The sequence below is a fragment of the Cervus elaphus genome, chromosome 1 (assembly GCF_910594005.1).
Source record: "Cervus elaphus chromosome 1, mCerEla1.1, whole genome shotgun sequence".
Taxonomy (NCBI): domain Eukaryota; kingdom Metazoa; phylum Chordata; class Mammalia; order Artiodactyla; family Cervidae; genus Cervus; species Cervus elaphus.
In genome coordinates, this window is record NC_057815.1 from 95,464,284 (window position 1) to 95,536,372 (window position 72,089).

Here is a 72,089-nt window from a genome sequence, read left to right on the forward strand (position 1 = left end):
TGTACATCTGTGTCTCTTTTTCTGTTTTGCATATAGGGTTATCATTACCATCTTTCTAAATTCCATATATATGCATTAGTATACTGTATGGGTGTTTATCTTTCTGGCTTACTTCACTCTGTATAATGGGCTCCAGTTTCAACCATCTCATTAAAACTGATTCAAATGAATTCTTTTTAATGGCTGAGTAATATTCCATGGTGTATATGTACCACAGCTTCCTTATCCATTCGTCTGCTGATGGACATCTAGGTTGCTTCCATGTCCTGGCTATTATAAACAGTGCTGTGATGAACATTGGGGTGCACGTGTCTCTTTCAGATCTGGTTTCCTCAGGGTGTATGCCCAGAAGTGGGATTGCTGGGTCATATGGCAGTTCTATTTCCAGTTTTTTAAGGAGTCTCCACACTGTTCTTCATAGTGGCTGTACTAGTTTGCATCCCCACCAACAGTGTAAGAGGGTTCCCTTTCCTCCACACCCTCTCCAGCATTTATTGCTTGTAGACTTTTGGATAGCAGCCATCCTGACTGGCGTGTAATGGTACCTCATTGTGGTTTTGATTTGCATTTCTCTGATAATGAGTGATGTTGAGCATCTTTTCATGTGTTTGTTAGCCATCTGTATGTCTTCTTTGGAGAAATGTCTGTTTAGTTCTTTGGCCCATTTTTGGATTGGGTCATTTATTTTTCTGTAATTGAGCTGCAGGAGTTGCTTGTATATTTTTGAGATTAATCCTTTGTCTATTGCTTAATTTGCTATTATTTTCTCCCATTCTAAGGGCTGTCTTTTCACCTTGCTCATGACTGAGCAACTGAATGGAACTGAAATGTTCAGTCACTCTGTCATGTCTGACTCCTTGCAACCCCATGGACTGCAGTATGCCAAGCCTCCCTGTCCCTTACCTTCTCCCAGAGTTTCCCCAAGTTCATGTCCATTGTACATGTGGTGTGGGTATATATCCATATTTCTATTGATGATTTAAGTTTCCCTTCTATCAGTTCAGTTCAGTTCAGTCGCTCAGTCATGTCCAACTCTTTGTGACCCCATGAACCACAGCACTCCAGGCCTCCCTGTCCATCACCAGCTCCCGGAGTCTACCCATACCATATCCATTGAGTTGGTGATGCCATCCAAAAATCTCATAACCTCTGTCTTCCCCTTCTCCTGCCCTCAATCTGTCCCAGCATCAAGGTCTTTTCAAATAAGTCAGCTCTTCGCATCAAGTGGCCAAAGTATTAGAGTTTCAGCTTCAGCATCAGTCCTTCCAATGAACACCCAGGACTGATCTCCTTTAGGATGAACTGGTTGGATCTCCTTGCAGTGCAAGAGACTCTCAAGAGTCTTCGCCAACACCACAGTTCAAAAGCATCAATTTTTTGGTGCTCAACTTTCTTTACAGTCCAACTCTCACATCCATACATGACCACTGGAAAAACCATAGCCTTGACCAGATGGACCTTTGTTGACAAAGTAATGTCTCTGCTTTTTAATATACTGTCTAGGTTGGTCATAACTTTCCTTCCAAGGAGTAAGTGTCTTTTAATTTCATGGCTGCAGTCACCATCTGCAGTGATTTTGGAGCCCAAAAAAATAAAGTCAGCCACTGTTTCCCCATCTATTTGCCATGAAGTGATGGGACCAGATGCCATGATCTTAGTTTTCTGAATGTTGAGCTTTAAGCCAAATTTTTCACTCTCCTCTTTCACTTTCATCAAAAGACTCTTTAGTTCCTCTTCACTTTCTGCCATAAGGGTGGTGTCATCTGCATATCTGAGCTTATTGATATGTCTCCCGGCAATCTTGAATCCAGCTTGTGCTTCCTCCAGTCCAGCGTTTCTCATGATGTACTCTGTATATAAGTCAAATGAGCAGGGTGACAATATACAGCCTTATAGAAAGATAAAATTAACACTGCAGAGCGACGTTGGACACACTGAGGTGAGGAGCTGGAGGCAGCGCCTGCGCAGTACCTGCCAGCGTCGGTGGGTCAGCGGTTCCGTCCCCAGAAGGCGGGGCGAAGAGAAGCCGCCTGAGGCCACGGTGTGCTGCCAGGGCTCTGGCTCTCTCTCACTGGTCCTGGAGAAGCTGCCGGAGAAGCCCCGGCCTGAGGCGTGCCACGATAAAGAGAAGGAAAAGGTGGCGGAAGAACAGGCCGAGACTGCCAAGGGCAAGTCTGGAAGCAGACCTTGCCAGGTGACTGCAAGACCTTCCACCCGTTGTGCGTGGCCCCGGACGGGTTCCTGCTAGAGAACGGCCTCCCCCAGGTCCCAGCCACCTGGCTGAGAACCTGCCGCTGCCCGTGGCTGAGCTGGAAGGGAAGGAGTCTCTTCCAGGGCGTCCCCGGTGCTCCTCCACACCCTCTTCAGCCCTCAGAAACCTGTCCAGCAGAGGTTGGTGCTGGGTCTTTGGGAAGACCACCTCCCATACGAGGAAGCCCACTGCCTATGGTGGGCTGCTGGTGAGCACACACCCAGTGAGGCCTGGCTCCCAGGGGGTTTGGAGGAGAGGTCCTGGGGGGCCCACAGTGGGGAGAGACCGTCTGCTCCCCAGCCCTCCCCTCCAACCTGGGGACTCCAGCGTATGTCACGGCCACGGCAGCAGCAGGCAGGGCCTTCGTGTCGGTTACTGTGCCGCAGGTGGTCAGGACAGGGCGGCGAGCTGCATTTTCACGGCTGCTCTTTACTCCCACGTGCACTTTGACTCCGGTTATTGGTAAGCTCAGGCAATAATATTAATGCCAGCTGACATTTATTTAGTACTTACTTTATGCCAGGCATAAACACATAATCCTCACCAAATTGATACTCGTATCCCCATTTTATAGGTGAGAAAATAGAGGCACAGAGAAGTTAAGTAACTTGCTCAAGGTCACACGGATAGTAGGCAACAGAGGTAGTACTACAACCAGAATGTCTGCTGGAGAAGGGCCTCCCCACCGGTCCACGAGTACTGATTAGCCAAGGGCTGCTTGGATTATATAATTTAATGTATGATAGAATCCTTAAGCCCACAAACCCCAAAGTCTCTAAGAGGTTCAGTAACTTTCCCACATTCACTAGGTTAATGGGTAACAGAGCCAGGCTTTGGGCACAGGCCAAATGTCTCTGAGAGTTCATGCTTTAAAATTCATGTGACATACAGCCTACCACCTTGCCCACCCAGCTAGGTAAAAAAATGAAAACAGCCATTTAATACTGGAGATTACCAAATGTAAAAAGAGGGGGCAATAAAATATGAATTTATAACAACTTTTTGTTTTTCAGCCAGAGTCCATGCCAGGGCATCTAATGCTTGAAGGAGAAAGGATTTGAATTCTGTGGAATCCCTCAGCAGTTGAGCTCAAGAACATAAAAAAGCTCTCTAAAATGAGTTTGAATTTTATCCCAAAAGAATGAGGAGTTACGGAAGGAATTCATTGTGAGAGGGTGAAGCTGTTGCCTGAATATCTACCAAGTAGGCAGAGAGTGTAGTAGTAGTAGTAACTTCATTGGCCAAATCCTCGCTGTACTTAACAAATAATCTACACTGAACCTGCCAGTGGTGACCAGCATTACTTACCATGCTTCACCCTCTTCATTGAATCTAGAACCTAGATTCTAGAACCTAGAACCCTAGAATCTAGGGTAATGCTTGTGAGCTTTCCTCTAAAGACCACAGCAGAATTAATGTTGCAGCAAAAACAGAAAGGAATAAACGACCTTAAACACAAACCAGCCAAACAGGTCTGCAAGAGTTAAACAATCTGAGTTATTCTTTGGCTATTGCTACTGGCAAACACTTGTAGGTAGACTTGTCTTTCACAAAGCTAATTACTCTCTGACTCAATATGAATTATACTCTGCACCTGGCATTCTTCTCCCGCTATGCTACCTTGTAGCCATCTTGTGTTTCTTTTCTTTTTTTCTTAAATTAATTAATTTATTTATTTTACTTTACAACATTGTATTGGTTTTGCCATACATTGACTTGACTCCACCATGGGTGTACACGTGTTCCCCATCCTGAACCACCTTCTCACCTCCCCCTCCATCCCCTCCCTCTGGGTCATCCCAGTGCACCAGCCCTGAGCACCCTGTCTCATGTATCAAACCTGGACTGGTGATTCATTTCACATATGATAATTTACATGTTTCAGTGCCATTCTCCCATATCATCCCACCCTTGCCCTCTCCCATAGAGTCCAAAAGACTGTTCAATACATCTGTGTCTCTTTTGCTGTCTCGCATACAGTGTTATCATTACCATCTTTATAAATTCCATATATATACATTAGTCTACTGTATTGGTGTTTTTCTTTCTGGCTTACTTCACTCAGTATAATAGGATCCAGTTTCATCCATCTCATTAGAACTGATTCAAATGTATTCTTTTTAATGGCTGAGTAATATTCCATTGTGTATATGCACCACAGCTTTCTTATCTGTTCATCTGCTGATGGACATCTAGGTTGCTTCCATGTCCTGGCTATTGTAAACAGTGCTGTGATGAACATTGGGGTGCATGTGTCTCTTTCAATTCTGGTTTCTTCGGTGTGTATGCCCAGGAGTGGGATTGCTGGGTCATATGGCAGTTCTATTTCCAGTTTTTTAAGGAATCTCCACACTGTTCTCCATAGTGGCTGTACTAGTTTGCATTCCCACCAACAGTGTAAGAGGGTTCCCTTTCCTCCACACCCTCTCCAGCATTTATTGCTTGTAGACTTTTGGATAGCAGCCAATCTGACTGGCATGTAATGGTACCTTATTGTGGTTTTGATTTGCATTTCTCTGATAATGAGTGATGTTGAGCATCTTTTCATGTGTTTGTTAGCCATCTATATGTCTTCTTTGGAGAAATGTCTGTTTAGTTCTTTGGCCCATTTTTTGATCGGGTCATTTATTTTTCTGGAATTAAGCTGCAGGATTTGCTTGTATATTTTTGAGATTAATTCTTTGTCCATTGCTTCATTTCTTGTTATTTTATCCCATTCTTATTTTTTTCCCATTTATTTTTATTAGTTGGAGGCTAATTACTTTACAATATTGTAGTGGTTTTTGCCATACATTGACATGAATCAGCCATGGATTTATGTGTATTCCCCATCCCAATCCCCCCTCCCACCACCCTCTCCACCTGATCCCTCTGGGTCTTCCCAGTGCACCAGGCCTGAGCACTTGTCTCATGCATCCAACCTGGGCTGGTGATCTCTTTCACCCTAGATAATATACATGTTTTGATGCTTTTCTCTAGAAACATCCCACCCTCGCCTTCTCCCACAGAGTCCAAAACTCTGTTCTGTACATCTGTGTCTCTTTTTCTGTTTTGCATATAGGGTTATCATTACCATCTTTCTAAATTCCATATATATGCATTAGTATACTGTATGGGTGTTTATCTTTCTGGCTTACTTCACTCTGTATAATGGGCTCCAGTTTCATCCATCTCATTAAAACTGATTCAAATGAATTCTTTTTAATTATTTTATCCCATTCTGAAGGCTGTCTATTCACCTTGCTTATAGTTTCCTTTGTTGTGAAAAGCTTTTAATTTTAATTAGGTCCTATTTGTTTATTTTTGCTTTTATTTCCAATATTCTGGGAGGTGGGTCATAGAGGATCCTGGTGTGGTTTATTTTGGAGAGTGTTTTGCCTATGTTTTCCTCTAGGAGCTTTATAGTTTCTGGTCTTAATCCATTTTGAGGTTATTTTTGTGTATGGTGTTAGAAATTGTTCTAGTTTCATTCTTTTACAAGTGGTTGACCAGTTTTCCCAGCACCACTTTTTAAAGAGATTGTCTTTTCTCCATTGTATATTCTTGCCTGCTTTGTCAAAGATAAGGTGTCCGTAGGTGCATGGATTTATCTCTGGGCTTTCTATTTTGTTCCATTGATCTATATTTCTGTGTATGTGCCAGCACCACACTGTCTTGATGACTGTGGCTTTGTAGTAGAGCCTGAAGTCAGGCAGGTTGATTCCTCCAGTTCCATTCTTCTTTCTCAACATTGCTTTGGCAATTTGAGGTTTTTTGTATTTCCATACAAATTGTGGAATTATTTGTTCTAGTTCTCTGAAAAATACTGTTAGTAACTTGATAGGGATTGCATTGAACCTATAGATTGCTTTAGGTAGTATACTCATTTTCACTATATTGATTCTTCCAATCCATGAACACGGTATATTTCTCCATCTATTTGTGTCTTCTTTGATTTCTTTCACCAGTGTTTTATAGTTTTTTATATATATAGGTCTTTTGTTTCTTTAGGTAGATATATTCCTAAGTATTTTATTCTTTTTGTTGCCATAGTGAATGGAATTGTTTCCTTAATTTCTCTTTCTGTTCAAAACCCTAAAGACTCCACCAGAAAATTACTATAGCTAATCAATGAATGTATTAAAGTTGCAGGATATAAAATTAACACACAGAAATCCCTTGCATTCCTATACACTAACAATGATAAAAACATCTTGTATTTCAAAACAAAAAGGTCACAGTCAGATAACCTCAGGGGCACTAGACTGTTACTGAGCTGTGATCAGATTGTCTAGTTTTCTGTGATTATGGTTTCAGTGTGTCTGCCCTTTGATGCCCTCTTGCAACACCTACTGTCTTACTTCAGTTTCTCTTACCTTGCACGTGGGGCATCACTTTACGGCTGCTCCAGCAAAGCACAGCCTCTGCTCCTTATCTTGGACGAGGGGTCTCTCTTCCAAGCCGCCCCTCCTGATAAATAGATAAGGGCTATTCAGCATTTATCTTCTACAAAGAAAATCTCTATTATAACCAAGCTTTCTTGTCAAAGGAACTTAATATTGCTTTCCAAGTGGCTCAGTGGTAAAGAATCTGCCTGCCAATGCAAGAGACACAGAAAATGTGGGTTCAATTCCTGGGTCAGGAAGATCCCCTGAAGAAGGCAATGGCAACCCACCCCAGTATTCTAGCCTGGAGAATCCCATGGACAGAGGAGCCTGGTGGGCTACAGTCCATGGGTTACAAAGAATCAGACACGACTTAGCAACTAAACAAAAACAACATGTGTACTCATTATTTAAATTTCCTTACTTGTCCCAACAATATCTTTTGTAGATACTTTATTCTCAGATTAAGGATTCAATCAAGAATTGTTTATGATAGTTATAATATCTTTCTAGTCTTTTTAAAATCTAAAACAGTTCTTAGCTTTGTTTCTTGTCTGTGTTTTATGAAATTGACCTTTTTTAGGTTTCCCAAAAAGAAAAAAAACTTTGGAAAAGTTCCCATCATCTGGATTGTTTTCAGATTGCTTAATCATGATTAGATTCAGGATAAATATTTCTGGCATGAAAGCAATGTAGGTCATGCTTTTGCCCCACTTTGCATAATTGATCCATGGATGTGCAATTCTAGACTGTGATCATTTCCTCTCAGCACTTAGGATTTTGTTCTGCTCCCTTCTGTGTTTTATCATTACTGGCAGGTTACAGTCCATGGCGTCTGACAGTCAGAGCTGAAGAAACCTGGCACAGCACTCAGTGGTTCTGGTAATGAACCACTGATTTTATTTTTTTATTTTTAATTTTTAAAACTTATTTAAATAATTTTAATTTTTTATTTTAATTTTTAAAACTTCTTTAAATAATAAAAAAATTTATTTTTATTTTAATTTTTAAAACTTCTTTAAATAATAAAAAAATCTATTATTTCATATTCTGTACTTGGTAATTCCAATATTCCAAACCCTATGTTATTATAGCATCTGTTGTTTCTGCTTAGTTTTGTTCAGGATAACTTTTTTCTTTATATTTGTATATATATATATATATATATATATATATATTTTTTTTTTTTTACTGATTTTACCAGCAGGAATCTTAAGGTAAGCTGGAATATTGTTATATTACTCCTCATAGTTTTACTTTGTTTCTGCCAGATAGCTAATGAATTCACAACCCAGCTCAAGGTTCTGTTAATTTATTACCTAATAATGCAAACTTCAATTGCAAACTCATGTGAATTCAGGGTGGCGGTTAGAAATGCTCATGGGGAATCTTTTTTTAACCAAACAGAAGGTCTTTTCCCATCAAGGTGGTTTACAGGAAACCCTGTGGCAGAGCCTCATTGAAAGTGCTCAGTATCTTGACTGTAGTGGTGAACAAAGGGAGCTAGAGGGGTGATAAAATGTTAACAGGATTTACTACAAACACTCAGATTGAAGAAATCTGAGTAAATCAGTGGGCTACATCAAGGTCAATATCTTGCTTGTAATATTAATAATACAGTTTTGTAAAATGCTACCATTAGGGGTGTATTAGTTTTCTATTGCTGCTGTAACAAATTGCCACAAATGTATGACTTAAAACAACACAAATATATTATCTTAGAGTTCTGTAAGTTAGCAAGTAAAAATGGGTCTCTAGATAACGGTGTCAGCAGGGCTGTGTTCATTTGGGGGACTCTATAAAAATCTACTTTCTTGATTATTTCAATTTCTAGAAGCCACCTGTATTCAATACAAACATCACATAGCATCTTCAAATCTCTGTCAATGTTCTGCCTCCCTCTTCCAATTTTAAAGACTCTTGGAAAATCCAAAATAATATCTCCAGCTCTAGGTTAGCCTATCTGCTGTCTTACTTCCTGTCTGCCATGTAGCCTAACAGATTTACGGATTCCAGGTATTAGGATATGAAGATCTTTGGGAACTGTTACTCTGCCTGTCACAAGAGGAATCTGGAAAAACTGAACAAAGGATCTCCCTGTATTATTTCCTACAGCTGCAAGTAAATCTATAATCATTCAATGAGTCATTAAAAATACACTTAGTGAAATGTTAATCTATTCTATATATTAACTTCATTTTGAGCTGTGTTGGTACTTATTTTCTCATACACACATATCTTTTACTGTCCTGAGCTTTCCCTTTGCTATGGGGAAAGAAAAAGTCCTCTGCCACAGGCATCTTGCGCCTGACAGCTCTCATCATTCTTTGCAGCTCCCTGTCTCATGTACTTACAGCCTAGATCTATCAACTCTGAAGAATAGGGAAAAGTATCCTGATCTTGTGGCATTATGACCCCATGTTAAACCTCCTTATCTACTGCCTATGACATGAGGAAGCAAAAGAAGCTCTACAATCAATAAGGAATAAGTCCTTCTTGCTTGGGCACAAACTACTGACACTGAGTGCGAGGCATAACCAAGCCGTGAGTATTCTGCTGCATTTGCTGATATGACATTGGCCATAGCAAGTCACATGGCCAAATCAGATTTAAGGAGTCAGAGAAATTGACTCCACCATTTAAGTGAAAGGATCTGATACATCACCTTGAAATATTGAGACTGTATTGAAGGAAAGAATTTGTGGTCACTTTTATAACCTACTCAACTTGTTAGTGCCTGGAGTAATTACTTTTTACACCATATGATATCACTTGTATGTGGAATCTAAAATACAACAGGAATAAACATATCTATGAAATAGACTCACAGACATAGAGAACAGACGTGATTGCCAAGGGGGAGGAATTGTAGAGAGGTGTGGATTGGGAGTTTAGGGTTAAGAGATTCAAATTATTAATATATATAGAATGGATGGACAACAAGTTTCTACTGTATAGCACATGGAATTGTATTCACTATCGAGTGAATAGACCATAATGGAAAAGAATATGAAAAATATATATGAATAACTGAATCACTTCTGCAGTATACTAGAAACTAATACAACATTCAGTTCAGTTCAGTCACTCAGTCATGTCCTACTCTTTGCAAGCCCATGGACTGCAATACGCCAGGCCTCCCTGGCCTTCACCAACTCCTGGACCTTGCTCAAACTCATGTCCATTGAATCAGTGATGCCATCCAACCATCTCACCCTTGTCGTCCCCTTCTCCTCCTGCCTTCAATCTTTCCCAGCATCAGGGTCTTTTCCAGTGAGTTAGTTCTTCACATCAGGTGGCCGAAGTATTGAAGTTTCAGCGTCAGCATCATTCCTTCCAAGGAAGGACTGATTCCAATGAAGTCCTTCCAATTATAAACCAACTATAATAACATTTTTAAATATATGTGTATTTTAACTGATCAATTCTTTCATACTGCCGTCAGTTCAGTTCAGTTCAGTCGCTCAGTCGTGTCAGACCCTCTGCGACCCCATGAATCGCAGCACGCCAGGCCTCCCTGTCCATCACAAACTCCCGGAGTCCACTCAAACTCATGTCCATAGACTCGGTGATGCCATCCAGCCATCTCATCCTCTGTCGTCCCCTTCTCCTTCTGCCTTTGATCTTTCCCAGCATCAGGGTCTTTTCAAATGAGTCAGCTCTTTGCATGAGGTGGCCAAAGCACTGGAGTTTCAACTTCAGCATCAGACTGCCATAGGTATATATATATGAGAAGAACTTAAATTTAATCTCTATAGATCAATGATAATTTGCAGTTTGATCATTATTGTAACACCAGTATCTAATAATTCAGAAATATATTAGGTACCTGTAAAATGTTTACTAAAAGAATGAACAGATAATGCACAAAAAAGCCTAATCATGGTCAGTGCAATGAGAAAGAATGCTAGCTACAGTGAAGAACAGCTAATTGTTCTTGTTACATCCCATATCATAAGGGCTTCAGGGACCCAGCATCTGTTTCTAAGACATTGTGGTCGAGGCTCAATTCTTCAACCAAAATTGGAAGTCAAGAATTAACAAAGATGCCTAACTTTATAGAAAATATTAGTCTAGACCAAGATGGAATAATATACAGTATCACACATAAAATTTCCGAGCAAGAATGACCTGAAGAAAATACCTACAGAACTTAAAGAATCTATGCACTATTCCTTACATGTATTCAGTATCTGGAGCAAAATATACTTGTTCTCCTATTAATTGTCCATTATCCTCTTATTCCTACCTAAAAAGAACCCATATAGACGGTAATGCACCCAATAAATAGATATTCTACTTTCCAGTTTCTGCTGTCGCTAGAATGGTATGTGTTTTAGTTAGCATTCCTGAGATATGGCCTTGGGTAAAGGTAATGTCTGTGGGGGTGTATAGTGAAGAATTAACCTTAGCATTCACCTTACAGGAGGTCAACTCAAAGCCTCTGAAATGCCTTCCCTAGAAGCATTTTTGTTTGCCTGGAGGTTTTGGACACTGGACAGTCTTAACTATGTGATATATGATGAGAGCTTGGGATGTGCCCTATTGGTTCCAACATCCAGAGGAACTGAACCTCCAAAAGTGATTGAGAAATAGAGGTCTGCCACATGAGCAGCGGCACACAGCCTAGAAAGGAGCTGTGCACACCAGAGGCTCAGGTGAGCTGCTGGGTTGGCCACACTCCATGTGTATTGCCAAATGTTGACACCCAGAGGGGTGGTGCATCCCTAAGGATGATGGGCGCTACAAGCTTGCAGCTCTGACAGACTTTGTCCTCCATGTATCTTCCTTTGGCTGGTTATTATTTCTATCCTTTTGCTGTAGTAATACTGTAATTATATGTACAATGCATTTCATATGTGTCAGTTCAGGCTGTATGGCAATTTACATACACTGAGTGGCTCCTAAACAACAGAAATTTACTTGTAGCAGTTCTGGAGATTAGAAGTCTGAGATAGAGTGCCAGCCAGCAAAGTTGGAGTCTGGTGAAAGCCCTCTCCTGGGTTGCAGATAGCCAAACTTGTGTCCTCATAGGGTGGGAAAAGAACTGGAGAACTCTCTGGGGTCTCCTTTAATGGCAATAGACCTGTTCATTTGGTCCTCATCCTCATGAGTTAATTACCTCCAAAAGGCCCAACCTCCTAAACCCATCACTCCGGGGTTAAGGTTTCCAAAGATGAATTTGGAGGCTGAGAATGAAAATTCAGTCCATGACATTGAGTCATTCTAGTGAATCAGCAAAACAGAGGATGATTGTCAAGACCCCTAATTTGCAGCCAGCTACAAACACAGATTTTATTTTCTTGGGCTCCAAAATCACTATGGATGGTAACCGCAGCCATGAAATTAAAAGATACTTGCCGCTCGGAAGAAAAGCTATGACAAACCTAAACAGAACATTAAAAAGCAGAGACATCACTTTGCCAACAAAGGTCTGTCTCATCAAAGGTATGGTTTTTCCAGTAGTCATGTATGGATGTGAGAGTTGGTCTATGAAGAAGATTGAGGACTTAAGAATCGATGCTTCCAAACTGTGCTGTTGGAGAAGACCCTTGAGAGTCCCTTGGACTGCAAGGAGATCAGACCAGTCAGTCCTAAAGGAAATCAACCCTGAATATTCATTGGAAGGACTGATGCTGAAGCTGAAGCTCCAATACTTTGGCAACCTGATGTGAAGAGCCAACTCACTAAAAAAGACCCTGATGCTGGGAAAGATTAAGGGCAGGAGGAGAAGGGGGTGACAGAGAGTGAGATGGTTGGATGGCATCACTGACTCAATGGACATGAGCTTGAGCAAAATCTGGGAAATAGTGAAGGACAGAGAGGTCTGGTGTGCTGCAGTCCATGGGGTCACAAAGGATCAGACATGACTTGGCTAAACAACAACAACAAATATGAGTGGCTCTGAGGACCCTTGACGTTGTGGCCATTGTCTGAACTGACACCCGTCCTACAGGGACAGTTCCCTCATACTATGCAGTGTAGTAAACTTTTGGGAGAGAATTGTCCAAGCAACACAGGGAGAGAGCAAGAAGAATGATATATAGAAGGACCAAAGCAAGAAAAAGGTGACTATATCAGCTGTCTGACACCCAGGAAACTGCAGCTCAGTGACATGAGGGATTTTGCTAAACTATCTAACGTGTCCCACATGCCTGTCCCTCTGGAAAACAAGAGCGTGAGGCAGTTATTCCCTTCTCCTCCCTCACCGCTTGATGGTCACTCAGTATCTTCCACAGGATGCGAGATATTCCTGAGGCAGAGAAGCAGAGCCACACCGCCGGAAACCTGCCAGAGTAACACCGGCGGAGCTGTTGAGCACAGGTGCGCTAAAATCGAGTCACGGAGGACGTGCAGCACGGGCCACAGGGCCAGAGCTCCGAGAGAGGCAGGCAGAAGTCTGCTGGGCCTGGGGACAGCTTCTGTCTTCCTGATCAAGCGTGTGTATGCGGTTGTCACCCTACCCTCTGGGATGCTTTTTCCTGATTTGAAAAGAAGTGTGGTGTCTAGCACTAGAGCAGACAGGTTAGACTGTGAGGCAACCAGCATGTGGAAGGGACTAGGAAAATCACAAAAGTGAACCTTAACTCCCAAATTATTACTATGAAGGAAAAGTGAGTCTTTTTTGCAAAAGTAACAGCCAAAAATAAGTTGTATTTTGATCTGCTCAAAATGGAACACACTCCTGAGACACTGGTCATGTCATAAGGAATATTGAAAGTCACTTCACCAGCCTTGGCCAATCACTTTCCTTCAACAAGAAGTTACAGACTGATTGAATCTAGCTTTCTCCTTTCACTGATTAAAGATTTAACCCTAGCAGCCTCATAGCCAAGGACTACTCAAAATCTCTTATTCCACAGATTGTTAACTGAAGCATTCTGATGGTGCAAACTGTAACTGAAAGAAAGGGGGTCTTTACAATGCAGATGGTGACTGCAGCCATGAAATTAAAAGGTGCTTGCTCCTTGAAAGTAAAGTTATAACAACTCTAAACAGCATATTAAAAAGCAGAGACATTACTTTGCCAACAAAGGTCCATCTAGTCAAAGTTATGGTTTTCCCAGTAGTCATGTATGGATGTGAGATTTGGACCATAAACAAGGCTGAGCACTGAAGAACAGATGCTTTCAAACTGTGGTGTTGGAGAAGACTCTTGAGAGTCCCTTGGACTGCAGGGAGATCCAACCAGTCAATCCTAAAAGAAATCAATCCTGAATATTCATTGGAAGGACTGATGCTAAAGTTGAAACTCCAATATTTTGGCCACCTGATGTGAAGAACTGACTCATTGGAAAAGACCCTGATGCTGGGAAAGATTGAAGGCAGGATGAGAAAGGGACAACAGAGGATGAAATGGTTGGATGGCATCACCAATTCAATGGACATGAATTTGAGTAAGCTCTGGGAGTTGGTGATGGACAGAGAAGCCTGGCATGCTGTAGTCTATGGGGCCACAAGGAGTCAGATACAACTGAGCAATTGAACAACATACATGAATAGTCTTAGAGACATATAAGAACAAAGGCTATAAAGAGAAAATAAATAAGCATAAAATTAGAATGTCATACAGATTAACAAAAAAAAAATCAAATGTCTAAAAAAAAGTACATTTAATTATCCCAAACATCTATTATTTTTCTTTTGCTTACTAGTTTAATTGGCAAGTGACAGTAGGGAATAATTATTAGGTCACAAAAGTCTAGTTTGAATGAAAACCTTTTAACTCACTGTAACAAACAAATAGAAATTTTGGTTTATATGAGACTATTCCTACTTAAGACTATAATAAACTTATTAACAAGCATTCCCCTAAATGCTCCCAAACATGGGAGCACACCAATTGTAACACAGCCCTGCTTAGGAATCTGATTGGATCTATCAAAGTAAATAAAATTAGAACAGTTAGTTTAAAAAAAAAGAAAGAGGGTCTTTATCCAGGGCTTATTTTAAAATATAAACATTATTAGAAAGAAACGGATCAGAGTCAGTTTTTCCTTCAAATTAAAAAAAAGTGGTCAAAGTGGTAATATAAAAAATGTATTCAAATAGTAGTAACTCTGATTATAAATTTATATCAGTTTGGAGTTTCTTTTTTCCAGATAGCTCTATTTTTTTTCTGATTTTGGTGATGAGGCCAGTTTTTTAGAAGTGAACGCATTTTCTTAGGCATAACAAAAATTGTTCAACATGACTCATAACAAAAAAATTTTAAAGGAGTTGTTCTGTAACAAGACAGCACACAAAGAGAAGTTCCCAATGACAGTAACATGATTAAATGCATCTTCTCTAGAGAAAGCTTGAGTGTTCTTCAGCAGAAATAACTACTGAACATTGTTTATTCTGATTCCATTACAGCCCCTGGAAGCTCAGGTTCTCAAGGGAGCAAGTATTGATCCCTTAGGCTTCAGCTTTAAACTCCCCAGTTAGAAGGAGGCATGCAGAGACCATGGTAGGCAATCGGCCGGGACCAGTTGCAGAACGAGAATCTGGATGAAACTCTCGTGTAAGTAGACCAGAGCACAGCCCACTTTTCACACAGTCATGTATCATCCCAGGGTGTGCTGGAAATGGTCAAACAAAAGGGTCAGAGCCAAAGTTCTAGTAAGTTTCACCCTGAGACCAAGAATAAAGGCTTCATCCCTGATGACACAGTGGAAATGGAGTAAGGGAACTTTGAACTGGGCTGAGTGTTGTCTGAGGATATGAATGAACAACTGACTGAAAGACTTAATGAATGAATGAATGATTAGTGGTCAGTAGTACCTGATTTTAGTGTGTTATTTGCATGTGTTATGACCAGTTTTGAGTGTCCATTCAATGGCTGGCCCTGTGCTGGAGAGTTTATATAAATCACATCACTTTAAGTCACATTCATCATGTAAAACAAAGTTATTTTAAAATGAAAAAGTGCTAATATTTAAAGACCTCCTCTATCTACTCCCATGCCCGATGATAGCAATTGAAAGTTTGACATGAATCCTTCCAGAGCTTTTTCATGGATAAACAAAGAAAATTAGCTAAAGGAGGGTGAGTTCAAAACAAAAAAAGTATTATTTTAAGAGAGTCCAGATTTACATACTATTCTGCAACTTGGTTTGTTCATTTGGCAATCTGATATGAGCACCTTTCCATAAGAGTATATATTTATCTCATGCTTCTTGGACTATATATTGATTCATGAAAGAAAAAGTGAAAGTGTTAGTCGTTCGGTTGTGTCCGACTCTTTGTGACCCTGTGGACTGTAGCCTGCCTGGCTCCTTGTTCATGCAATTCTCTAGGCAAGAATACAGGAGTGGGTTGCCCTGCCCTTCTCCAGGAGATCTTCCCAACCCAAGGACTGAACCTGGGTCTCCTGCATTGCAGACAGATCCTTTACTGTCTGAGCCACAAGGGAAACCCATGATTCATAGTATGAATCTATTCTGATTTATTTAACTCTGTTTCCAAACGTTTGCTGCTGTACATGGTGTCAGAATGAGCCTCATACCTTATAAGTAATTCTGTGATCCCAATTTTATATAAGGTAAAACTGAGGTTGGGGGGTAGTTATATCATTTATCTCTGTGAGATTGTAGGACTGGAGTTCAAACTCAGGTCCTTTCTACTTCATAGTCCTGAATACAAATGGAGCTGCAAAAACAGCAGGTTTCAGAATAGGTTAAGTGTGTTCAAAAATTTAGGTTCTTGTGTGTATGCGTGTGTGTGTGTGCCTTTGTCCTGATTTTTACATGACTTGAAAAGTGTCATGGCATACATTTTATTTGAATTCAAAATGATTAACACAGCAAATGTCATCATCTCATCGAGATGCTAGTTAAGTGGACTTATGATCAATGTTAGCTTCCTCTGAAAAGTGCATTCACCTACTAGATGGAAGCCTCCTTGACAGTGCTGCATTTAATTTATTTCACAGTAAATTCACCTGAGGAAGCAACTCACATATTAATTGGCCCTTAGCTCACACTCAGTGTTGAAAGGAGAGAATTGTTTCTTGTTCCTTCACTACAGAGTTATCCCACTCTGTTCATTTCTCAAGATGTTTGAAAGAGCCAGATTGTCGACATCAGTCATGGGGTTTGGTTTGCTACACTCCATCCGCACCACTAAAGGCCCCTTCTTACCCTAAACTGACCATCACATCCGTGGAGCCACAGCTCTGCCTGGAGTTACTGACTTCAGGGAAGGAGCCTTCTACTGACGTATGGGGATGTGGGGTTTTTGTGAGGAACTTCTGTCATTGCACAATATTGAAGGTGCATAAAAATATATTTAAAATAGTATAACAAGCATTCATGTCAGTTCAGTTCAGTTCAGTTGCTCAGTCGTGTCCGACTCTTTGCGACCCCATGGACTGCAGCACGCCAGCCCTCCCTGTCCATCACCAACTCCCAGAGTTTACTCAAACTCCTATCCATTGAGTCAGTGATGCCATCCACCCATCTCATCCTCTGTTGTCCCCTTCTCCTCCTGCCTTCAATCTTTCCCAGCATCAGGGTTTTTTCAAGTGAATCATTCATTTAGTCACCATCTAACTTTGGCAACTTGCTTTTTATTACTCAGTATTCCACTTCAGAAATATATCTACTTAAATGTTACAGCACCAGTTTACTGAATTCTCACTGGTTTATTAATATTATTTTTTATAATATTAATAAGGGTTTTATTTTTCCTGTGTTCAAGAATGCTGCTATGAACATTCTTCTGTGTATGCATTCATATGTACACATATTTACAGGTCTAGTGTGCCTATATATCTTTGTTTATGTGGTCATTAATTTATCTAGAATATGTACTTTGTGTGTGTGTGAGTTAAGTTTTATTTGAGGCAAAATAAGGACTGCAGTCCTGGAGACAGCACCTTAGATAGTTTGAGAGACCGCTCCGAGGAGGTAGTGGGGGAAGCTCAAAATATATGACTTTGGTAAAGGAGGAGTTCAGTGCAATCAAGAGCTTACTTTATGAGAGGTTTTCTGCTTGTCACGAGGAGCTGATGTCATCACAAAGGGATTTAGTGCTTTCCTACATATGACGAGATGCAAGGATTCAGATCATGAAATCAGTTCCTAAAAGTATCTATCTACCTAAAGACCTGTTCTACCAGTTTTCCTGGAGCACAAAGTGCCTGAGTCTCCACCCTGAACTCCCTTCAGGGCATGTCGAAGGTCAACAGTTGCAGCAGCACAGGATTCAATCTGCAGAAATTGCGGAGGCAGATGGCAAATGCCCTTGGTATTGTTGTTCAGTCACTGGCAAATGCCCTTGGCAGTGCCAGTTTGTAGTTGACAGGTTCCGCAAGTGGTCATAAACTCAGCAGTACTTTGGGAGGCGTTTCATGACCATTCCATCCCACATTGCTAGGCTCTTTCCCAGTTCTAGAGAAGGCTTTGCTGATAGACCACTCGGTGTGCTATTATTGTACTCAGTCTTATAATTAAAGTTCTCTCGAAACCCGTCTTCCATGGTCCAGGAAAACATTCCCTCTTATTGCACCTTCCCATAACTAGAGTGACACTATTACAATCATTGATCATATACAGATCTATGTACTCAACTGCTGCAAGCTGCCTAGTCGTCGTTATTTTCATTGGAGGCTCAGTTACATATTTGGTGTAGAGTATGTACTTACAATGGAAATTCTGGACCAAAGGGAAGTATGTGTTTAATTTCATTAATATTTCCAAACTTGTCTCCAATGTGACTATCCTAATTTACCTTCACATCAGAAATATGTGAGTCTACATTCTCACCTAAACTTTGCATTTTAGACTGAGAAGTGTAAAATTCTATTTCAAGGAAGTACTAATATACACATATCTGATTACTGCTGAGTTGTTATATGTGATATTTTCCTATTGGCCATATAAGTTTCCCTTGTACAATTGTCCTGATTATATCATTTGTGAATTTTTCCCATGGGGCAGTTTATAGAAATTACTTACACTGGATACTAATTCTTTGACATTTATATGTGTTTCAAACAAATTTACGTGAGTAAATATTAGAATTAATCATTTCAAAAATGTTTGGTAGAAGTTTCCTACAACATACTTAGGTCTATTATCTATAAACTTTTAATAAAAGTCAAATCACATAATGGTTTTAAAATATTTAGATATTTTGTGCATACACACAGAGTGAGACACACAGTGACTACTATTACTCTATCCTGTCTGCCTGCTTCCTTTTTAAAAAATAAATACTGACAAAACACTAATAGTATTTATCAAATTATATATATGATATAAAATGTGCAGTGCCACAAACGCCATATGCCAGCAACCTAAAATGAAAAAAGTTCTATTATTGCATTTTACTATCCTGGGGAAATGAACCGGGAAATTAAGTTTACTTTTCAAATGAACAAGCATAAGGCAAATAAATGAAGACTTGTTATTTTAAATTTAAGAATTTCTGTTTTCTAAAGGATACCATAAGCAAAATTAATAGACGATAAAATGTGAGAAAAATTTTCAGACAAAAACTGACAAGATATTCAAATATTAGATAAACAAAGAACACATAAAATCAATCAATAGAAGTATTTATCAATAATATAAATAAGCAATTTACAAAAGAATAGAACCCCCAAAGTCTAAGAAGAATAATAGACAAAAATCACATTTTTGTAATTAAAGGGGACAAATGAATAAAAATGAGTCAACACTTTGTACCTATTTTCCTGGCAGAAAAACATTAGGAAAAATAACAAATTTTCACTAGGAAATAAGGACATGGGAATCCCCATGCATGAATAGTATGACTGTACACTGGGACATCCATTACGGAAAGTGATCTGAAAAACCTTGACCAAGTTAAATACGAGTATACCTCCAGATGAAAAATTTCTTCTCTAGGAATACACCCTACAGAAATTTCACTCTGGGTTATTTGGAGTGGAGACACATTGTAGGCAGCGTGCTGTCCATCACCAGGAAAGCACAGAGGGATGGATGGACACCACGGAGCAGCGCTACTCGCTGTGTGGTCCACCGACCAGCACCCGCCCTTGGACTCTCTGTTTCTAGTCTGTGATGGGGCAACTACAGATAGTGAGATCGGGCACTTAAACTATCACAAAATGTTCACAATGCTGAGAACATCCCGTTGTTTTTTACAAAAGTAAAGGATCACAACAGATTGGAAATTTTATAAATAAATAAATCCTTTGCAAGCCATAAATACTGTGATAAACACTTCCATAAGGAACTCTACAATTTCACTGAGACCATCATAGCAGAGAGGAGCTGCAAAGGAAAGGAAAAGGATAACGTGAAAAAATGTGAAGATGACTGTAAACAAGATCTTATAGAATTCTATGGATATGTGAAGATTTCAAATACAAAAATACAGTGTTTAGTAGTGAAACCAATTAGAATTTCTAATTAAAGTATGCATGTGTGCTTGCATGCTCAGTTGCTTCAGTCACATCTGACTCTTTGTGACCCATGGACTGTCCCACCAAGCTCCTCTGTCCATGGCATTCTCTAGACAATACTGGAGTGGGTTGCTATGCCCTCCTCCATGGGAGTTGAACCCATGTCTCCTGTGTCTCCTGCATTGCAGGCGGATTCTTTACCCACTGAGCAAGCTGGGAAGCCCAATTAAAGTATAGGGAGCATAAAAGAAAGAATAATTAGAATATTTCTTTATGTATATCTCATTTGTTCCTGAATTGATATGAAATACCCATCACTCTGCACTCTGAGAATACAGATGCTGTTTGGTCCACAACAACATCCCCAAACTAAAATATCTCAGTCAAATATCAAGGTTCAACCTTTAAACATCTAAGTCAATTATGTCATGGAAATTATTCTCTGACCCTACTGTGAAGTTATATATTGTACTATTTCCAGTTCTAGAATTTAAGAATCACAATAGTCAGCTTTCTCTGCTCTTTCTTTGCAACTTTTCAGCCATTATTTCATCATTACAAGCCATGGGACAAAACAATGGTACTGAAGTAACTGAATTCATTCTCCTGGGATTCGCTGGTCAACATAAGTCTTGGCATGTCTTTTTCACAGTATTTCTAGTGATCTACATGGCCACGCTAGTGGGTAACATAGGCATGATCCTCCTCATCAAGACTGACTCTTCCCTTCACACCCCCATGTACGTTTTCCTCCAAAACTTGGCTTTTGTTGATCTCTGTTATGCCACTGCTATCACTCCCAAGATGTTGCATAATTTGATGAGCACCAAAAATTCCATCTCATTCTTCGGATGTATGGTGCAATTACTAGTCTATGGTACCTTTGTAACAAGTGATTGCTACATCCTGGCAGCTATGGCAGTGGACCGTTATGTGGCCATCTGTAACCCACTTCGCTATGGAACTGTCATGTCCCAGAGAGTCTGCAGTCAACTCTTAACTGGTTCATACTTCATGGGCTTCCTGAATGCTTCTGTCAATGTAAGTTTTACTTTCTCACTGAAGTTTTGCAAATCCAATAAAATTAACCACTTTTTCTGTGATGAACCCCCAATTCTGGCCCTTTCATGCTCTGATATTTACTTCAGCATCATGGTACTGGCAGCCTTTGTGGGTTTTAACTTGACATTCACTATACTGGTCATCATCTTTTCCTACATGTTTATCTTGTCTGCCATCCTGAAGATCTCTTCTGCTGCAGGGAGGAAGAAAGCCTTCTCCACCTGTGCCTCCCACCTGACAGCTGTCACCATTTTCTATGGAACGCTCTCTTATATGTACCTGCACCGTGGTACCATAGAGTCTCAAGAGCAAGAAAAAATGGCTTCCATTTTTTATGGGGTTGTGATTCCCATGTTAAACCCTCTCATCTACAGTCTGAGAAACAAAGATGTAAGAGAAGCCCTAAAAGGGGTTGGAAAGAAGTGTTTCTAGACTGAACATCAATTACTAACTCAATATGATTCAACAAGCAGGGAGCAATTATCTTATTTCTCAACAGCAGAAGGTGTGGCAAATATTTGTGAGTTCCAAGTGAAGTGAAAGTCACTCAGTCATGCTGACTCTTTGTGATCCCATGGACTATACAGTCCACAGAATTCTCCAGGCTAGAATACTCGAGTGGGTAGCCATTCCTTCCTCCAGGGGATCTTCCCAACCCAGGGATCAAACCCAGGTCTCCCACATTGCAGGTGGTTTCTTTACCATCTGAGACCACCAGGGAAGCCCAAGAATATTGGAGTAGGTGGCCTGTCCCTTCTCCAGCGGATCTTCCCAATCCAGGAATCAAAACAAGGTCTTCTGCATTGCAGGTGGATTCTTTACCAGCTGAGCTACCAGGGAAGCCTGTGAGTTCCAAAGGCATTCTTTAATTATATCAATAGATCTGAAATTTAATGAAAACATCTTAAATCATTAAATAATTTTCTAATTCATGTGTTTCTCAAAAAGAAAGTGTCTGAAAAGGTCTTTGATACTCCGTTTGAACCTTTTGATGAGCCCTTTTTTCAAACACCTGTCCTTAAAAAAGAACAAGAAAATGAAGTGTATAAAATTTTTTAAATATCCTCTATATGTATAATATAAAAAGTCTCAGGACAAAAATCTTTTTTGGTGTCTGGTACTATTACTCTTGCTGCGAGTCTATAGCTAAGCTATTTTAATTTTATAAAGAATAATTGAAAGTGCCATTTTTGGAGGAAACATGCAGAAAGGAAATGGGGGAAAAAAAACCAGTTCCATGAATCTGCATGAATATGCAGACATTACGGAGCAGTACCTCTCTTTTCTGTATATGTTCTCTAACCAACTAGGAAACTGACACAGGAGTCAGGCAAATGCAGATCATATCAGTTCATTTTGGTAAGATTGTATTTTAAATATAACATGAATCTCCAGCAATACCATCTTGCACATGTATAACATGCAATGCATAATTTGGTGCTACAGAATAGACTCATTTACCCAAAAGCGAGGCCTTGAGGTTGGAGGAGTAAAGGTTGAACAGAAGTTATACCTGAGCTTGAACTTGAGGGGAAAAAAAAAAGAATTAATTACACACCCATCCTGTTGACAAGCACGTTTAAAAAAAAAAAAAGACTGAGATCACTTATTATACTTCTTTCAATCTCATTAGTCAGTTAAACCATAGGATGTTGTAATTGAGAGGAGTTCATTGCCTTCTTCAACATTTCCAGAAGTTCCAAATCGTGGACTGAATGATGAGCATAGAAGCATAGAGATATGGATCCAACTGTCACACAAACAGTATCAAAAGAAACCAGATGATACCAGCCCATGCAACAGTGTGCATTTTTCTGCACTCTCGGAGAGAAAGCCTAAAATTATGAAACTCTGATATTGCTTAAGGTTGCTGGTGAGCTGCTCATATTTGCTTTGCAGAGAGAAACCTTATCTTCACCTGAACTGTAAACAAACCTCTGCAGAAAAGAAAGGAAACATGTTTATATTTACCACCCTGAATCATCTCTGAAGACAGAGGCAATTCTAGTTTTACTATTTTGATAAGTCTCCTTATACAAACATTCTTTAATGTAATATCTTTAAATACCTTGCATAGAGAACTTTGATTGTGTAGATATATTCATGAAAAAATCTGTATATTAAATAATATCACCTTAATATATACAAAGTGAAAGATCACAAAATGCATGGATGAAAAATGCACAATGGTACCGTAATAGTAAATGTTAAACTCACCTCTCCCAGTTCTTGAAAGATCAAGTTGAGGAAAAAAAAAAATTTAAATAAAGTTACAGAAAAACTATTTGATATCATTAATGAGAGTAAATACATACAGAAACTCTACATTGTGGAAGCCTACCAATCAAACACACCTAAAATCAAAATTTAGGTTTATTTTGCTTTTGTAGCTCACTGTACAGAAGCTGTAGACATCTCAATAAGTGGGAATGGGCTTTTTATAGAATACATGCTTTGCTGAATGAATCCAAGTATGAATTGAGTAAGCAGGTACTCTCTCTAGATTTAGTTACTGGCAAAAAGAAGATCAGCAACTGGGCATCTCAGTAATTATTGTTCAAGAGGTGCAAAGAATAAAGTAGGAAAAGTTATAGTGAGAAAGTAGAAGATACTTAGAGATTTCTTAGTCTTTTTACAGTTTCCTTGTAGACTGGGGGAGTCCAGTTAGAAAAATTGTTTCTTGTTGGTGTTTTGTGGTTATTTAATACCGTGTTAGACACATCACAGTCTGATTTATTGGAAGAACTGATTTTCCCCTTCAAAATAACTTGGAATCTGACAAATATCTTTCTTTGTGCCTTCTTTTTCTTTCTCTCTTCCTTTCCTTCCTCTTTGCCCCCCTTTCTTCTTTCTTTCCTTTTTTTCTTTTTTTTTTTTCTTTATTCTTTCCTATGTCCTATTTATATGTCCCTGGAAGAATTACAGAAATACAATGGACTCCAAAAATCAGAAATAGTGTAGAAATATTCTATGATCTAAAGAAGTATATCTAGAATTTAACTTTAAAGCTTGAAGTTAGAAACACCTAAAACTCGACCACTTAAAACTGAAATTCTCATTTAAACAACCCTTTGGTTGATTAAAAAAAAATTGACAAATACATATAAAATAATATTTTACAAATCATTACATTACAAACTATAAGGGGTGTTCAAATAAAATTTTATAACTTTATAAATACTTGAGTTAATAAATAGGAAATAATGATAAATTAAGTAAGTATATATTTCAAGGCATCAGAAAATAATATTAAAGGAGAAGAGAGTAGCAATTATTTTTAGTTGATGTTGAAAACCCCATAGATGACAGAAATAATAAATGAAAGAACTCATTCTCCAAGGAGAAGGAAAAGGCAACCCACTCCAGTACTCTTGCCTGGAGAATCCCAGTGATGGGGGAACCTGGTGGGCTGCCATCTATGGGGTTGCACAGGGTTGGACATGACTGAAGCAACTTAGCAGCAGCAGCAGAATTCTCCAAAGCTAAAAATAACAATAAAGTGGATAAATAATTTGCCAGCTTATTAATAAAAATGATACTGGGGAACAAAGAAAATTTAAAATAAGAGGACACTGAGATCAACAATATCCAAATGTATTTGAGAACCTAATGAAATTAAATTTTTTTTCTTTTTTTACTAAAAGAATGTTGATTGCCAAAAAGGTAACAGAGAGGAGATTAAAGAACAATTAACATAGAAGAAAGTCGTGATAGTGCAGCCTTCCCCTAAAAAAAGCACCATGTCCATTTGGAAAGAAAAATAAACACCTAGAATGATCCAAAAAAAATTTCTAATGAAGACCAAAGTTGCAGGGCTTTAGCTGCCTATTATCACATCTAATTTAAAGACATGGTAAACAAATCTTGCAATAATATAAGGAATATATATTGACCAGTGTGAAATGTTGTTGCTGAACCACGAGAGATGCCAGGATTCTTGGCCTATAGAGGAGAAGAATTCAATCCGTGGCCAGAGACGAGGCTTGATCGCTCAGAGCTTTTTTTGTAATAAAGTTTTATTAAAGTATAAGAGAGATAGAGAAAGCTTCTGACACAGACATCAGAAGGGGGACGGAGAATGCTCCCTCACTAGTGTTTAGTTAAGTCACTCAGTCACGTCCAACTCTTTGTGACCCCATGGACAGCAGCACTCCAGGCCTCCCTGTCCATCACCAACTCCCGGAGCTTACTCAAACTCATGTCCATCGAGTCCGTGATGCCATCCAACCATCTCATCCTCTGTCGTCCCCTTCTCCTCCTGCCTTCAATCTTTCCCAGCATCAGGGTCTTTTCCAATGAGTCAGCTCTGCACATCAGGTGGCCAGAGTACTAGAGTTTCAGCTTCAGCATCAGTCCTTCCAATGAACACCCAGGACTGATTTCCTTTAGGAGGGACTGGTTGGATCTCCTTGCAGTCCAAGGGACTCTCAAGAGTCTTCTCCAACACCACAGTTCAAAAGCATCAATTCTTCTCTGCTCAGCTTTCTTTATAGTCCAACTCTCACATCTGTACATGACCACTGGAAAAACCGTAGCCTTGACTAGACGGACCTTTGTTGACAAAGAAATGTCTCTGCTTTTCATGGCTGAAAAATTATTGTGGTTGTGTTTCTGACCAGGGAAGAGAGGGCAGGGATAGGATTCATCACTTGATAAAGCAGAACTGAGACACGGGGATGACACCCACCCACTAAGCAGCCCCAAGAAGTATAATTGAGATTTGATAAAAAGGCAGAACATATCAGCTTCCATGTGCACCCAAGTTTTAATCAGAGCCCATGAGCAGTTTCTAGGACTGTGAGGCTCTTGCCCACACAGGCTGTGTCTGCCCTGTGAGATTCTCACTGGACCTCCCAGAGTTGGCACAACAATCCCCCCATCTCCTGGACCACTTGGCAGCTCTTCCTACCCACTGGGCAGTCTGAACTCCTCTCTGTCCAAAAAGCACAACCATCTGATTCCCACCTCCAAGACCACTTAAGTTGTCCCATTTGCCTTCCTGTCCTTTACATGTGCTCCACACACACCTCTTTCTTACAGGAAATTCTCCTGGATTGTCCTCTGCTCTTTCTGTTCACAGTCCTTGCTACTCAATACTGGTCTCTAAAGTTAGTCTCATTTCAATGGCCTCAAGCTGTAAATTGTCTGAAATCAAGAGTTTAAAGACTAGCTAATGAGTGCTAAGAGCTTTGCAAGCTTGATTTTATTTATACCTTCAAACCCTTCTTTTTTGTGAGGGGGGGGGTGTTATTTATTTATTTATTTATTTATTTTATTAGTTGGAAGCTAATTACTTAGCAATATTGTAGTGGTTTTTGTCATACATTGACATGAATCAGCCATGGATTTACATGTGTTCCCCATCCCGATCCCCCCTCCCATCTCCTTCCCCATCCCATCCCTCTGGGTCTTCCCAGTGCACCAGCCCTGAGCACTTGTCTCATGCATTCCACCTGGGCTGGTGATCTGTTTCACCCTTGTTAGTATACTTGTTTCAATGCTATTCTCTCAGAACATCCCACCCTTGCCTTCTCCCACAGAGTCCAAAAGTTTATTCTGTACATCTGTGTTTCTTTTTCTGTTTTGCATATAGGGTTATCATAACCATCTTTCTAAATTCCATATATATGCGTTAGTATACTGTATTGGTGTTTAGCTTTCTGGCTTACTTCACTCTGTATAATGGGCTCCAGTTTCATCCATCTCATTAGAACTGATTCAAATGAATTCTTTTTAATGGCTGAGAAGTATTCCATTGTGTATATGTACCACATTCATCTGCTGATGGACATCTAGGTTGCTTCCATGTCCTGGCTATTATAAACAGTGCTGCGATGAACACTGGGGTGCATGTGCCTCTTTCAGATTTGGTTTCCTCAGTGTGTATGCCCAGGAGTGGGATTGCTGGGTCATATGGCAGTTCTATTTCCAGTTTTTTAAGAAATCTCCACACTGTTTTCCATAGTGGCTGTACTAGTTTGCATTCCCACCAACAGTGTAAGAGGGTTCCCTTTTCTCCACACCCTCTCCAGCATTTATTGCTTGTAGACTTTTGGATAGCAGCCATCCTGACTGGCATGTAATGGTACCTCATTGAGGTCTTGATTTGCATTTCTCTGATAATGAGTGATGTTGAGCATCTTTTCATGTGTTTGTTAGCCATCTGTATGTCTTCTTTGGAGAAATGTCTGTTTAGTTCTTTGGCCCATTTTTGGATTGGGTCATTTATTTTTCTGTAATTGAGCTGCAGGAGTTGCTTGTATATTTTTGAGATTAATCCTTTGTCTGTTGCTTCATTTGCTATTATTTTCTCCCATTCTGAAGCTGTCTTTTCACCTTGCTTATCGTATCATTTGTTGTGCAAAAGCTTTTAAGTTTCATTAGGTCCCATTTGTTTAGTTTTGCTTTTATTTCCAATATTCTGGGAGGTGGGTCATAGAGGATCCTGCTGTGATTTATGTCGGAGAGTGTTTTGCCTATGTTCTCCTCTAGGAGTTTTATAGTTTCTGGTCTTACATTTAGATCTTTAATCCATTTTGAGTTTATTTTTGTGTATGGTGTTAGAAAGTGTTCTAGTCTCATTCTTTTACAAGTGGTTGACCAGTTTTCCCAGCACCACTTGTTAAAGAGGTTGTCTTTTTTCCATTGTATAACCTTGCTTCCTTTGTCGAAGATAAGGTGTCCATAGATATGTGGATTTATCTCTGGGCTTTCTATTCTGTTCCATTGATCTATATTTCTGTCTTTGTGCCAGTACCATACTGTCTTGATGACTGTGGCTTTGTAGTATAGTCTGAAGTCAGGCAGGTTGATTCCTCCAGTTCCATTCTTCTTTCTCAACATTGCTTTGGCTATTCGAGGTTTTTTGTATTTCCATACAAATTGTGAAATTATTTGTTCTAGTTCTGTGAAAAATACCATTGGTAGCTTGATAGGGATTGTATTGAATCTATAGATTGCTTTGGGTAGTATAGCCACTTTCACAATATTGATTCTTCCAATCCATGAACATAGTATATTTCTCCATCTATTTGTGTCCTCTTTGATTTCTTTCATCAGTGTTTTATAGTTTTCTATGTATAGGTCTTTCATTTCTTTAGGTAGATATACTCCTAATTATTTTATTCTTTGTGTTGCAATGGTGAATGTTATTGTTTCCTTAATTTCTCTTTCTGTTTTTTCATTGTTAGTGTATAGGAATGCAAGGGATTTCTGTGTGTTAATTTTATATCCTGCAACATTACTGTATTCATTGATTAGCTCTAGTAATTATTCTGGTAGAGTCTTTAGGGTTTCCTATGTAGAGGATCATGTGGTCTGCAAATGGTGAGAGTTTTACTTCTTCTTTTCCTATCTGGATTCCTTTTATTTCTTTTTCTGCTCTGATTGCTGTGGCCAACACTTCCAAAACTATGTTGAATAGTAGTGGTGAGAGAAGGCACGCTTGTCTTGTTCCTGACTTTAAGGGAAATGCTTTCAGTTTTTCACCATTGAGGGTAATGTTTGCTGTGGATTTGTCATATATAGCTTTTATTATGTTGAGGTGTGTTCCTTCTATTCCTGCTTTCTGGAGAGTTTTAATCATAAATGGGTGTTGAATGTTGTCAAAGGCTTTTTCTGCATCTATTAAGATAATCATATGGTTTTTATCTTTCAATTTGTTAATGTGATGTATTACATTGGTTGATTTGCAGATATTAAAGAATCCTTGAATTCCTGGGATAAAGCCCACTTGCTCATGATGTATGATCTTTTTAATATGTTGTTGCATTCTGTTTGCTAGAATTTTGTTAAGGATATTTGCATCTATGTTCATCAGTGATATTGGCCTGTAGTTTTCTTTTTTGTGGCATCTTTGTCTGGTTTTGGTATTAGGGTGATGGTGGTCTCATAGAATGAGTTTGGAAGTTTGCCTTCTTCTGCGATTTTCTGGAAGAGTTTGAGTAAGATAGGTGTTAGCTCTTCTCAATTTTTGGTAGAATTCAGCTGTGAAGCCATCTGGTCCTGGGCTTTTGTCTGCTGGAAGACTTCTGATTACAGTTTCAATTTCCGTGCTTGTAATGGGTCTATTAAGATATTCTATTTCTTCCTGGTTCAGATTTGGAAAGTTATACTTTTCTAAGAATTTGTCCATTTCTTCCAAGTTGTCCATTTTATTGGCATAGAGCTGCTGGTAGTAGTCTCTTATGATCCTTTGTATTTCAGAGTTGTCTGTTGTGATCTCTCCATTTCCATTTCTAATTTTGTTGATTTGGTTCTTCTCCCTTTGTTTCTTGATAAGTCTGGCTAACCGTTTGTCAATTTTATTTACCTTTTCAAAAAACCAGCTTTTAGCTTTGTTGATTTTTGCTATGGTCTCTTTTGTTTCTTTTGCATTTGTTTCTGCCCTAATTTTTAAGATTTCTTTCCTTCTACTAACCCTGGAGTTCTTCATTTCTTCCTTCTCTGGTTGCTTTGGGTGTAGAGTTAGGTTATTTATTTGACTTTTTTCTTGTTTCTTGAGGTAAGCCTGTATTGCTATGAACCTTCCCCTTAGCACTACTTTTACAGTGTCCCATAGGTTTTGGGTTGTGTTTTCATTTTCATTTGTTTCTATGCATATTTTGATTTCTTTTTTGATTTCTTCTATGATTTGTTGGTTATTCAGAAGTGTGTTATTTAGCCTCCATATGTTGGAATTTTTAATAGTTTTTTTTTTTCTTGTAATTGAGATCTAATCTTACTGCATTGTGGTCAGAAAAGATGACTGGAATGATTTCAATTTTTTTGAATTTACCAAGGCTAGATTTATGGCCCAGGATGTGATCTATTCTGGAGAAGATTCCATGCGCACTTGAGAAAAAGGTGAAATTGATTGTTTTGGGTTGAAATGTCCTATAGATATCAATTAGGTCTAGCTGGACCATTGTGTCATTTAAAGTTTGTGTTTCCTTGTTAATTTTCTGTTTAGTTGATCTATCCATAAGTGTGAGTGGGGTATTAAAGTCTCCCACTATTATTGTGTTATTGTTAATTTCCCCTTTCATTCTTGTTAGCATTTGCCTTACATATTGTGGTGCTTCTATGTTGGGTGCATATATATTTATAATTGGTATATCTTCTTCTTGGATTGATCCTCTGATCATTATGTAGTGTCCTTCTTTGTCTCTTTTCACAGCCTTTATTTTAAAGTCTATAAACCTTCACAGTCCTTCTGAAGTAGACACTCTCATTGTCCTCATTTTACAAGTGAGGAAGTTAAGGCTCAAGACATAAATGACACACCCAAGATCGCAGAGCTAGTGGCAAAACTGGGCAAAGACCCATTGGAAAAGACCCTGATGCTGGGAAAGATTGTAGGCAAAAGGAGAAGAGGGCAACAGAGGATGAGATGGTTGGATGGCAGCACCGATTCAATGGACATGGACTTGAGTGAGCTCCAAAAGATGGTGAGGGGCAGGGAGGCCTGGCATGTGGCAGCCTGTGGGGTCGCCAAGAGTCCGACATGACTCAGCAACTAAACAACAGCAGTGTTAAATATTTAATATTGAGAATAAATACTTGCAGATTTTACAAGGAAGAGTTCTTGACTCCAAACATCAATGTAAAATCAAAAATTTTAACAGGGCAACATATACAAACAGATAACTCACAGAAAAGGAGATACTAATCTTTCTTGGACATTGAAAAAGTTGCTCAGTCTGGTTTGTAGTAGAAAACTGCAAAAAAAACTAAATTCTACTGTCCATTACTTATCACAGTGACAAAGTTTAATAACATTTCTTAGCATTTTGTTAGAGAAGATTCACAGAAATAATCACTTTAGATTTGCTAGAAGTGATTTAAATGGACAAAACCTTGTTCTGAAGGACACTTGGGCAATATCTATCAACATTTATAGTGTTCATGGCCTTTGACTTGGAGGTTCTTCTCCTAAATATCTTTCAATCCTAGAGATATATGTTCACACTTATGCACACTAATATATGTATTGTATGTTTTTTAGGGAAGATTGGAAACCATCTAAATATCTACTAATAGAGAAGAGAGTTTCATTAAACATATTAAGCAAGCAATGCAACTGTTTCACGAAATACTATGCAACCAGGTAAGAGTGAGATTTCCTTTTCCATGTAGGTCATCCAGAAATATTATGTGAACTGCAGGCCACAGAAAAATGTGAGTGATACACTGTCATTTGTATGGCTAAGGAATAAAGAATATAATATTGGTACGTTTGCAAATGCAATTCAAGGCTAATCTGGAAGAATACAGAAGTTGGGACAGTGATGTTCTCCCAGGAGGGAAACTAGAAACTGGGAATCAGGGATAGAGGGGAGTTGTGTCTTACTTTATGCACTTTGGTACTTCTGCATTTTAACCTTATGGATGGTTTCTTATATAACTCACTCCCCCCAAATAAAAAGGATGGCAAAGAGACAGGAAGGAGGAAGGGGGAAAGGAAGGAGGAAGAGAAAGGGGGAGGGAAGAGGAAAGAAAGAAAACAGGGAAGAAAGAAAAAACAGAGGGAGAAAGCAAAGGAGGGCAGGAAGGTAATTTGTTACTAATGGGGCAATTCTTTCAACAGTGAAACCAATAAGTCCCTAAAGGTAGTAACACAAAATTACACTTTGTCCCCTCTGGAAATATGAACTTTTATTCAGCAGAGAATAATGAATGTTGTTTCTTCCTGTTCTTCCACGGCCTCTGGAATCCAGTAGTGATCTCTCAAACCCCAGCTATAAACTCCTGGTCAGGAAGGAACCCCACGGAGAGCCTTGGCAGTCAGCCTCCACCAGTGGGAGAAAGAGACTCTGAGAGCAGCATTGGTGTAAGTATAACAGTAAATTTCACCTTTCAACATCAGCGATGTCTCACTGAACTGCATGCAGGGAGTGGCAGGTGGAATGGTCAGAGTCAAAGTTCATCATGTTTTGCCCCAAGGGCAGGAGGAATCCCATTATCACTGGTGATGTAATGGAAATGAAGTGAGGGAAGTCAGTTGGGCAGAGTGTTGCCTGAGAAAGAACACAAATGAACAAATAATTGAATTAATTAATTCACTGATCAATCACTGCATCAATACTCTATGCCCATAGTGTATTATTTGCATGTGTTATTATGGCCATTTGACATACACTAATTCAATACTTGTCCTCATGATGATAAATTTACTTAAATTTGATCACTTGAAACTCACATCATTACAAAGCAGGTTTTACATTTTTTCTTCTTCATTTTTATATTGTCATTTTGAATAAAAATGCATTCACTGGAAGTTGCAAAGATAGTAGATAAAGCTGCCATATTTGATACCATCACATTCAGGGAAGATATACCATGATTTCAATTCTTTTAAATTTTTAAAGGATTTTTTCACGACTTAGGATATGGTCTATCTTGACATATATTCTGCTGATGCTATAAAAAATTTATATTCTCTTTTAGATGGCATGTTTGGTAAATGTCTATTAAATCCAGTTGTTTGATGGTGCTGTTGAGTTTTTTCATATCCTTATTTTTTTCTGTCTAGTTGTCCTACCAAGTGTTGAAAAGAGTGTTAATGTATATACTATAACTATGCTTCTCTACTTTTCCTTCAGTTCTATCAGTTTTTGCATCACATATGTTGCAGCTCTCTTCTTTGGTACTCACACCCTTAGGATTTCTATTTCTTCTTGGTAGGTTAACCCTTATATCATTACACACTATCCCACTATCTTTGCTAATTTTCTATGCTGTGAAGTCTACTTTATCTGCTATTAATATAGCCAGTCTTTCCTTTTTTGACTGATGTTCAAACAAGTATATTTTTTCTTTTCTTTGAAACATACATATATCATTCTATGTGAAGTAGGTTTCCGGTACACAGTATTTGTGTCATCCTTACCTATGCACATAATCAAGTTCTTTCTTTTATTTGGTTTTAGATAGTATATCTTGTAACAATAAGAAAGAAGAAGGCCAAGGAAAGAGAAAAGTATGAATAAATAAAATTGATTTTCTCTTGAGATTTCTAAACTGTGTTTGACAGTAGAAGTAGAAAGCTTAATTCTGACTAATGTGATTCTCAATATATACAGCATTTCACCCAAGCTGGTAAAATGTAACACCAGCTATGCATACACACAATAGAATCTCTCAAGTAGCCACAAAAAAGTTACATAAATATCTGTGATTAAAAAAAAACACTATAAATAAATCAAAGTGACATTCTTAAAAAAATTCAAGTGACCCAGAGAAATCCAAATGAACAAGCAAAACCAGAAATAAGACACTTAAAATGGTAGACTTAAGCCTTAGCAAATCAGTTAATCCATAAAATATAAATGGTCATCTTTGTTTTAAAACAAAAAATATTTTTAAAAAAGCATTTTTTAAATTAAAGAAAAAGTGCAGAGATTTATAAGTTTATAAAGTGATGGTTTTCTCTCACTCAGTTTCACACCTGTTCATAAGTTAGTTTGCAACATTCCTAACACTAAAAGTGTATTTTTACTAATCATCTCATGTATAGAGGTACATAGCTTGGCTTAGAGCTACTTATACGATGAGGGTACTTTCCCCTGATACATATGTGAAATAAGAGGGCCATCTGGCTTGTGAAGAATGCAGGCTCACGGTAAGGATAAGGGCTTCCCTGGTGGCTCAAAATGCAAAGAATGCATCTGCAATGCAGGAGACCTGGGTTCAATTCCTAGTTCGGGATGATCCCATGGGGAAGGAAATGGGAGGCCCACTCCAATATTCTTGCCTGGAGAATTCCATGGACAGAGGAGTGTGGTGGGCTACAGTCCATGGGGTCACAAAGAGTCAGACACTTCTTAGCAGCTAACACACACACACACACGTATCCATAGTTTCATGTATCCAATTTCATAAAGCAATATTCAAACACAATGTATGTACATTTTCAGCAACCTATAGTTTTTCTCAGCCATTTATCATTTTAATCCCAGTTCAATTTCCTGAAATTAGTATCTTTTTAATTAGAGGAAAAAATTTTTGTGACATTCATGACCATATATGTTTGGTCCATTTTCTTTGTACCATTATCCTTACCACACACTTCCCTTTAACTGATACTCTTCAAAAGCCAGATAGTCCTCTGATTTCAGAAACATGATGCTGTGAAAGTGCTGCACTCACTATACCAGCAAATTTGGAAAACTCAGCAGTGGCCCCAGGACTGGAAAATGTCAGTTTTCATTCCAATCCCAAAGAAAGACAATCCCAAAGAATGCTCAAACTACCACACAATTGCACTATTCTCCAAGCCAGGCTTCAGCAATATGTGAGCCATGAACTTCCAGATGTTCAAACTGGATTTTAAAAAGGCAGAGGAACCAGAGATCAAATTGCCAACATCCGCTGGATCATCACAAAAGCAAGAGAGTCCCAGAAAGACATCTATTTCTGCTTTATTGACTATGCCAAAGCCTTTGACTGTGTGGATCACAATAAACTATGGAAAGTTCTGAAAAAGAGGAGCATACCAGACCACCTGACCTGTGACTTGAGAAACCTGTATGCAGGTCAGGAAGCAACAGTTAGAACTGGACATGGAACAACAGACTGGCTCCAAATAGGAAAAGGAATATGTCAAGGCTGTATATTGTCACCCTGCTTACTTAACTTATATGCAGAGTACATCATGAGAATGATTCTGGGCTGGATGAAGCACAAGCGGGAATCAAGATTGCCAGGAGAAATGTCAATAAGCTCAGATATGCAGATGACACCACCCTTATGGCAGAAAGTGAAGAGGAACTAAAGAGCCTCTTGATGAAAGTGAAAGAGGAGAGTGAAAAAGTTGGCTGAAAGCTCAATATTCAGAAAACTAAGATCATGGCATCTAGTCCCATCACTTCATGGCAAATAGATGGGGAAACAATGGCTGACTTTATTTTCCTGGGCTTCAAAATCACTGCAGATGGTGATTGTAGCCATGAAATTAAAAGACGCTTACTCCTTGGAAGAAAAGTTATGACCAACCTAGACAGCATATTAAAAAGCAGAGACATTACTTTGCCAGCAAAGGTCCATCTAGTCAAGGCTATGGTTTTTCCAGTGGTCATGTATGGATTTGAAAGCTGGACTGTGAAGAAAGCTGAGTGCTGAAGAATTGATGCTTTAGAACTGTGGTGTTGGAGAAGACTCTTGAGAGTCCCTTGGACTGCAAGGAGATCCAACCAGTCCATCCTAAAGGAGATCAGTCCTGGGTGTCCACTGGAAGGACTGATGTTGAAGCTAAAACTCCAATACTTTGGTCACCTGATGTGCAGAGCTGACTCATTGGAAAAGACCCTGATGCTGGGAAAGATTGAGGGCAGGAGGAGAAGGGGACGACAGAGGATGAGATGGTTGGATGGCATCACTGACTCAATGGACATGGGTTTGGGTGGACTCCAGGAGTTGGTGATGGATAGGGAGGCCTGGTGTGCTACGGTTCATGGGGTCGCAAAGAGTCAGACACGACTGAGCGACTGAACTGAATTAGGCTAAAGTAACCTCATCTTATAAATAACTGTAACGCACCTCCATAATGAGATGGTTAGTAAGAAGTTGCTTTTAGTGTCAAGAATGGTGCAGACTAAGCCTCCTGTTGACACGGGCTCCTCTGGTTCTCCAAAACCATCCGAGAAATAAGCACAGTTGGATAACTTCATTGTAAGGATAAGAAATCATTCTTTAATTCAGTGTTTAATGAGGGCCAAGAAGAAATAAACTAGTGCAAGTTCCTTCCTCGGGATAACCTGGTGTAAAAGAATTGAAATGCAACACTTTTAAGGAAGCAGTCACCCATGTATACAAGTACTTATTAGAGGAAGCTAGAATAGATCAGGGGTCCACTTAATCAGAATCTTGATAGGATAATTATTACTACATTTACTATACCAACTTGACTTTCATGACTCTGAATTCTAGTGAAGTATAGATATGACATTATGAAGACTTTTCAAGAGCTAATGAAACCATGCAAGTCCTACCACCCACATCTGACACATAACGTGTATGTTTTAAGCTTGGGTTGTCTTGAAAGGTTGTTGCTGAACGATAAGACGCGGGATTCTTGACCTCCGGAGGAGACGAATTCAATCCGGGGCCAGAGACGAGGCTGGATCGCTCAGAGCTTTTGTGTAATAAAGTTTTATTAAAGTATAGAGGAAATAGAGAAAGCTTCTGACATGGGCATCAGAAGGGGGCAAAAGAGTACACCCTTTGCTAGTGTTAGCAATGGAGTTATATACTCTCCAATGAATCCAAAGAATGTCTGGAGGTTGTAAAGACCTCACCAGACCTACTCCCATAATTTACATTTTAAGATAAGAGTTGGCCAGAAGGTTTAATCCAAAGATCATCCTCAGGCAGGATACATCCTTGTAAAGACCAGACCTACTCCCATAATTTATGTTTTAAGATGACAGAATTAGCCAGAGGGTTTAATCCAAAGACTGTCCTCGGGCAGGATACATTATTGTTATATAATCCTAAGGAATGTAGAGGAAAAAAAGTAAAAAAGTTTGTCCTTTCTTCCTCCTTGAATATCCCAGACCTCGCTCTCCTTGGGGACCCCTAGACTTCTTATCAACCTGCCTAGGAAATGACTCTCTCAGCCTCAGTGTGAAATTCGTTTCATTTATGATGAAGGTCTTTGCTGATTAAATGATTACCATGAAGAAAGGCCAGCTGCCTAAGTAATTTGAATGTGCTTAACCTCTGCTGAGTCTCGGTGCTTCTGAGGCTTCGTTTATGTTCAGCATTGGGCTATGGAAAGGAAACTGGCAGATTTGGTGAAATGTATGTCAATCTATGTTTCTTAGCATCCAAATATTAAAAGTGAATCTTCTTCTGTGAAAACTTCTTTGTTTTGAAAATGAATCTATGCCTAATATGTTGGTTTTATGTGGTGATTTCTTATTTTTAAAAAATTGAAAGAAATTTTGGAAATTTGAAAATATAATTTCATGAAAATATAATTTTTACAAAGTGACATAAAGTGTTAAGGGTGTCTTCTAGTCAACAAGTCATTTCTTTTCTTTTTCTGGTCTCCCTCTTAGTCCTTTCTAGACTTTTTGTGCTCGTGACACCGAGAAATAGCACTGAAGTGACTGAATTCTTCCTTCTGGGATTTGTATCTTCACTATGTTTCTGGTCATCTATGTGACCTCCATGGTGGGTAATATTGGAATGATCCTACTCATCAAGACAGATTCCAGAGTCCAAACATCCATGTACTTTTTCCTACAGCATTTGGCTTTTGTTGATATCTGTTTTACCTCTGCTGTCACTCCCAAGATGATGCAAAACTTCATAATAGAAAGTAAATCAGTATCATTCAAGGGTTGTGTCATACAATTATTAGTTTACACAAGGTTTGTAACCAGTGACTGTTACCTCCTTGATGTTATGGCAGTGAACCGTTACATGGCCATCTACAACCCACTTTGCTATCCCATCGCCGTGTCCCGAAGAGTCTGCATCCAGTTGATAGCTGGTTCATACATCATGGGCTCCACAACTGCATCTGTGCACACAGGTTTTACGTTTTCACTGGTCTTCTGCAAGGGTAATACCATCAGTCACTTTTTCTGCGACGTTCCTCCAGTTCTTACCCTCTCCTGCTCCAACACTGACATCAACATCATGCTGATTCTTGTCTTTGTGGGATTTAAGCTGACATTCACTGTGTCAGCCATCATCATTTCCTACATGTTTTTCCTGGCTGCCCTCCTGAGGATCTCTTCCAATGCAGGAAAGAAAAAAGCCTTCTCTGCCTGTGCCTCCCGCCTGACAGCAGTCACCATTTTCTATGGAAAGCTCTCTTACATGTACTTAACAGTCTTATTTGCATAATTCCCATGAAAATAGGAAAGTGGCCTCTGTATTTTATGGCATTGTGATTCCCATGTTGAATCCCCTGATCTATAGTTTGAGAAATAAGGAGGTAAAAGAAGCTGTGAAAGTCATATGGAAAAAATTCTTTTTCAGATTGAATCCAAAGTGTTAAAATTCAGCACATCAAAGCATCCACTATAGCTGTTTGACCACTATTTAATATTTCTGAAATAGACAACTTCTTCACATCTTGGTTGTGGTTGTGGTTTAGTTGCTAAGTCATGTCCAACTCTTGCGACCCCATGGACTGTATCCCACCAGGCTCCTTCTGTCCATAGGATTTTCTAGTCAAAAATACTGGAGTGGTTTGCCATTTCCTTCTCCAGGGGATCTTCTTGACCCAGGAATTGAACCCAGGTGTCCTGCACTGCAAGCAGATTCTTTACTGACTGAGCGACCCTTTACTGGGTCGCTTTTTACTGACTTCCCTTTACTGGGAAGCCCCAATGCTACCTCCAGTAGATAATTTCTTTGAATGCAGGAAATTCAGCAACATATCATAGGGCTTATTTTCCCTTGGTTTTAGTTTGAGGACCATATCCCATACTACATGAAAAGGGGCTTTTTATAGTATAATCTCTCATTTTGAGATTATAAGATATAAAGTGTGTATAGACTTGACAAAATATATAGTTATTTCAAATATATTTCAGATACATTCTTAAAGAGTAGAAAACCCCAGTTTTGTATTTGTGCTGCTAAGTGCTTGGTTGTGCCCAGTCCTTTGAGAGCCCATGGACTGCATCCTGCCAGACTCCTCTGTCCATGAAACTTTCCAGACAGCAGTACTGGATGAGGTTGCCATTTCCTATTCTAGGGGATCTTCACAACCCAGGGATCAAACCTGTATCTCTGTGTCTCCTGCATTAGCCGGCAGATTCTTTACCACTGTGCCACCTGGGAAGTTCAACCAATATTAAAATTTAGGTTCATAATTTCCCATTCATTTAAACACATTCCCTAAATTTTCTACAACGAGGCTTCTCATTTGTTCTGTTCCAATTATTGCATAACCTGAAATGTAAAATAAATGTACTCCTTTGAAAAGTGCCTTATGACTCAGGCTATTGTTTTTCTTCCATTCCTTAGCTGTGTCTGACTCTTTGCCACCACATGGACTGCAGCACGCCATGCTTCCTTGTCCTTTCCCATCTCCTCCTGCCCTCAGTCGTTCCCAGCATCAGGATCTCTTCCAATGAGTTGGCTTCTCCTATCGGGTGGCCAAAGTATTGGAGCTTCAGTTTCAGTTTCAACATCAGTCCTTCCAATATTCAGGGTTGATTTTATACAGAATTGATTGATATGATCTCCTTGCAGTCCAAGGGACTCTCAAGACTCCTCTCCAGCATGACAGTTTGAAAGCATCAATTCTTCGGCGCTCAGCCTTCTTTATAGTCCAACTCTCACATCCATACATGACTACTGGAAAAACCATAGCTTTGAACATATGGAACTTTGTCTGCAAAGTGATATCTCTGCTTTTTAATATGCTATCTAGGTTTCTCATAGCTTTCTTTCCAAAGAGCAAGTGTCTTTTTGTATATCTTACTTCCATAGCAATAGAAAACCTGGAATGTAGATGGATCTAAAATGACAGTGGTCATTCATTTATTTAAATGAGAAAATGAAAAGGCCAAGAGTGCTTTGAATCAGGAAGACAGACTGTTGGCAAAAAACCTTCAGATGACTCTAAAAACGCCATGTTAGCTAGATAAAAGAGCAGGTTTCACAGCCAGTCTAATGAACTGGCCAGAAAAATGTGAGTGAGTGAGTGAGTGAGTGAGTGAGTGAAGTCGCTCAGTCGTGTCCAATTCTTTTGCGATTCCATGGACTGTAGCCTACAAGGCTTCTCTGTCCATGGAATTTTCCAGGTGAGAGTACTGGAGTGGGTTGACATTTCCTTCTCCAGGAGATCTTCCTGACCCAGGGATCGAATCTAGGTCTCCTGCATTGTAGGCAGATGCTTACCGTCTGAGCTACCAGGGAAGAAAAATGTACTTACTGTTAAATGACACAAGAACTATTGGGCAAAAAAAGAATATATATCTTTTCAAATACACTTTCCTACCTAAATTCTAAGAGAAGAGTAAAGGTAACATGAAGTCAGTGGAGCAGAACCAGACTCTGCCCAGCAAAGAGTTTGTTTATCAAGGAAGTAACCTTCTCTGCAGGGCAGGCCAATGTTTCTTCAAAGGTCAGGGACAGTAACTGAGAATCATGGAACACAGACAAAGGATGTCCTGAGACCTTGGAGGGAAAGTTGGAGATTAATGCACAGAGTTGTGACTATAGTTAAAATACAGTACCATATACTTGAAATTTGCTTGAAAGATTTTAAGCGTTGTCACCACAGGAAGGAAGGAGGGAAAGAGGGAAAAAAGGAACAGAGGGAGTAAAGGAGGAAGGGACAAACAGGAAGGAATGAAAGAAAAAAAGAAAAGAAATATGTGAGTGATAGATCTATTAATGAGCTTAATTATTGTGATCATGTCACAACCTGTATCAAAATGCAAATTACATACCTTAAATGTATACAAATTTCGTCAATTATATCTCAATAAAACTGATAGGAGGGAGATGATAAAGCAAAGAAAAATTTAGTGTACATTATTAAGTCTATGTGGCCAAATAGGAAATAACACTCAAAATGCAGTCACACAGTGCTCTACTTTCAATACTGAGGTGAAAGAAATCCCAAAATGAAATAAACTCCATGACAAATAAACAAAAGCAGCAAAATCTCTGAGGTTTATGTGAAGAAGAAAACAGTTGACATCAGTTCTGACATACGAAGAGTTAGCAGTCATTAGCCCTTGTCCAAGAAACAGCCTTCCTTTCTGACATTACACAGACCAGTAATGGTCTGATGCTTCATAATCATGTAATTTTCATAAATATGAGCTTTATTTTTTTAATATAAATTTATTTATTTTAATTGAAGGCTAATTACTTTACAATATTGTAGCGGTTTTTGCCATACATTGGCATGAATCAGCCATGGGTGTACATATGTTCCCCATCCTGAACCCCCCTCCCACCTCCCTTCCCATTCCATCCCTCAGGGTCATCCCAGTGCACCAGTCCCGAGCACCCTGTCTCATGTATTGAACCTGGACTGGCGGTTTATTTCACATATGATAATATACATGTTTCAATGCTATTCTCTCAAATCATCCCACCCTCACCTTCTCCCACAGGGTCCAAAAGACTGTTCTACACATCTGTGTCTCTTTTGCTGTCTCAAATATAGGGTTATTGTTACCATCTTTCTAAATTCCATATATATGCATTAGTATACTATATTGGTGATTTTCTTTCTCGCTTACTTCACTCTGTATAATAGGCTCTAGTTTCATCCACCTGATTGGAACAGATTCAAATGCATTATTTTTAATGGCTGAGTAATATTCCATTGTGTATATGTACCACAGCTTTCTTATCCATCTGCTGATGGACATCTAGGTTGCTTCCATGTCCTGGCTATTATAAACAGTGCTGTGTTGAACATTGGGGTACACGTGTCTCTTTCCATTCTGGTTTCCTCTGTGTGTATGCCCAGCAGTGAGATTGCTGGGTCATATGGCAGTTCTACTTTCAGTTTTTTACTTTAGGCTGTGTGGTTCTAGACTAGACTAAGGGAAGCAAAAAATATAAACCCTACTCTTGAATAAATCAGTATTTTGTGCACTCATTTATACATTTTCATACAATTTTAAACATTTACATTTAAACATTTACTAGTATAGAATCATGGGACACCCATAATTGAATCAGATAGTCTCTAGCAAGAGATTTAGGAGCACTGAGATAGCTCAAAAGAAAGAAAGAAAATAATACCATGATTAACCTGCTCACCTTCTTTCGAAAGCAATTGGAGGAATAGAACCAGGACTGATCCCCAACCTAGCATAGCAGCCTGGGAGCCTGAGAGAACCACCTGGAAGGGTAGCTAGATGTCAAAATGGAATGAAGATTAAGCACATGTCCATGAAGCAAAAGACTAAAGCTCAGTCATCAAGGGGACACCCTCATGAAAAGTGAAATCACTCAAGAATAAAAGTGAATGAAAGTTTGGTACACACAACAACTTCGATTAGTTTCCAGGGAATTATGCTGAGTGAAAAAGCCAAACCACAGAGTTGTACACTGTGTAGTTCCAGTTCTATAACATATTTGAAATGACAGAGATGTAGTAATAGAGGACAGATTAATGGGTACCAGGATTAGGAATGAGTGAAGAAGGGGGTGGGGTGAGGTTAGGTCGTGCTGTAAAGGGAACACATGGGATTCTTGTTTGTGCTGCTCAGTGCCTTGACTGTGATGGTGGGTACAGGATCGCTGTGGATCATACATTTTTTTCTAGAAATTATTACAAATTCATACACACAAATGAGTATAGGGCAGATTGGGGATATCTGGATAAAATCAGTGGAATGCATCAATGTCAATAATCTGGTTGTTATTTTTTTTTTTACAGTTTTGCAAAATATTACCATTAGGGGTATATTAGTTTTCTGTCACTACTACAACAAATTACCATAATTTTAGTGGCTTAAAACAACACAAAGTCAAAGCTATGGTTTTGCCAGTGGTCATGTATGGATGTGAGAGTTGGACCATAAAGAAAGCTGAGCGCTGAGGAATTGATGCTTTTGAATTGTGGCGTTGGAGAAGACTCTTGAGAGTCCCATGGACTGCAAGGAGATCCAACCAGTCCATCCTAAAGGAGATCAGTCCTGAGTATTCATTGGAAGGACTGATGCTGAAGCTAAAACTCCAATACTTTGGCCACCTGATCCGAAGAAGTGACTCATTGGAAAAGACCCTGCAGATGCTGGGAAATATTGAAGGCAGGAGAATGGGACAACAGAGGATAAAATGGCTGGATGGCATCACCAACTGAATGGACATGAGTCTGAGTAAGCCCCGGGAAGCCTGGCGTACTGCAGCCCATGTCACAAAAAGTTGGACACAACTGAGCAACTGGACTGGACTGAAAACAACACAAATATATTACAGTCCTGGAAGTGAGCAATTCAAAAGAAATCTCCAGATCAAGTGTCAGTGGGGCTATATTCTTTTCTAGATAAACTAGGGAACAATTCATTTCCTTAATTTCATCAACTTTTAGAAGCCACCTCTTAATCAAGAAGCTACAGACTGACTAAATCTAGCTTTCTTCTTTCACTGATTAAAGGTTTAACCCTAGCAACCTCAAAGCCAAACACTACTCAAAACCTCTTATTCCACGATTGTTAACTGAAATATTTCAATGGTGCAAAGTGTAATTGGAAGAAAGGATGCTATTATCCAGGGCTAAGTTTTTTAAATATATCTGGTTTTCAGGGGAAAAAAATGGAAGAAGGGGTCAAGAGTCATTGCTTTCTCCAAATTAAAAAAAAAAAAAAAATGCTCAAAGTGGTAACATAAGACATTTAAATAGTGAAAGTGAATTGAAAGCGTTAGTCGCTCAGTCATGTGGGACTCTGCAACCCCCCTGACTAGCCCATCAGGCTCCTCTGTTCATGGGGGTTCTCCAGGCAGGAATACTGGACTCAGTTGTCATTCCCTTCCCCAGGAGATTTTCTCAAACCATGTATTGAACCCGTGTCTCCCGCATTGGTGTGTGGTTTCTTAACCACTGACCTAACTCTTATTTATCACGATAGACGTGTACGCCCTTAAACTTACATTAGCGTTGGATTTCTTTTTTCATGTAGCCATGCTTTTTGCTGATTAGGGTGACATAATCTGCAAAATTTGCTGCAAATTTGCTGATTATGGTGACAAAAATGATTAAAGTCAGTTTTCTAGACCTGAACGCAGTTTTTTAGACATAGTAAAAATTGTTTAACCTGATTCATAATGGGAAAAATTTTTTAAGGAGTTGTTCTATAACAAGACAACACACACACAAAAGTCCACAGTGACAGTAACATGATTAAATGTATCTTCTCCAGAGAAAGCATAAATGTTCTCAGCTGAGCACTGTTTATTCTGAATCCATTACAGCCCCTGAAGGCTCAGATTCTCAAGGGAGCAAGTACTGCTCTCTTAGGCGCCAGCTTTAAACTCCCCAGTTAGAAGGAGGCGCACAGAGACCTTGGTGGCCAATCAGCCGGGATCAGTTGTGGAAGGAGAATCTGGATGAAACTGTAAGTAACACAGAACTCAGCCCATTTTTCAAAATCAGCCGTGTGTCATCCCAGGGTGTGCTGGAAATGGTGGAGCAAAGGGTCAGAGCCAAAGTCCTCGTAAGTTTGACCCTGAAACCAGGAATAAAGGCTTCACTCCTGGTGACACGGTGGAAACGGAGTGAGGGAACTGAACTTGGTTGAGTGTTGCCTGAGGTTAAACAAGTGAATGAGTGAATATTATAATATGCATTTAGTGGATTATTTGCATGTGTTATTATGAGCAGTTTTTAGTGCCCATTCAAAGCCTGGCCCTATTCTGGGACCTTTACACAAGTCACTTTATACTTTAAGTCACATCATTACAAAGCAGACTTCTTTCTTGTACTCTTCTTTCTCAAATATATAAATCTATTCTAAAGCAATTTCCCCAGTGGCTCAGATGGTAAAGAATCTGCCTGCAGTGCAGGAGACCTGGGTTCAATCCCTGGGTTGGGAGGAGGGCATGGGAGGATGGCAACCCACTCCAGTATTCCTGCCTGGAGAATCTCCATGGACAGAGGAGCCAGGTGGGCTACAGCCCGTGTGGTCGCAGAGTCAGACACGACTGGGCGACTAAACACAGCGCACTTTAAAATGAAATGGTGATGAAGTTCATAAGTTTAAAGACATTCCCTGTCTACTCTCACATTCAAGGATAATCACTGGAAGTTTGGCATGAATTCTTCCTGTGCTTTTCCATGCATAAATAAAATAAGAAAAAGAAAGGAGTGAAAGAAAATTTTATTTTACAAAGGTCCAGCTCTACATATTATTCTGCAACTTGCTCTGTTCACTGGACAGTGTGATGTAAGCACCTTCCCAGTCTCTTACCTTTCGGACGATGTATTGATTCATAACATGAATTACCCATGCATTTTACCATTTCCAAACTACTGCTACTGTGTGCTGTGTGTCAGTGAACTTGACTACCTTGTAGGTCATCCTGTGCCCCCCAGTTTTCTAGAGCGCGGAACTGAGGCCAAGGGGAGCTGCCTGCTTTGTCTGTATGAGGCAGGGCAACCAGAACTCAAATCCGGGTCGGCCTGTTTCCTTCCTAAGGCACAGCACTGAATGTAGCTTCAGAAGCACCAGGTTTCAATACAGGTTAAGCATGTTCAAAATACTCGGGTACTTGGTGTGAGTGCTCATGTCTGTCTGTATGTCGTAAGTATGCCTGTGTGTTGTAACCCTCATACCAACATTCCACAGCTCTTAAAAACATCACCATGTCATGAATGTTATTTGAATTCAAAATGATTACATTAACAAAGCAAATGTCATCATCTCATCAAGAGTCTAGTTAAGTCTACTTGTGATGATTGTTAGCTTCCTCTGATAAGGGCTGTCACCCACTGGATGGAAGCCTCCTTGAAAGTGTTGCATTAAATCTATTTTACAGTAAATTTACCTGAGGAGGTAACTTACACTTATTAACCTTTAGCCCTCTCTAAATGTTGAAAGAAGACAATTGTTTCTTGTTCCTTCACTACAGAGTTATCCCATTCTGTTCATTTCTCAAGATGTTTGAAAAAACCAGATTGTCCCCATCAACCACAGGTGTGGTTTGCTACACTCCCCACCACTAAAGTGTGTCAGTTGCTCAGTCATGTCTAACTCTTTGCGACCCCATGGACTGTAGCCCACCAGGCTCCTCTGTCCAAGGTGATTCTCCAGGCAAGAATACTGGAGTGGGTTGCCATGCCCTCCTCCAGGGGGGTCTTCCCCACCCAGGGATTGAAGCCAGGTCTCCCGCATTGCAGGTGGATTCTTTACCCTCTGAGCCACCAGGGAAGCCCACCACTAAAGGCCCCTTCTTATCACATCGTATCTGTGGAGCCACAGCCCTGCCTGGTATTACTGACTCCAGAGGAAGGAGCCCTCTATTGGTGTATGGGGATGTGGGGTTTTTTGGTGAGGAAATTCTGTCATTGCACAAAATTTAAGGCACATTAAAATACATTTAACAAAAGGAAACAGCCATGCATGCAGCCGCCACCTAAGCTACTGTAGCGTACTTTTTATTACTCAGCTTTCCATTTCAGAAATTTATCTACATAGATGTTATAGCACCAATAGACTGAATTCTTGATGATTTATTTAATAGTTTTTTTTCCCTATGCTCAAAGACGCTGCTATGGATCTTCCTGTGTGTAATTACATTTATATGTACCCATATTCATGCATATACTCACATGTGTATGTATGTATATTCTTGTTTACATGACCTATAATTTATCCAGGTACATATCTATAATACAAATTCTGAACCTAAGGGAGGCATACATTTAATTTTATAAATATTTCCAAACTTGTCTCCAATATGACTATTCTAATTTATATTCCCACCTGGAATGTGAGTCTGCATTCTCACATTTAATTTGCATTTTAGCCTAAAATTATATTTCAATGCAGTCTTTATATACTATACTACTAGGGAGTTATATCCTTTTATGTCCATATATCAATTGCCTAAGCTTTTCCTTCTGTAAATATCCTGATTATATCTTTGGTGAATTTTTTCCTTAGCACAATTTATGAAAATTATTTAAATATACTGGATAGTAATTGTTTTTCCAATGATATGTGTTGCAAACAAATTTAACTGAGCAAATTTCCAGTATTTTTTATAATGTTGATACATTTAATTTCTTTACCGTCTGAGCCACCAGGGAAGCTTTTTAATGTTTAGTGTTTTGTGCACTTATGTCTTATTAAAAACCTTTACTGCATAGCTAAGTGGTAGATATTCTAATATGATTTGCCCTTACACCTTTATAATTATAATATAAGGGTAAAATTATATACCCATACACCTTTATAATTTAATGCCATTTGGAATTGGTAGAGTTAAAAGTAGAAACACAATATAATTTTTTCATATGTATATGCATTTACATGCTCAGTTGAAAAGTTGTCTGATTCTTTTGAACCCTAGGGATTGTACCACACCAGGCTCCTCTGTCCATGGAATTTCCCAGGCAATAATACTGGAGTGGGTTGCCATTTCCTCCTCCAAAGTATAAGCACTTACACACCACAGTTTATTGGCGTATTTTATTTTTCATAGTTTATTTTTCACAGTTTATTTCAGTTTATTTTTCATTGATGAACATGCTACTGTTTTCATACATTGAGCTTTCAGAGACTTGTAGGCCTGTTTATGATCTCTTTTTCACAATTCCATTGTTCTCTTTGTACAACTACTAACACCTGTCTTTATTGTTATTATTTTATAGAAATTTCTGATATTTGCTAGGACAACTCCCCACTTTTTTCCCTTTAAAAGTCTCTTAGCTATTTTTGAGTTCTTTTCTCTTTCATATATATTTTATAAGTTTGTGAAAGTGGGCATAATATCCTCTCAAGCACTTCACTGAAATTAATATGAAGGAAATTTCATGTTGATACAACTTGGACTTGATTGCTATTAGAAAATGTTTTCCCCTGCTTCTGATGTTTCTCTCCTGCAGTGGGAGTTCAAATGGTGTAATCACAGCCATCCTAACATCATTTTATTAACTCACTTCCTAGAAAGATGGAGTGACGTATCTGATTGGTAAATCTGAGAACAGCCTGGCATGCTTGGCTCTGCCCTCAACCTCAGAAGCAGCTAGTCTGCTGAGGCCAGTGCCCCCCAGCATCTCAGAGGTGCTTCCCCAGAACATGCCAGGGGCAAGACCAGTCACCACCACCAAGATGGGCGGACAAGCCTGGTAACTTACGGTGTTCACTAGGAGCAACTAACTAGACTAAGAAACTTGAAAGTTCCCCCCACATGTCAGGAGGTGATATTACAGTCTCCATATGTACACTAACTTTTATTTCTCAACTTGTTCAAATCTTGGGAAAGGAAGAAAATAGCTGTTCTCTGGAACCTCCTTTCAGTTCAGTTCAGTTCAGTCACTCAATCGTGTCCGACTCTGTGCGACCCCATGGACTGAAGCACACCAGGCCTTCCTGTCAATCACCAACTCCCAGAGATTATTCAAACTCAAGTCCATTGAGTCGGTGATGCCATCCAACCATCTCGTCTTCTGTTGTCCCCTTCTCCTCCCACCCTCACTCATTCCCAGCAACAGGGTCTTTTCAAATGAGTCAGCTCTTCGCATCAGGTGGCCAAAGTATCGGAGTTTCAGCTTCAGCATCAGTCCTTCCAATGAATATTTAGGACTGATTTCCTTTAGGAGGGACTGGTTGGATCTCCTTGCAGTCCAAGGGACTCTCAAGAGTCTTCTCCAACACCACGGTTCAAAAGCATTAATTCTTTAGCATTCAGCTTTCTTTGTAGTCCAACTCTCACATCCACACAGGACCACTGGAAAAACCATAGCCCTGACTAGACAGACCTTTGTGGACAAACTAATGTCTCTGCTTTTTAATGTGCTGTCTAGGTCGGTCATAATTTTCCTTCCAAGGAGTAAGCATCTTTTTATTTCATGGCTGCAATCACCATCTGCAGTGATTTGGGAGCCCAAAAAAATAAAGTCAGCCACTGTTTCCACCATTTCCCCCATCTATTTGCCATGAAGTGATGGGACCAGATGCCATGATCTTTGTTTTCTGAATATTGAGCTTTCAGCCAACTTTTTCACTCTCCTCTTTCACTTTCATCAAGAGGCTCTTTAGTTCTTCTTCACTTTCTGCCATAAGGATGGTGTCATCTGCATATCTGAGGTTATTGATATTTCTCCTGGCAATCTTGATTCCAGCTTGTGCTTCATCCAGCCCAGTGTTTCTCATGATGTACTCTGCATATAAGTTAAATAGGCAGGGTGACAATATACAGCCTTGACGTACTCCTTTTCCTATTTGGAGCCAGTCTGTTGTTCCATGTCCAGTTCTAACTGTTGCTTCCTGACCTGCATACAGATTTCTCAAGAGGCAGGTCAGGTGGTCTGGTATTCCCATCTCCTTCAGAATTTTCTGCAGTTTATTGTGACCCACACAGTCAAAGGCTTTGGCATAGTCAATAAAGCAGAAATAGATGTTTTTCTGGAACTCTCTTGCTTTTTCGATGATCCAACAGATGTTGGCAATTTGATCTCTGGTTCCTCTGCCTTTTCTAAAACCAGCTTGAACATCTGGAAGTTCATGGTTCATGTATTGCTGAAGCCTGTCTTGGAGAATTTTAAGCATCATTTTACTAGTGTGTGAGATGAGTGCAATTATGTGGTAGTTTGAGCATTCTTTGGGATTGTCTTTCTTTGGGATTGGAATGAAAACTGACCTTTTCCAGTCCTGTGGCCACTGCTGAGTTTTCCAAATTTGCTGGCATATTGAGTATAGCACTTTCACAGCATCATCTTTGAGGATTTGAAATAGCTCAACTGGATTCCATCACCTCCACTAGCTTTGTTCATAGTGATGCTTCCTAAGGCCCACTTGACTTCACATTCCAGGATGTCTGGCTCTAGGTAAGTGAGCACATCATCATGATTATCTGGGTCATGAAGATCTTTTTTGTACAGTTCTTCTGTGTATTCTTGCCACCTCTTCTTAATATCTTCTGCTTCTATTAGGTCCATACCATTTCTGTCCTTTATTGAGCCCATCTTTGTGTAAAATGGATTAAAGATTTACTGAGCATGGTTCTGCACATCAGAAAAAGCCCAGTATCCCCCTCAGTCAGTCTATCCCATCAGGAAGCTTTCATAAGCCTCTTATCCTTCTCCATAAGAGGGCAGACAGACTGAAAGCCATAATCACAGAAAACTAACCATTATAATCACATGGACCACAGCCTTGTCTAACTCAATGAAACTATGAGCCATGCCGTGTAGGGCCACCCAAGACAGATGGGTCATGGTGGAGAGGTCTGACAAAATGTGGTCCACTGGAGAAAGGAATGGCAAACCACTTCAGTATTATTGCCTTGAGAATCCCATGAACAGTATGAAAAGGCAAAAAGATAGGACACTGAAAGATAAACCCCCCAGTCAATAGGTGCCCAATATGCTACTGGAGATCAATGGAGAGATAACTCCAGAAAGAACGAAGAGATGGAGCCAAAGCAAAAACAACACCCAGTTGTGGATGTAACTAGTGATGGAAGCAAGGTCTGATGCTGTAAAGAGTAATATTGCATAAGAACATGGAATGTTAGGTCCATGAATCAAGGCAAATTGGAAGTAATCAAACAGGAGACGGCAAGAAAGAACGTTGACATTCTAGAAATCAGTGAACTAAAATGGAATGGAGAGGGTGAATTTAACTCAAATGACCATTATATCTACTACTGTGGGCAAGAATCTCTTAGAAGAAATGGAGTAGCCATCATAGTCAACAAAAGAGTCTGAAATGCAGTACTGGGTGCAACCTCATAAACAACAGAATGATCTCTATTCGTTTCCAAGGCAAACCATTCAATATCACGGTAATCCAAGTCCATGTCCCGGCCAATAATGCTGAAGAAACTGAAGCTGAAAGGTTCTATGAAGACCTACAAGACCTTCTAGAACTAACACCCAAAAAAGATACCCTTTTCATTATAGGGGACTGGAATGCAAAAGTAAGAAGTCAAGAAACTCCTGGAGTAACAGGCAAGTTTGGCCTTGGAGTACAGAATGAAGCAGGGCAAAGGCTAACAGAGTTTTGCCAAGAGAATGCACTCGTCACAGTAAACACCCTCTTCCAACAACACAAGAGAGGACTCTACACATGGATATCACCAGATGGTCAACACCGAAATCAAATTGATTATATTCTTTGCAGCCAAAGATGGAGAAGCTCTATACAGTCAGCAAAAACAAGACCAGAAGCTGACTGTGGCTCAGATCATGAACTCCTTATTGCCAAATTCAGACTTTAGTTGAAGAAAATAAGGAAAACCACTAACTCATTCAGATATGACCTAAATCAAATCCCTTATGATTACACAGTGGAAGTGGCAAGTAGGTTAAGGGTCTAGATCTGATAGACAGAGTGCCTGATGAACTATGGACAGAGGTTCGTGACATTGTACAGGAGACAGGGAGCAAGACCATCCCCAAGAAAAATAAATGCAATAAGGCAAAATGGCTGTCTGAGGAGGCCTTACAAATAGCTGTGAAAAGAAGAGAAACCAAGTGCAAAGGAGAAAAGGAAAGATATACCCATGTGAATGCAGCTTTCCAAAGAACAGCAAAGAGAGATAAGACAGACTTCCTCAATGATCAGGAACCTTCTTTAGGCTTTAGCAATTGTCCGTTCAGTGTATGAGTGGATTTGGTTATTGAAAGTATATTTTTAAAGCTGTTTGTGTCTACACTCATAAATGAAACTGCTTCTAATTTTTTTTCCTCAAAAGTTACTTAAATGAGTGTCAAGGTTATATTAGCCTTATGAAATGACTAGTCGATTTTTTTTTTTGAGACTCACAGGAAAAAATTATATAATTAGAATTATTAGTTTTATAAAGTTTGGTAGAACTCCTGTAACATAACTGGGTCTAGTGTTTGTGCATAGATTTTTAAATGTCAAGTCAAATCACATAATGATTAAAATAATTAATTATTTTATACAACTCACCCACACACAGACACACACAAATGCACACACACAGTGACTACAGTTGCTTTCTATCCTGTTAGTCTGCTTTATTTTTTTAAATATATTGGAAAGCACAAATAGCATTTAAATTTTTTTTTCTGATATAAAATGTCATGATGCAACAATCACCATATGCCAGCAACCAAGTTTAAATGGAAAAATATGATAATTGCTTTTTACTCCACTGGAGATATGAATTAGGAAAGAAAACAACTTCCTTCAATTATTTTTTAAAAGAGCAAACCATAAGGCAAAAAAAAAAAAAAATGATAGTTATTTTAAATGTAAGGTTCTCTGGTCTGTGAAGGACATCAAAGATGACAGAATGTGAGAAAATATTTACCAAGTAAACTGAGAGGAGATTTAAATCTTGGATAAATAAAGAACATGTGAAATCAATTCAGAAGAAACACTTACAAAAGAAATTAACAAGCAATTTACAAAATAATAAAATCCCCAAATTCTAAGACTATTAGATAATGATCAAATCTACTTGTTATTAAAGGGGAAAAGGGAAAGATAAGATATCACTTTACACCTATTTTCCACCAAAAAATTAGGAAAATATCAATGCTCACTCAGAAGTGAGGATGTGGGAACACATGTATACAATTAGCAAGAGGGTACACTGGTGCATCCATTATGTAAAATGATCTGGAAAAACTTGGTCAGATGAAATATGTGCATGCCTTCAGACACAAAAATTTTGTCCCTAGGATTACACCCTAGAAAAATTTCTCACTGAGTTAACCATAGTGGAGGCAAGTTGTAGGCAGTCCGCTGTCCATCACTAGGGAAGCACATGGGTAAATTAGGACGGATGGACACCACGGAGCAGTGCTACTCAATGTGTGGTCCACGGACCAGCGCTAGTCCTTGGACTCTCTGTTTCTACTGTATAATGAGACAGTAGAAACAGAACTGAAAGTGGATGGAGCATTTAAAACTATTACAGAATTTTAACAATGCTAAGACCTAGTTATTGACTTTTACAAACACAGGGCCACAACAGATAGGAAATTTTATAAAGAAAATTATGCTTTACTGTAAATACCTTGATAAACAGTTCCACAAACGGCTCTACAATTCCATGAAGCCATCATGGCAGAGAAGATCTACAAGGAAGAAAAAGAAAAAAATGAAAATATGGAGGTAGACGGGAACAAGATAATATAGAACCCCACGGGTATGTCAAATTTCAAATATAATGATTAGTATTTAGGCAAATTTGTATTTCTGATTAAAATATACGGAATGTAAAAGAAAGCTTAGTTAAATAAAACAATGTTCTTATGTGTTTCTGAACTGATGTATGTATGAAGTACTGTCAGTTTGCCTATTGAGAACACAGCTACTGGTCCTTGGCAATTTCCCCAAACTATCAATGGAAATGTCTAAGTTAGGTGTCGAGGTTCAGCCTTTAAAATCTAATTCTATTAAATCATGGAGAATATTCTCTGATCCCCCTCACTATGAAGTTAAATATGTGTGTGCTTAGTCATTCAGTCATGTCCAACACTTAGCAACTCCATGGACTCTAGCCCACCAGGCTCCTCTGTTCATGGGATTCTCCAGGCAAGAATCCTGGAGTGGGTAGGCATTCCCTTCTCCAGGGAATTGAACCAGGGTCTCCTGCATTGGCAGGTGGATTCTTTACTGTCTGAGCAAGCAGGGAAGCTCTGAAATTAAATACAGCGTTAGTTAAAGTATCACAATCCTCCTAGCTTTCTCTGATCTCTTTGCACCTTTTCAGCTGATATTTAAATTTGTTGGCCATGGAACAAAACAATGGAACTACAGCGACTGAATTCATTCTCCTGGGATTCGCTGGTCAACACAAGTATTGGCGTGTCCTCTTCATAGTATTTCTAGTGATCTATCTGGTCACCCTGGTGGGTAACATTGGCATGATCCTCCTCATCAAGATTGACTCTTCCCTTCACACCCCCATGTACTTTTTCCTCCAAAACTTGGCTTTTGTTGATCTCTGCTACACCTCTGCTATCACTCCAAAAATGCTCCAAAACTTTGTAGACACAGGACAATCCATCTCATTCATAGGATGCATGGTGCAATTACTAGTCTATGGGGCTTTTGCAACAGGTGATTGCTACATCCTGGCTGCTATGGCAGTGGACCGTTATGTGGCCATCTGTAACCCACTTCGCTATGGAACTGTCATGTCCCAGAGAGTCTGCAGTCAACTCTTAACTGGTTCATACTTCATGGGTTTCCTAAATGCTTCTGTAAACACAAGTTTTACTTTCTCATTGAACTTTTGCAAATCCAATAAAATTAATCACTTTTTCTGTGATGCGCCCCCAATTCTGGCCCTCTCTTGCTCTAGTATTTACTTGAACATCATGCTCCTAACAGCCTTTGTGGGGTTTAACTTGACATTCACCGTGTCAGTTGTCATCTTTTCCTACATGTTTATCCTGATCTCCATCCTGAAGATCTCTTCTGCTGCAGGGAGGAAGAAAGCCTTCTCGACGTGCGCCTCCCACCTGACAGCTGTCACCATTTTCTATGGGACACTCTCTTACATGTATCTGCACCATCGCACCATAGAATCTCAAGAGCAAGAAAAAATGGCTTCTGTGTTTTATGGCATTATGATCCCCATGTTAAATCCCCTCATCTATAGTCTGCGAAACCACGATGTGAGAGAAGCCCTGAAAGGAGTTGGAAAGAAGTGTTTCTAGACTGAACATCAATTTCTAACTCAACATTGTTCAACAAGCAACCGACAGTTCTCTCTTATTTCTCAACAGCAGAAGATGTAGAAGATATCTGTGAGTTACAAACAAAAAATTATACAAAATATATTTCCTTGATTGTATCAGTAGCTTTTGAAAGATGATCAACTTTATGACCTGAAATGATCAAATCACCTTCTAATTCATATTTCTCAGAGGGTTTCCCCAGTGGATCAACAGTAAAGAACCTGCCTGAGACATGGATTCTACCCCTAGTCGTGAAAATCCCTTGGAGAAGGAAATGACAACCCACGCCAATATTCTTGTCTAGGAAACCCCATGGACGGAGAATTCTGCCTGGCGGGCTACAGTCTATGGGGTTGCGACGTAGAGAGAAGGCGTCTAAAAGGATCTTTGATATTGCTTTTGTACATTCTGAGGAGCCCTTTTTTCAAATACCTTGCTGTTAAAATAGAAAAGAGCAATAAAGAAATATGTTAGACAATGTTGTAAATTACCTCTAGCAACAGTAGGATAAAGACACCAGTGCAAAAATTTTTGCTGGTTTCTCTTAAGAGGTAGTTACTCTTGCTATTTTCTGTAACTAAGCTGGTTCAGTATTGCAATGAATAATTTAAAGATGTTCTCTATCTCTTTGGAGAAAATGTGCCCAAAAGAAAGAGGGGGAGAAAAGGACAATTGAACGACATTCAATTGTTCATACATATTCAGACATTATGGATCAGTATTCCTCATTTCTACACATGGCCTCTAACCAACTAGGAAAGTAACGTAGGAATCCAGCAACTATGGATCATATCCATTTATTCTTACTAAATTTTTGTTTTAAATATAAGCGAATCCCCGGCTGTACCCTCTTGCAAGCGTACAAATCCAGTGCAGAATTTGGTGCCACAGATCAAACTCATTTACCCAGAAATGAAGCCTTATTTCCCACTATCTCTAAGAGTGGAGAGAGGCGAAAGAATCCAGGTTTAACACAATAAGTCATACCTGGGCTTGAACACCATGTTCTATCCACTCAGGAAAAAGCAGAATCAACCACACACCCATCCTGTGGACAAGCATGTTAACAAAAAGCCTGAGATCCCATGTTATATTTCATCTCTCAATCTCATTAATCAGTTAAACCATAGGAAGTTGTAAATTAGATGATTCACAGACAGGATGGGAGTTCACTGCCTTTCTCAACATTTCCAGATATTCCAAATTATGGACTGAGGCAGGAAACACTTACTGGGAGCAAATCACAACCTGAACAATACCAAGAAAATTCAGATAGCACTAGCGCATGCAGCAGAGTGCATTACAGGAGATGAATCCCAAAAGTAGGAAACTACTTAGGATTCCTGGTGACCTGCCCATAATACCCTCTGCAGAGAGAAACCCTAAATTCAATCTGGAATTGAAAATCAAATCATGTCCTGATTTGATTAGCAAATCATATCCTGAGAAGGAGGAAGAGGTCTTCACCTTTACTACCCTAAACTGTCTAGAGACAGACAACTCTCAGGCTTTATTATCCTGATACATCTCCCTATAGAAACATTCTTAAATGCAATGACTGAAAATGCCTTGCATAGAAGAATTGAACTATGCACAAAAGTTCATGAAAAAATCTCTGTATTAAATAATATTACTTTAACATTTGTAAAGTAGAAAAGAGGAAATACATGGACAAAAAACACATAATCATAGTAGGTGTATTTCTTCCAGTCCATGACATAGAACATTAAGAAAAAATTTTAAATAAAGTTACAAAAGATCCATTTGACGTAATGAGAAAAAATTTGTATTCAGAAACTCTATATTATTAAAGCTCAGCAAAAGAACACAAAAAGTTTAGAAGTCAAAATTCTGCTTCTGCCGTGCACACTGCACAGAAGCTGTGGACAGCTCAGTAAGAAGGGAGAGGGTGGTTTAGTCACTAAGTCGTGTCTGACTCATGTGACCCCAAGGACTGTAGCCCCCCAGTTTTCTCTGTACGTGGGATTTCCCAGGCAAGAATACTGGAGTGGGTTGCCACTTGCTTCTCCAGGAGATATTCCCATCCCAGGAATCAAACCCAGGTCTGCAGCATGGCAGGCAGATTCTTTACCAACTGAGCTATAAGGGAAGCTTTTTATAGAAAGGAAGAGAGGGGCTTTTTCTAGAGTATGGGCTTTGCTGAATGTATCCATGTATGGGTGAGATGGAATCAGGTACTCTCTAGATTTAGATACTCTCAAAAAGCAGAGATAGATCAGCAACTAGATATCTCAGTAAACATTGCTCAAGAGGGGGAAGGAATACAACAGGAAAATTATGTCACTGGTGAGAAAATATCGCAGTCATTTAGAAGACTCAGTCACTGTTGCCTCGTGGACATCGGAGGTCCAATTAGAAATACTTTCTCCTACTGTCTTTTGAGACCATTAACACCGTGTTAGACACATCATAATCTGATTTCCTAGGAGAACTGATTTTTGTCAGTTGAGTTAATAGTAACTCAAAAGCAAGAAAACATCTTTCTTTCTGTTTTTTTTTCCTTTTTCTTCTTTCTTTTCTTCCTTCTATCTTTTTTCTTATTCATGTGCCCATGAAAATTACAGAAATACAATAAATTATAAAAATTGGAAAGATTATCCCTAGGTCTAGAATTTAATAATAAAACTTTAAAGTAAAACACCTAAAATTCTACCACTAAACACAGAAAAATCTCGTTTAAAACAAATCTTAGGTTGAATATAAAATGAAAACATTTCCAGACATCCATAAGATAATATTTCTCAAACTGTTGCAAAAATATCTATAAACAAGGAGTTTTCATATAAAATTGCATAGCTCTATAAATACTAGTGTTAATAAATAGGAAATAATAATAAATTTAGAACCAGACATGGAACAGCAGACTGGTTCCAAATTAGGAAAGGAGTATGACAAGGCTCTATATTGTCACCCTGCTTATTTAACTTACATGCAGAGTATATCCTGAGAAATGCTGGGCTGGATGAAGCACAAGCTGGAATCAAGATTGCCAGGAGAAATATCAAGAAACTCAGATATGCAAATGACACCACCCTTATGGCAGAAAGCAAAGAACTAAAGAGCCTTTTGATGAAAGTGAAAGAAGAGAGTGAAAAAGCTGGTTTCAAGCTCAACATTCAGAAAACTAAGATCATGACATCTACTCCTATCACTTCATGGCAAATAGATGGGGAAACAATGAAAACAGTGACAGACTTTATTTTCTTGGGTTCCAAAAATCGCTGCAGATGGTGACTGCAGCCATGAAATTAAAAGGCGCTTGCTCCTTGGAAGAAAAGCTATGACCAAACTAGATAGCATATTAAAAAGCAGAGACACTCCTTTGCCAACAAAGGTCCGTCTAGTCAAAGCTATGGTTTTCCCAGTGGTCACGTATGGATGTGAGAGTTGAACTATAAAGAAGGCTGAGCACTGAAGAATTGATGCTTTTGAGCCGTGGTGTTGGAGAAGACTCTTGAGAGTCCCTTAGACTGCAAAGAGATCCAAACAGTCCATCCTAAAGGAAATTAGTCCTACATATTCATTGGAAGGACTGATGCTGAAGCTGAAACTCCAATATTTTGGTCACCTGATGTGAAGAACTGACTCATTGGAAAAGACCCTGATGCTGGGGAAGATTGAAAGCAGGAAGAGAAGGGGACGACTGAGGATGAGATGGTTGGATGGCATCACCGACTCAATGGACATGAGTTTGAACAAGCTCCAGGGGTTGGTGTTGGACAGGGAGGCCTGGCGTGCTGCAGTCCACTGGGTCGCAAAGAGTCGGACACGACTGAGCAACTGAACTGAACTAAACTGAATAAATTAATTAACTGTACATTTTAGACATGAGAAAATAATATAAAGAGAAGAGAGTAATAATATTTTTGAATTAATATTTAAAATCTCTTAAATGACAGCAATAATAAATTCAAAAACATTCTCTGAAGCTAAAGATAACAATAAAATGGATAAATCACTTGCTAATTTATCAAGAAAAATAATGCTGGAGAACAAAGAAAAAAAATTTTAGGTAAGAGAATGCATAACTCAACAATATACAAATGTATTAGAGAATCTGATAGAATGAATGGTTCTTCTAAGGGAAGACTGATTGTAAAAATGTTACCACAAAAGAGATTAAAGAACAATTAACAGAAGAAATAAAATGATAAGAGTACAATCTTCTTCCCAAAAAAAACACCAATTATTATCAATTATTAAAAATAGATAATATTGATGATGGTTGAACTCTTGGAGAACATAGGGAAAGAAGGGATGTTTCAGAATAAATTTTATTACTAAGCTAGCAAAAACAGCTCAGAAGTTATAGGCCAGTGCCACTCTTAAACATCAATATAAAAATGCATAAGAAAAATACATGCAGACGTGCTACATTGCTTCAGTTGTGTCCGACTCTCTGTAATGCTATGAAGTATACCCCGCCAGCCACCAGGCTCCTCTGTTCATGGGATTCTCCAGGCAAGAACACTGGAGTGGGTTGCCATGCCCTCCTCCAGGGGATCTTCCCAACCCAGGGATCAAACCCACATCTCTTGTGTCTCCTGCTTTGGCAGGCATGTTCTTTACCACTAGTGCCACCTAGGAAGCCCAATAAAAATGCAAGTACACAAAGAAAAAAGCCTCAGTAGCACAGAAGGCAATAACACACTGTAACCAGGTTAGTTGTATTATAGAAGAAGAGAATACTTTGATATTATAAAATCTATTCATATAAAAATGCATTAATTTTCAGAGTCATGAAATCATGTCAAAAGAGAAAAACATTTGCTAAAATTAAACATTTATTTTTAATTCCAGTGATTAAATAAAAGGTACAATACTTCAACCAAAATATTTTATCATATTTATCAGAAAATACTGAGAGCATTTCACTTAAGCTCAGAAACCAATAAAAGATGGCCTTGCTCAAAAGTATTCTTAAATTTATTCTGGAGCTACTATTAATAAAAACACTCACATTGCAGAAATCAATAAAAAAGAATGAATGAAAGGTCAGTTCATAGACTTGAACACAAGTTTTTAGATATAGTAAACATTGCTCAACCTGACTCATAAAAAGGAAAAAAAATTTAGTTCAATAATAAGGCAACACACACATACATACACACACACAGAGGATCCCTAATGACAGTAACATGATTAAATGTATCTTCTCTAGAGAAAGCTTAAATGTTCTTCAGCTGAAAATCACTACTAACATTGTTTATCCCAATTCCATCATAGCCCCTGGAAGCTCAGGTTCTCAAGGGAGCGAGTATTGATCCCTTGGGCTCCAACTCTAAACTCCCAGGTAGAAGGAGGCGCACAGAGACCTTGATGGCCAATCAGCCTTTACCAGCTGCAGAACGAAAATCTGGACGCAGCTTTCATGTAAGTAAAACAGAGGTCAGCCCGTTTTTCAAAATCAGCCGTGTGTCATCCCAGTGTGTGCTGGAAATGGTGGAGCAAAGGGTCAGAGCCCATGTTCTAGTAAGTTTCACCCCAAGACCAGGAATAAAGGCTTCATCCCTGGTGGCGTAATGAAAAATGGAGTGAAATCAGCTGAGTGTTGCCCAAGAAGGATATGAGTGAACAGATGATTGAAAGATTAACTGAGTGAGTGAATGCATCACAAATGACTTTAGTGCATTATTTGCATGTGTTATTTTAACCAGTTTTGAGTGCCCATTCAAAGCCTGGTCTTGTGCTTAGAACTTTATATAAATCACCTCACTCGGTCATCATTACAAAGCAGACTTAGCTTCTTTCTCTTACTCTATTTTATTAATCTTGAAAGCAATTAAAGCTATTTTAAAAAGAAAAGGGGACAAAGTTTATTAGTTTAAAGGATTCTCTCTCCGCACTCCCATGCCCAAAGACAACCATTAGAAATTTGGTGTGAATTCTTCCTGAACTTTTCCATGGATAAATAAGGAAAATGAGAGTGAGCGTGAAAGAAAATTTTCTTTCGTAAGGGTCCAGCTCTGCATATTATTCTGAAACATGCTTTGTTCATTTGATAATGAAACATGAGCACCTTTCCGCGAGAGTATGTGTTTATCTCATACTTTTTAGATTATGTATTGACTCATGTATCTACTTTGATTTATTAAACCCTATTTCCAATGATTTATTAAACCCTATTTCCAATCTGATGCTAATGTACATGGTGTTACAGTGGACATCACTGCCTTGTAGGTCATCCGTGCTCTCAGTTTTATAGGGAGTGGGACAGAGGACTAAAGGATTACATGTATTGTCTCTAAATGTGCAACCAGAATTCAGCTCCAGGTCGGTCTGTCTCCCTTCTGCTGCACAGTCATGACTGCAAATGAAGCTTCAAAAGCGTCAGGGTTCAGTATCGGTTAAGCAGGTCCAAAATGCTCAGGTACTTGGTTTAAGTGTGTGCATGTATGTTTTATGCCTTGACTGATGTTTCATAACTCTTTAAAAATACCCCCTTATATCATACATTTTACTTGAATTCAAATAGATTAAGTTAATGTGGTAAGTGTCATTATGGCATAAAGATTCTAGTTTAAGTGGACTCATGACCTATGCTAGCTTCCTCTGATGAATGCTGTCACCCACAGGATGGAAGCCGCCTTGAAAGGGTTGCATTTAGTCTATTTCACAGCAAATTTTCCTGAAGCAGTAGCTAACACTTATAATGTTTAGCCCTCCCTCAACGTTGAAATTTGAAAGGAGAGAATTGTTTTCTTGCTCCTTCACGACAGAATTATCCTACTCTGTTCAATTCTCAAGGTATTTCAAAGAACCAGATTGTCCACATCAACCACAGGTTTGGTTTCCTACACTCCCCACCACTAAAGGCCCATTCTTAGTCCAAAGTGACCATTGCATCTGTGGAGCCACAGCGCTGCCTGGCGTTACTGAAAGCAGAGGAAGGAGCCCTCTACTGATGTATGGGGATGTGTGGTTTTTGTGAGGAACTTCTGTCATTGCACAATATTTAAGGTGCATAAAAATATATTTAAGATAAGAACCACTCATGTAGCCTCCATCTAACTTCTGAAACTTGCTTTTTTTAATTACTTAGCACATTCTTTGAGACATTTATCCACACAGACAGCATTGCTCCAATTTAGTGAATTTACATGTGATTCCCAGGTAGTGCTAGTGGTAAAAATCTGCCTGCCAATGTAGGAGACTCAAGAGACGTGGATTCAATCCCTGGGTTGGGAAGATTCTCAGGAGTAGGAAATGGCAACCCATTTCAGTATTCTTGCCTGAAAAATTCCATGGACAGAGGAGACCGGTGGGGCTATAGTCCAGGGCGTTGCAGAGGGTCAGACATGACTGAGCAACCTAAGCACACAGTCTATTCTCGCTGATTCATTTAATAAATAATTTTTTTCCATGTTCAAGAATACTGCTATGAATAATCTGTGTATATACTTACATATGCACATATTCATACATATACTTACATGCATATGTATGGTTATGTGTATCTTTGCATCCTTGCTTATGTGGTCAAATATTTATCTAGCATATGTACCTATATTGGAAATTCTGGACCATACAGAGACATATATTATTTACTAATATATCCAAATTTGTCTCCAATATGAATGTGCTAATTTACATTCCCACCACATTCTCACCTAAAATTTACATTTTAGACTGAAGAGTATAGAATTACATTTCAATGCAGTATTAACATACAATTGTCTGATTACTATTAAGTTGTGCATATATCCATATTTCTATTGGCCATTTAAGTTTTCCTTCTATAATTGTCCTGATTATAAGTTTTGTGATATTTTCCCTTGGAGCAATTTGTAGAAATTACTTAAATACACTGGATATGAATTCTTTAACATTTATATGTGCTTCAAACCAATTTACCTGAGTAATTTTCAGTCAGTGTCTGGTCTTTCCTTTTTTAATAATGTTTCTATCTTTACATTTGATATAGTTGAATTTTCAATGTTTTACATTTTGTGACCCTATGTCTTATTTAAATTTCCACTGCATAGTTAAGTCATAGACATTCTGTTGTGTTTTAGTCTCATAGCTTTGTAATTTAAGTTTTTAATCTATTTGGATATGATGTACAGTAGAAAAGCAATATAATTTTTTCACATGTATAAGTATGTGTAGACCACAATTTACTGGACCGTTTTTCATTGATGGACCAGCTATGATTTTCATACATTGAGCTTCCAGAGACTTGAACATCTGTTTATGGTTTTTCTTTCCTCAGTTCCATTGGTCTGTTTATCTACCTTCACACCAGTACCACACTGTCTTTATTATTATTGCTTTATAATCAATTCTGATATCTCATAGAACAAGTTCTTCCTTTTAGACTACTGAAATCATCTTAACTATTTTTTAGCTCTTTTCTCTTCTAGATAAATTTTATAAGTTTGTGAAAGTGGGCATAAAATTCTCTTTAGCACATCATTGAAAATAATTTGAAGGGGAATATCATGTTGATACAACTTCATCTTGATTGTTGGTGGAAAATAATTTTTCCATGCTTCTGCTGTTTCTCTCCTGCCAAGGGAGCTGACTTTGTGTAATCATGGCCATTCCAACACCACTTTATTCACACGGTTCCTAGAAAGATGGAGTGATGTGTCTGACTAGTAAACCTGAAGACAAGCTGGCATGCTCTGCTCCCCCTTATCCGCAGGAGCAGCCAGCCTGCTGAAGCCTGGTGCCCCTGCATTTCAGAGATGCTTCCCCAGGAAGTGCAAGAGGCGTGCCCCGGTCACTGCCGCCAAGACTGAGTGGACGAGCCTGTCTACTTACAGTGTCTTTCAGCAACAAGTATTTCACTCAGAAACATAAAAGTCTTTCCCCAGGTATCTAAAGGTGACATGGTTTCTACCTACTCACTATCTTTTATGTCTCAGTTTGTCCAGATCCTGGGAAAGGAAGAGAATAACTACTTACTAGAGCCTCTTTGAGACCCTAGTAATTGTTTAATGTATAAATGAGCATCAATTTTAAGGCGCTCAGCTTTCTTCACAGTCCAACTCTCACATCCATACATGGCCACTGGAAAAACCATAGCCTTGACCAGACGGACCTTTGTTGGCAAAGTAATGTCTCTGCTTTTTAATATGCTATCTAAGTTGGTCATAACTTTTCTTCCAAGGAGTAAGCGTCTTTTAATTTCATGGCAGCAATCACCATCTGTAGTGATTTTGGAGCCCAAAAAATGACTTAGAAGCTAACAAATTGATTATGTTTGAATATTATAATTTTTAAATCCTTCAAATTTGTTGGAAGAAAAAACCCTGGGAACCATTAAAGAACTTGTTTCCCAAAAAAAGATAAATAGTATTTTAATATTTCACATGCAAACACACAAACACACACACAAGAGTTACTATCATTCTCTGCCCACTTAGTCTGCTTTTTCTAGAAAAAAATTGAGTAAATACAAAATAACTATTTTCTAATTGCATGTATGCTATGAAATATTATGGCTCAAATATTATGTACCAGCCACCCAGTATAAAGAAGAAAATAAATTTTATTATTACATCTAACTCTCCTGGGTATATGAGCTAGAGGCAGGAATGGACTTTGTCATTTTTTTTTTTTTCAGAAGGAAAAACTATAAGGACAAAAATGATGAATTACTGTTTTAAATTTAAGGACTTCTGATCTGTGAAAAATACCAAAGATCAAGATAATAGATAGAATGTGAAAAAAATCTTTGTCAAGTCAACATCAAAGTATTCAAATCTACATTAAAAAGAGCCTTCGTAAATTGAATCATAGAAACATTTGGAAAAAGTATTAACAGGCAATTTACAGAAAAATAGAAACCCAAAATTCTAAGAATATTAGACAGTGAGCAAAGTAATTTTAGGTTAGGGAAAAAATAAAAATTAGATAGCAGTTTATATCTATTTTCCTGACCAAAAATAGTATTAGGAAAATACCAATGTTCACTAGCATGTGAGGACATAGGAACCTCCATGCACAATTAGGAGTGTATGCTAACACATCCATCAAGGAAAATGATCTGGAATAATTGGTCAAGTTAAATATGTGCATACCCTCAGACTCAAAATTTTTGCCCCTACTATAACACCCTAGAAAATTTATCATACTGAGTTATTTGTAGTGAAGACAAATTGGAGGCAGTCTGCTATTCATCACTAGGAAAGCACGCAGGTAAATCAGGATGGATGGACGTCATAGAGCAGTGCTACTCAATGTGTGGTCCATGGACCGGCACCAGTCCTTGGACTTTCTGTTTCCACTCTATGATGGGGCAGTGATGAGAAGTGAGATGGAGCATATAAAACTGTTACAGAATTTTGACAATGCTAAGAATTTTTTTACTGACATTTACAAAAATATTAAGCCACAACAGTTTGGAAATTTTACAAAGAAAGTTATTCTTTGCCATCTATACTTTGATAAACACTTCCATAAAGGTTTATGGACTGCTACAGGTCCATGAGTCCATCATGGCAGAGAACAGTTCCTAAGGGTGAGGTAAGGGATAAAATGAGAATGTAGAGATAAAGGGGAGCAAGATCAGATAGAACTCTGTGGATATGTCAAGAATTCAAATAAGTCATTATTACTTAAACAAACTTGGATTTCTAATTAAAATATAGAATGCATACAAAAGCATAATTAAATAAAAGCATATTTAAGCATATCTCACTTGTTCCTGAATTGATATGTTTGTGAAATACCAATCACTCTGAATTCTGAGAACATAGACAATGGTCCATGACCACTTCCCCTAATTACAGATGAAAATATCTAAGTCAGGTATCAAGGTTCAGCCTTTAAAATCTAAGTCAATTATGTCATGAAAATTATTCTCTGACTTAACTGTGAAATTAAATACTGTACCATTTCGAGTTTCACAATTAGGTAAATGATCACAGTCCTCTTAACTTTCTCTGGTCTTTTTTTTGCACCTTTTCAGCTGATTCTTAATTTTGCCAACCATGGAACAGAACAATGGCACTGAAGTAGCTGAATTCATTCTCCTGGGATTCACTGGTCAACACAAGTCTTGGTGTGTCCTCTTCACAATATTTCTAATGATCTATATGGTCACCGTGGTGGGTAACATTGGCATGATCCTCCTCATCAAGACTGACTCTTCCCTTCACACCCCCATGTACTTTTTCCTCCAAAATTTGGCTTTTGTTGATCTCTGCTACACCTCTGCCATCACTCCTAAGATGTTGCAAAACCTTGTAGGAACAGAACAATCCATCTCATTCATAGGCTGTATGGTGCAATTACTAGTCTATGGGGCTTTTATAACAAGTGACAGCTACATCCTGGCTGCGATGGCAGTGGACCGTTATGTGGCCATCTGTAACCCTCTCCACTATCCAAGAATCATGTCCCGGAGGGTCTGCATTCACCTGTTAGTTGGATCATACTTCGTAGGTTTCCTAAATGCCTCTGTAAATGTAAGTTTTATTTTCTCACTGAGCTTTTGCAAATCCAATAAAATTAATCACTTTTTCTGTGATGCACCCCCAATTCTGGCCCTCTCATGCTCCGATATTTACTTCAGCAACATGATGCTAACAGTCCTTGTGGGGTTTAACATGACATTCACTGTGTCAGTCATCATCTTTTCCTACACATTTATCCTGATCGCCATCCTGAAGATCTCTTCTGCTTCAGGGAGGAAGAAAGCCTTCTCGACGTGCACTTCCCATGGGACAGCTGTCACCATTTTCTAAGGGACGCTGTCTTACATGTATCTGCACCATCGTGCAACAGAGTCTCAAGAGCAAGAAAAAATGGCTTCTGTGTTTTACGGGGTTATGATCCCCATGTTAAACCCCCTCATCTACAGCCTGAGGAACCAAGATGTGAGGAAAGCCCTGAAAAGAGTTGGAAAGAAGTGTTTCTGGTTTTAACACCAATGACTAACTCAACAGGGTTCAACAAGTGAACCAACATTTCTCAGCAGCAGAAGATGTAGCAAGTGCTCGTAAGACACAAAAGCATCCCTTAGTTGTATCAGTAGCATCTGAAAAATATTGAAAAGCATCTCAAAGGATTAAACAAGCTTCTAATTCATTTGTTTCTCAAAAAGGAAACATCTAACATCTAAAAAGAAGATCTTTGATACTTCTTTTACACTTTTTGAGGCGCCTTTTTCAAATACTCAACATTAAAAAGGAAAAGAAAAGTGAATTAAGGAGAAACACATAATTGTATTATATGAATATATTAAATAAATACCTCTATTAACTAGATTATAAGGAATCATTAGGACAAAAATCTATTTATCTTCTATTAAGAAGTACTAATACCCTGCAATTTTTGTATAGCTCAGCTACTTTGATTTTGTAGAAAAAAAAATTTCTTGAAAGACTCATTTCTTCAGAGGAAATGCACAGAAAAGAAGAGGAGGAGAATTTCCATTGATTTGGGGACACTGAAAATCAATATCCCTCCTTCTCTACAAGTTCCCTAAACATTAGGATATTGACTCTAGAGTCAGAAAGATGTGGATCTTACTAATTTTATCTTCTGTAAATCTATCTTTAATCTCCAATTAAATCCCATTAGAGGTGTATTACATTAACAAAATCCAGTGCAGTCTGGTGCTATAAAGCAGGCTTATTTATGCAGAGTTGTTACTTTGTACCTCTGTATCTTCAAGAATGAAGAGAAATGCGGGACTCTAGGCTTATTTCTAGAAGTCAAGGCTCATGCCCTGATGGTCTCGCTATTAGGATTAAACAAAAAAGAAAAGAGCAAGCACACAGCCCTTCTCTGGACAGGCAGTGTAAACAGAAGGCTGACATCACGTGTTTTTCATTTCTTCTCCCAATTCTCTTTGTCAGTGAAACCATAGGTAAGTTATTGGGAAGACTGACAGAATGGGAGTTTATTCTTTCCCAACATTTTCAGAAATTCCAAATCCATGGACTAAGGCAGGAATACTCCAATAGGGAGCCAATGATAACCCAACCAATACTAAGAGAAACCAGATGCTATCAACCCATGCAGCAGGGTGCGTTAAAGGAGAGGAATCTCCCAATTAGGAAACTCTGACCTTATATAAAGCTACCTTCCCGTGTCCCCTCTGTAAAGAGAAACATTTCCACTCCATAATATAAGCAAATCCTCTCCAGAGGATGAAGAAGACTTTACCCTATCAACCTAGACCATCTTCAGGGAGAGAGACATTTCTACATTTTAGTGAGGTGATATTATGTCACCTTATACAAACATCCTTAAATATAATAGCTATAAATGCCTTTCCTCAGAGGACCTGAGCTCTGCAGAAATGTAAAATAGTCATGGAGAATCTATGTGCCTAATAATGTTTAATATTCATAGAGTGATAAAATCAGGAATACATGAGCAAAAGAAACACAATATTAATATAAATGCTAATTCACCTCTCTAGTCCATGAGAGATCAAATTGAGAACAAAATATTTTAATAAAATTATTTAATGAGAAAGCATTGAGAATATTTCTTCTAAGGTTGAACATGAAAAAGGTGACCTGAATCAAAATTATTCTTAAGATTATTCTGGAGCTACTGATCAAATCACTTAGATTATAGAAATCAATGAAAGGAATGCAAGTAAAAAAGGAGGAGTAACAATTATAATTTGAAGATGACATTTTTTTCTGGATAGCCAAGTAAATTAACTGTTATAAACAATAAAAATTAATAAGTTGACTGGACAAAAAATAACATACATAAATCATTACACTAAATTATTATATATAAATCATTAGACTAAATATAATAGTAAAACAGCAACTAAATATACTAAAAGAAAAATCAACCTTAATTTTATACACCAGCAGAAAGTAAAAATAGATTTTTAAAATAACACTTAGAATAAGCATCCAAAGCATGAAACGCTTAGAAATAAATTAAGTGTGTATAATGTATATGATGAAAGCTACAAAGTTTTCTGAGAAAAATTAAAGAATCCTACATGAGCAGAAAGATACATGATGCTTAAGAAATGGAGAACTCAATACTGTAAAAATGTCAATCCTCCCCAAGCTGATCTATACTTTCAAAGAAATTTCAACCAAATTAACAACTGGATTTTTATAGAGATTGACAAGCTAGTTCTAAAACTTATTTGCAAATGCGAAAAACCTAGAATAACCAGAAAAAAAAAAAAACCTCTTTAAAATAAAGAGACATAGAATATACATTATCTGATTTCAAGACTAACTGTAGAGGTATAGTAAATAAACCATTAAAATTTGAAATTTTGCTTTTCTAAAAACATCAGGAAATGAAAAGCTATACCACAAGCTAGGAAAAATTATATCTATGACAAAACTATATATATCATATAAATGATAAAATTATATGCATATATCATATATACATATGACAAAATCTCTCTGTTAAAAATATACAAAGAATACTTTCAACCCAATGATGAAGCTGTTTATTTTAAAATGGGCTAATGGTGACAATGAAAATCTCAGTGTAAGATCTTCTGAAAATCCCTCCATAAAAGCAGCTAGGATACAGGTGTGCACATATTCACACACAGACACACACACACACACCCATCACAATCAAATTTTTCAGAACTCTGGAAATTAAAAAAAGACTTCCAGCAATGCAAGGAGCTTTTACTTATGAAACACAATTTAGGCTTAGTATGAATGCCAAGCTTAGAGGTGCTTTAATGTGCCCTTTTCTCATCCTCTCCCTTCCCATCTCTTGGGAAGCCCTAAAAACCAGGAGCTGGTAGCAGATTGAAAAGCAGCGGCCTGGCAACCAGTTGGAGCAGATCAGGGTTGGAGCTCTTTGAAAGCCCCATTCACAGAGCGCTGTTTCCTTTGGCCCATGTGATGGTTCTCTGGAAGGCCCTACTTGCCAGGCTTGTCAGTATTTGTCCTGACTTGAAGCTCACTCAGTGCAAAGAGCCTTTTTTCTGGGGTCATTTGCCAAAAACAATCAGAGACGATTAATTGTTTAATCCTGCAACTACCTGGGCTTCTCTGGTAGCTCAGCTGATAAAGAATCTGCCTGCAATGCAGAAGACCCCAGTTTGATTCCTGTGTCAGGAAGACCCCCTGTAGAAGGTATAGGCTACCCACTCCAGTATTTTGGGGCTTCTCTGATGGCTCAGATGATAAAGAATTCCCCTGCAATGTGGGAGACCTGGGTTTGATCCCTAGGTTGGCAAGATCCCCTGGAGAAGGGAAAGGCTACCCCCCCCTAGTAGAATTTACCTGGAGAATCCCCATGGACAGAGCAGCCTGGAGGGCTACAGCCCATGGGATTGTAAAGAGTCAGACACAGCCCAGCAACTAAGCACAGCACAGGGATGTAGGCAAGAGTTAAGGCAAACGATAGGCGGACCCAAAAGGCTTACAACAAAAAGTTCGGGAACAGAGGGGTTTTCCTGGTGGTCCAGTGGTTAAGAATCCGCACGGCAATGCAGGGAACACGGGTTCAATCCCTGATCGGGGAACTAAGATCCCACATGCCAAAGAGCAACTAGGCCCACTTGCTGTAACTACTGACCCCATGCTCTGCAGCTAGAGAGTCCATCCACAATAATGAAAGATCCCACAAGCCACAACTAAGACCAAATGAAACCTACTAAATAAATAATTTAAAAAAAAAAAAAAAAACCTCATGAATGAAATAGCCATAAAGGTACTTAAAAGTTCCACTATCTTGAGAATCTAGAACAAGAGCATCAGGAGGGGCTGTGTGCTTGTTCAAGACTCAACTAAGAAAGTCTTAAGCCATCACTCCAGGTAATCTTGAGGATATACTCAAGCAGGAAGTGAAGGCTAGCATGGAGTTGTAATCTGCCTGCAAAAGAGTTGAGGGCATACCCAAAGACACAGTCAGAGACCCCTGGCAAAGTCTGAGACGCTTGTTGGTTCCAGGCTTTTAAATAAATCACTTGCTAATCATTAACTGACTGCTAAATTAGAGGTTTCCCTGGTGGCTCAGATGGTAAAGAATCTACCTGCAATACAAGAGACCTGGATTTGATCCCTGGGTCAGGAATACCATCTGGAGAAGGGAATGGCAACCCACTCCAGTATTATTGGCTGAAGAATCCTATGGACAGAGGAGCCTGGAGGGTTACAGTCCATGGGTTCACAAAGAGTCGAAGCAAGTAAAACTTTCACTTTCACACTTTGAAGCTGAGCAGGAACTTCAGTGGCCACACATGATGAAGAATACACATTTAACTCAAAAAAGTCACCATCATAGAGAAAACAGTCAATAGAAACCATCCCTGAAAAAGCACAGGCATTAGAATTACTATATAAGTCTTTAAATCGAAGATGATTCTTTGGGGCCTGAGTCCACCATCTTTGTAGTCTGCTGGCTTTCTGAATAAACTCTTCCTTGTCCCAACAACTTGTTTCTCGATTTGTTGGCCTATGGTGCTGTAAGCAGTACAAGCTTGGACTAGGTAACAATTTTGGGGGAGCCTTCCACGGGCTTTGCTGTTTGTGGCCAGATGCCCCCAACCCCCTTGCCAGTCGAGTTGGGAGATTTCTGGGTAAGGCCCTAGCAACTGCTGATACCACCTGTCACTTCAAAACTCCCCAAAGTGGCACCAGCTGTACCAGCGCTTGGCAGTTGGAGTAAGGAATCAACACTGGGGAGAGGACAAACTCCCTACAGTGGGATTAAGGTACCTGCCAAGATATTCCACTTACAAGGCCCACAACTGCTGCAGATGTTAGAGGAATCCTTGAGGAAGAGTCTCCCTGTGGCCTTAAAGAGATCAAGCCCTGAGCCTTTGGAGTGTCAGCACTGACTCCAAGACCCTACACTACCAGGGAATGAACCCTAGGGATTATCAAACACTGAGAACTCACACAAGGGGAACCGTTAGAATATAAGACCTGGCATCACCCAAACACCAGTAGCACCCTGTGCAGGCTGTCTCATCTAAACAACAAACAAAAACAAAAGCCCAATCATCACCAGACAGGATTACCATATCACCCAGCCTTGCCCGTCTGAGGAAAAACAAACAAACAAGCGAACAAACAACAACAAAAACTCAACAAAAATCTCACCCTCTATGAAGCTTAAACAAACAACTGGACCAATCATAGGAGCGCAGAAACCAAAAGGAAGAAAAAGTTCAACCTTGAAGCCTGGGAAAAAGAGAACTCAAACAGGATGAGGTAAAATAATAATAGTGAAATGGCAGAGAAATACTACACAAATGAAGGAAAAAAGTAGAAACACAGAAACCCAAATAAATGAAGAAGAAATAGACAAAGTGCCTGAATAAGCATTCAGAATAACGATAGTAAAGATGATTGCAGACAATATGGAGAAAATGCAAGCATCAACTAACAAAGACCTAGAAGACTTAAAGGACAAACATTCAGAGACAAACAGCACAATTACTGAAATTAAAAATACTCTACAAGGAATCAACAGCAGAATATCTGAACCAGAAGAATGAATCCATGAACAGTTAAGATAAAACGGTGGAGATAATTTCTGAAGAGCAGAATAAAGTAAAAAGAATGAAAAGAACTGTGGATAGTTTCAGAGACCTCTGGGACAATATCAAACGCACCAACATTTGAATTATAGGGGTCCCAGAAGAAGAAGAGAAAAAGAAAAGATATGAGAAAATTTTTGAAGAGATGATAGTTGAAATTTTCCCCAACATGGAAAAGGAAATAGTCAGTCAAGTTCAAGAACTGCAAAGAGTCCCCATATAGGATAAACAAAAGGAGAAAGACACCA

At 38.9% G+C, this 72,089-nt stretch overlaps 2 protein-coding genes and 2 pseudogenes across 2 annotated transcripts; all 4 read left to right on the plus strand.

Annotated features, from left to right (window-relative positions):
• The first annotated feature begins 20,557 nt into the window (after positions 1 to 20,557).
• Positions 20,558 to 21,487, plus strand: LOC122676638 (putative olfactory receptor 5AK3). Its single transcript, XM_043876155.1, has one exon. It carries the CDS (start codon positions 20,558 to 20,560, stop codon positions 21,485 to 21,487), a length of 930 nt encoding a protein of 309 aa, XP_043732090.1.
• Positions 21,488 to 33,643: 12,156 nt separating this feature from the next.
• On the plus strand, positions 33,644 to 38,045 carry LOC122703255 (annotated as a pseudogene).
• A 15,366-nt stretch (positions 38,046 to 53,411) lies between these two features.
• Positions 53,412 to 54,341, plus strand: LOC122676681 (putative olfactory receptor 5AK3). Its single transcript, XM_043876286.1, has one exon. The coding sequence runs from the start codon at positions 53,412 to 53,414 to the stop codon at positions 54,339 to 54,341; it is 930 nt and encodes a 309-aa protein (XP_043732221.1).
• A 5,364-nt stretch (positions 54,342 to 59,705) lies between these two features.
• Positions 59,706 to 66,259, plus strand: LOC122703262 (annotated as a pseudogene).
• The last annotated feature ends 5,830 nt before the right edge of the window (positions 66,260 to 72,089 follow it).

Excerpts from the sequence above, each read along its gene's own strand:
- LOC122676638 (XM_043876155.1), top strand. The coding sequence starts at position 20,558 with ATGGGACAAAACAATGGTACTGAAGTAACTGAATTCATTCTCCTGGGA.
- LOC122676681 (XM_043876286.1), top strand. The coding sequence starts at position 53,412 with ATGGAACAAAACAATGGAACTACAGCGACTGAATTCATTCTCCTGGGA.